Source organism: Pongo abelii, chromosome 3, assembly GCF_028885655.2.
Source record: "Pongo abelii isolate AG06213 chromosome 3, NHGRI_mPonAbe1-v2.0_pri, whole genome shotgun sequence".
NCBI lineage: Eukaryota > Metazoa > Chordata > Mammalia > Primates > Hominidae > Pongo > Pongo abelii.
The window spans coordinates 156,968,564-157,040,652 of NC_071988.2; positions in this window are offsets into that span (position 1 = coordinate 156,968,564).

Below are 72,089 nucleotides of genomic sequence, written 5' to 3' on the forward strand. Positions count from 1 at the left end.
TTTCTTCATTAAAGAAAGACTATCAGCTGGGTGAGGTGGCTCATGCCTGTAATCCCAGCACTCTGGGAGGCTGAAGCAGGTGGATCACTAGAGGTCAGCTGTTCGAGACCAGCCTGGCCAACATAGTGAAACCCTGTCGCTACTAAAATACAAAAATTAGCCTGGCATGGTGGTGCGTGCCTGTAGTCCCAGCTACTCTGGAGGCTGAGGTGGGAGAATCACTTGAGCCTGGGAGGCGGAGGTTGCAGTGAGCTGAGATCATGCCACTGCACTGCAGCCTAGGCGACAGAGCAAGACTCCCTCTCAAAAAAAAAAAAAAAAAAAAAAAAAAAAAAAACAGAAAGAAAGAAAGACTGTCTTAGAGCCTTGTGAGTAAGGCTCTGGTAAGTATTTTAAACCACAGATATGTCAAAAACATATTTTTGGCTACAGGCTTCTGATGTCATTGCTTAGACAACATTCAGTCCATACCACTGGCTGTCAGGATATCCAAAAACCTTTTTAGAGTTAATGCTAATCCAAGATACGGGAGAACAAGAATTAATTACATGAAACCTAATGAACTGAGGGGGGAAATTTAATTATGTAATTTGGAATTGTGTTGACATTGTTTTAATGTTCTATTTTGTAAATATATAAAGATATCATTTTTCTGTCTTCTTTATCTCTAATATAACTATTTAGTAGACTTCTTTTGAAAACTGAAACGAAACATTTAAAAATTATATCTGATTCTCACTGACACCTTACCATCCACAATTCAGAAAATTTCTATTGAATTTTGTTATTTTTTTATGGCAATGGTTGTTCAATAACCATAGTTATTGAACTGTTCAATAGTAATCCATTATCCTTTTTACTAGGATAAATGGGAAAGATATGGCAATTAAAACTTTGTCCAGAACATCATGTTTGACAATAATGATTATTTTACAAAGATGATAAACCCTTTCTAGAAAACTAAGGTGGACTTTATAGAATCTAAGCTCACTGAGCCGCATCAAAAACAGTGGCCCACTACCTGGCATACAGGGTTCTCAGCTTCACAGCTGATAAGAAAGATCACTTTCTGGTAGGTCAAAGATCATTAAGACATTGTAGAGACATCAAAGAAGAGGTATTCATACACATCACGAACACTGAAGGTAAAATCTGGGGAAGGATTTATTGAATTTTGCTTCTTATTCTTCCAATAGAAAACAATTGTACTTTATAAAAGTCCAATCTGATATTCCTTATGAAAATTTTCAGTATAGCAAACACAGAAAGGCACATTAAAAATTAATGGTTTTGGTATACCTAGGTAAATAACCAGGCTGTGATGGTCTGAATGCTTATCTCCCCAAGAATTCCTATGTTGAAATTGTAACCCCGAAAGTCATGATATTAGAAGATGGAAACTTAAGGTGAACAGCTCAAGGGGGCAGAGCTCTTTCAATTGGGATTAGTGCCCTTCATGAGAGGCACCAGTGGGCTGCCTTGCCCCTTCCTCCATGTGAGGACATAGTGAGAAAGCACCATTTATAAACAGGGAAACAGGCCCTCACCAGGTGCCAAATCAGCCAGCACCCTGATCTTGGACTTTGCAGCCTCCAAAACTGTGAGAAAGAGATTTCTGTTGTTTATAAGGTACATAGTTTATGGTATTTTGTTGCAGCAATTTGAATAGACGAAGGCACAGAACATACATAATAAAACCCTCATTATTTTGTAATAAGAAATAATATTTCTTTGAAGTTACTTTTATAAAAAGGACAGAATATGATAAGTAAAGTTGGAATAAAAAAGATTATGGAGTATCTCAAATGAAAAACTATGTATTGATAGATCTTAGCCTTTTGGGTTAGCTAATTATTTAGCTGCCTTTGAGCAATTTTACAATTCTAGTGAGTTGTAGATTACTGGTAACAATACAAAATAATTATTGTTTATGCAAATGCAAATGAATTTTGTCCAGTGGGGCTTCAATTGACACCCCTCTCCCCACAGGAAGAAAACCAATTTTGCATCCATGTGCAAATTTATTTCAACATTCTTTTACTACTACATATGAAAGTATGCTTCTTTGATTTTTCCTTTGATCTTGTTGTAACATCTTCCTGGCTCTGTAATTAATAATGAGTTAAATTTTTAACTCATGTACATTTTTTGAACATTATCATTATTCTGATATTATTGCTTAGACAACGTTCAGACTATATCACTCACTGTTCAGATATCCGGAAATCTGGATACATAAATCATAAGATATAGATTCCTTATCCCTCTCTTTCTCTTTAAACACACACACACACACACACACACACACACAAATACATATTCAATTCTTGAGCATGTGAGGCCTCAGAAATTCTGCTATAAAAAACATTCTTACTGAAACTACTCTTGGAGGAAGTATTCAAATAAGAAAGGAAGCAAATCCAGGAAAATACTGAAGTAATATAGAAGTTAACAAATATATTGGCTTAACAATATATAAGGCTTAACAAACATATTGATAATATTCACTGTTATCTAAACAGCCAAATAAATAAAACCTGCCTCTGCCCTAAAAATCTAGATATTAAAGAAAAGGAAATAAAGTATTATTAGTTGTCTTTATTATATATTAGAATCAAGGGAATATTGTTTAGGTATGTCAATAAAAACAAGTAGCAGTAGGCTTCTATACACTGATCTTTAAAATAATTTTCTTGAGCAAATACATTCTGTCAAAGAATTTATCATTTAAATTTAAAAATATAATTTATTTGTAATGGGTTAAAACTTTATTTAAAAATTTAATGTAAGGCAATGATCACAAAACACGAGAAATGTGTTCTTTAATTTCAGTGGCTGATATGCAAGTTGATGAATGATTTATTTGTTTCTTACAATGCAAAGCTAAACATGTAAGAATAAAGTTTTTCAAAAAGTAGACTTGAAAACAATTCATGCATTCTTGAGAATTTTTCAATCTGTTTTTAATTTGTAACCTTGTGATGATAAAATACTGTCAATCCATAGAAGCATTTTCTGTTTTAAAAACCTTTAAAATTTTGTCTCAATTTTTGTGTTGCGGATTGCAACATAGAACTTAGTTCTTTACTCCTTCCTGTATCCAAGGCTTGCCATGTAATTTCACAGTTTCTTTCACTGAAGAGACAGAATTCTATGTCTCTGCCCTTGTTTCTAAGTTTGATCATATGGCTAGCCTTAGCTAATGAGATGTTATTAGGTGTGATGCATCAAGTAGCTTTCAAAAGGTCTACTGCATTTTAAACACTCTTGCTTGTGTGCCTTATCCACAAGATTTTGCCTAAACTAGCCTGATGGAGGCATAAGGAGCAGAGTCATCCCAGTCTACAACATCCTAGATCAGCTGATCTGCAGCCAATCCCCCAATATATGTGAGATCAGAAGACTGTCCAATCAAATCCACCTTAATTTGTGAACATGCAGACACTTGAGTTAAATTCATGTGTATTGTTCTAAGCCACTAAGTTTTAGGTTGGCTTTTACAGAGTATTAAAGGATTTGCATTAATGTAGAGTTAATGTAGCAGGACTTGACTGTTCAAACCTTGTGGATTCCAAAGAAAGTTTTGGTCCTTGACCTCCTCCTGGGAAATAGCCTCTAAACCATTGGAATATCCTGCCTGATCCTATCTTTGTTCACCCGGGGCCTTGGGCCATGCCAGATAGTTTATGCTAAAATGTGATTTATGGTGGGGGGATTGGGGTACACAGTACCAATTTGACCTCTGGAGGGGCTGGAGACTAAGTTACTAAGAATAGCCATTGCAAGCTTTTCATGTCTACATGTCTGACACCCAATAAAAACTCTGGACACAAGCCTTACATGGTTGGCAGTAATTAATATGTATTGTTACTTAGCATTACTGGGAGAAGTTAAGGCCTATCTTAATTTCAATGGGAGGGGACAACTGAAAACTTGTGTTTCTTTTTTCCTGAATTCTGCCCTATATTTCTATTTCATTAGCTGATTTTAATCTTTATCTTTCTGCTATAATAAATTATATCCATGAGTATAACTGCTTTTCTTTGTTCTATGAGTTTTTCTAGTGAAATATTGAAACTGAGGGTGGTCATTTGGGACCCCAGACAACACATAGCATATGATGGCAATAGACAGCTTGTGCCATGTATAAACTTGCCCACGGGCACAGTAGCAATTTGTTTTGAACAGCATACAAATAGTACCTGATTAGAAAAAAAAAAAATCTCTTATCAGATTATTTTATCAGGGTGGCTTGACCTTATACTGTACATGTTTTGGTTTCTTCTGTTCCTCCTCTAAGACCCTGACACAAATCTGTTCATCATTTTATAACTGATGACATGTGCTATCTATGTGGCTGTTTTTGTCTATTTTTCTTTTTCTCACCTAAGGGTAAAGAATGTTTCCTTTTTAAGGGAGTTTCTTACTAAAGAAGGTAGATACTGTGTTGTTTGGTGCATAGGTATTTGTAAATATGACGTTTTTTGTACATTGCGACTTTTAGCATTAAAATTTGTGCATTTATCCCATCAAAAACTTTTTTACAAATGCGAATATTGCTATCCTTTTCCATAAAAGGATCCAAACCTCACATTTTTATTGTTTGAATTTGTTTTTATACTTTTGGGCATCCATTTATTTTTCACTCTTCGTTAAATTTCATTTTTTGATCATCTATCATCTGGCAAAGAAATATTTAAATATATGGCTTCTCTCTTTATCAATAAGTAAATCTAATATAGTATATTATAATCATATCTGTTTTATTATTTCTGCAGATATAATCATTGTTTTTAAAAACAGAAATGTCTTAAAAAACAGAAAGATACTTTCTTTTTTTTTTAGTATTACTTCTAAATTTCTGGCTGTCTCATTCCCAAGAGAAGAAACAACAAATGCATAGCTCTGACACATTCTCTTTTACTCTACAAAATCATTTAACCTATGAATAGGTTGGTTCAAAGTTATTGCTCAATATATTTCCAGTGAAAGTATTTGGGGTTTTGCTCCTATCCTCCAGTCTGGCCTCATCATCCATTTTTAAGATACTAGCATTTTCTTGTTTGAAAACCTGGATTGCCTTGCCTGAGGCAGTTGATTGGCAATGAACCACCCATTCTTCTCAGTATTCGCCCTATTCTCTCATTGCCTTGAGGCCTAGAACTAGAATCAGAGCCTATGTGACTGGAGGTAAAGTAAGAATTACAGGGTATGTCTGGAGAGAGTGAATAAAATAAATATTTCATGATCTTGAAGATATATTGTACAGGGATACAGATAAACAGTTATTTGGTGTAATAAAGCATAGTTTACTCTTTATAATTTTTTTTTCTAGAATGAGTCAGTAGGCATCTGATTTGAATGATTACAATGGAAAATGTAGGTGCTGCAAAAGTCTCCAGATTCCAAGGAGTTCAAAGGCTCAGAGCTCTTTGTAAGATAGCCTAGTTTCAACTAAAGAAGAACCCAGGCTCTATTGTCATAAGTATATAATGTAAATCTTTCTTATAGACTTCCTTAAAGGGACTTGGCAAAGGAATACCAGTTAACTCTGCACTGGGGAAATACTCATGCTCTTGGGGGATTATTAGACACTGGCTCTGGGTTGACCCTGGGTGGCCCATAAGTCAGTATACAGCCCAATGAACATTTGGTGATCCATGGAGTTTTATTTTAAAGATCTTATGATAAGAGTGGCTTCATTAGATTCACACATTAACTCTGTGATTATCACCTAGTTCCTAGTTCAGGCCATGTATGACAATAATTATAATCCCCAGCACCCTGAGTATTTTTTATTTCTTGTTTTTGTTAGAAACAGACAATTTTAAAACCCTGGTCCCGAACTTTCCTTTCAAAAGAGTAAAGGCAAAGCAGTATTGTTTTTAATATGTGAGAATGATGATATCAACTATAGTCCTGATTAGCTGGAAATAGTAAGGATTATCTTAAACATTGTCAAACGGTAACTCTAGTTGCACCTGCTACTCCAATTTTGGTAACTTCTTGGAGCAAATTATTATGTAGCTATTGATTTTGTGATTGAATTTTTTTCTATATAAATAAACAAGGATGTCCAGAAGTAGCTCATATTCATTGGGAGGAAAAGCAGTAGATCTTCACAATGTTAATTTAGGGTTATATCAACTATTCTGCTTTCTGTCAAAATATGGTATACAGAGTTACTGACTGCCTATATATACTTTTAAATGTCACTCTTGTCTACTACATTAATGACATGATACTATTTTGCAGTGGTGAGAAGAAGGTGACTTGCAGGCTAGATACTTTACTAAAACATGAATTTGCCCAAAGATAAAAGGTGAAACCTCAAAATTTAAAACTTTTCTACAACACTGGATTTTCATCTAGTGTTCAAGGGCAGTACTTCTCAAACCTAAACATGCATGCACACAAATCATTTAGGGATTTTCTTGCAAGGCATACTGTGATTTATTATGTCTGGGGAAGGGCTTCCTTTTTTACATTATTCACAAGCTACCAGGTAATACTGATGCATTTTTGAGGGAACCACACTTTAAAGAGGAAGGGGCTAAGGTTCTATATTTAAAAACAAGTTGCTGCATCTTGCATCACTTACCAGTTAGAAGGAGGCACAATCAATGCTATGTAAGCTTATTTGGATTTTAGAAGGAAAATGTATACTATTTAGTTGGCCTTCAAACCATATGTCAAGTAACTTGTGTGGTTTCTAATTTCCAAGGTTTCCTAAAACTAAAAAAGTTTAGTTTTAGTTGCAGCAGAATGAAGCTGCAATGCATGCTTTCCTGTCACTTAAGCCTTAGGCAACGCATCTTTAATGGTGTTCCAGGAGTCTCTGGTGAGTACAAAGTAGGGACCTCTGGAAATGAATTCCCAAGAAGAGAATCATAGCATGTACCATGGGAGTTTTCAAACTATGACTTCTTTTGTTGTTAAACAACCTTTAGAAAATTATTAGTAGCTTAGGTATCATTCCTGACCTCTGTAGAGACTTTACACTTTAATTGCAACTCCAAATAATATTTGATCAAAGCAGGTTCTTATGAAGTGTTTTCTTTCTTTTTCCACAAAGTTGGGTATGAGTAGCAACTCTATATTATGAAATAGAAGTGAGATTTCACACAAGTAGGACTTAAGCAAGTTGTATAAGCAGATGACTCAGACTCTTACAACACCTACTACAGGTATGTAGCTGCTCTTGCCTTTACCAGGCTTAGAACCTCACTAACAGTTCACTATGAACAGTTCAAAGAGGAACAGATTATTTCACAAGTCAGGATGAAATTCTGTCATTGGGCATAAGTGGGCTCCTTCTGCACTTCAGTCCCTCTAGTGGCTAGCCCTAAAAGACAACGGTGAAAGGAAATACTTCTTTGGGCAGAATTTAGGCAGGATGCCTGTTTGTGCCTTTTTTATGGAAAGAGAAATGATAAGAGTTTAAGATTTATGCTAAGTCATGTGCAAAGCCTATTGGTTTGGCTAGTTGGTAAGAGGCTAGAAGGAAAATTATTGATTGTAGGATTCAACAAGAAGATATAATAAAAGGGTATGTGGTTACTTACATTTCTTCATTGCAGATAAATCTATTGATAATCAGGGAGAATAATGTTCATTCTTTGCATGTTAGTCTTCTTTTCTTTTTTAAAATCAGCCTCTCAGTTGCTTATACAATGGGCCCATGTACAAAGCGGGCATGGTAGCGGAATTTGAGGGTATGCATAAGCTCGACAAACAAAATTTGGCCTTATCAGTAGTTTATTGCCACTGTTAAATACCAGAGTTGCAAAAAGCGGAAACTAAGTCTGTGCTCCTCTATGGCACCATTGCCCAGTGAGGATCACTTACCCAGCTTGTGGCAGATTGATTATATTGAATTATTTCTATTGGATGTCTTCTATCATAGAAGAACTGACAATTTGTCCTCCCTGCTATAGATATCTGTTCTAATAAGGACTTTTATGCCCTTATGGCAAGGATTCTGCTAACATTATCATCTATGACCTTATTGAATACTTTGCTCACTGTTATGATATTCTGTACATGTTTCCAAAGATTTTATAACAAAACAAGTGTAGCAATGAACACATGCTACAAAAATTCACTAGCCAAGCAACATTTCTCAACATTCATTTAAGTCATACTTGGGGTGCATGGAAGTGAAAAAGCTTTTTAAAACTAAAAAATAAGCAATCATGCAGAGGGATTAGAATGAGCAAATACCAAAAGGAACAGAAGATTTGCTCTTTTCTTTTAAAATTTATTTTGCGAATATATACATATTTGTAATCAGTCCATTGGCATTTTATTCTCAAGTTATCAATATTATAAAATATCTTTCAGGATAATTACTGTTGTTTTTAGGTTAATTTTAGGTAAAATTTACTTCAATTGATTTCTCAAGTAAATTGGACCAGGGCAGTGATAGTAATTACAAGACAGAAAGCAAAACATACCTCTAAACAGATCAGTAAGCTTGAGTTCTCATAATTACTGAGAGTATAGATGTTTATATTAGGGCAAAGTGCAGTTTGTTATGTATATTATTTTATATCTGTGAACATCTCTTTAGGATTCAACTGAGAAGACAGTGAGTTAATTTATATTATTTATATATCTTTAAACAAATTTATGTAATGCTCACTTGTGCCAGGATTTTGCTCACTGTTGGGTATATAAATTAATACAAATTATTAAGCCCAAATTTATCACTTTCATTTTGTTTCCTAGTTGTCACTCTTTTCAAATGTCATCCACTCACTATTATTGTCAGTATTTTCTAAAGTAAAAATCTGTGTCATAATAACCACAGACAGCACATGAAACTGATTTAAGAAAACAATATAACTGATTTACAATGACAAAATTGGAGACCTAATATTCATAGGACTCTCACTTTTGTCATCTTTATGCAATTTATTAAGATACTTGCCATTAAGGATATGTAAAATGTATTGTTTTACATTATAGTTATCTTGTTTACCTCCTTCTTATTGTGTTAGTCTACTCAAGGTTTTTCCCTAAGCCGAGTTCTCACTTTATTGGGGTTGCTTACTTTTTATCTTTTTTTGCCTGCTTTTGCACTACATATAAGTGGCATTTGATCTTCTTTGCTATCAAATTTTGACAGGTGATTTATTTTTGAGAACCAGAAATATTCTTCAGCTTCTTTTGAAATTGACTGTGTTCATTATGCTTGCTAATCAGCTCAACCTTAGATTTGACGTCCTCAAACATTATAGTTATCTCCAAAAAAATGTAGAACTCAGAATTAAATTTTTTTTTAAAAAAGAAGAGGAAAAAAAAAGAGTGAAACCGCCCTCCTTTATGATCTCATTATACTCTCTTCTTGCCAAGATGGTTGTCAATCTTGCAAATTATACTACTTTTCTTTTTTTTTCTTTTCTTTCCTATGCATTATGATCACAAGTAATATAAAAAGGCATTCTCAATTGACTTTGTTGGCTAATAGCCGCAGAGCCTTTCCTGAGAGATTTCATTTTGCTTTCCTCTCTAGTTTCCTTAGTCAGCAGGTAGTATTTCTTTTTATTGTTACAATTCTACTCTCTATCCTTGATAGATTAAATGTTCTTTTTGTGTCATAGTCTACAGCTAATGTGAGCTTCACCTCCGTAGTTCCTCATGCTGTTTTACCCTTTACATCTGTAAACCCTTTTTTGTAGCACAACCTTTGCAGCTCTTTGAAGTCTTCTCATTTTGTGGCTCACTAACTCAGGTCATGAAGCTGCCGTGGTGGGGTGGAAGGAGGGTTTCTGACTGCAGTTTGGACCTTTTTTTGAGGATATACTTTTTATCTTTTTTCTAGATGTACTAATTGGAGATCTAGAGTGGAATATAGAAAAAAGATGTTGGTGTCTAAATTAAAGATTTACTAAATGCACTGAAATAATTATTTACCTAACACATAGTTAATGCCTGATAATTATCTTGTTGATGAATAATTATATTTTAAATATTTCAATGCTAGTAGCTAAAAGATAAGATAATTTAGAGTAAGGAAGAGAAACATACATGCTTTATATGAATCTTTAACCTTTTTGAGGACTGACAATCTTCATCAAATTGGAGATGAACTGATTCAGTGAATACTACATCTATCTGCCCTCTGTAAGATAGTAATGTATCAAATCATTGATGAGACCATAAAACTCATACACATTGAAAAATTTGTTAGTCTACTCATGATATGCAAATTTATAAATGCCTATTGATATTTCTACAAATTCGGTTGAACTCTATGCTTGTGTAGAAAACTTTGAATGCTGGAAAGACAACTAAACATAAAAATATTATTTAACAATTCTAATTTTTAGATATCTGCTTACAATAATTTATATTACCACCTCTTCTTCAAATGTTATTCTGGTATTTTATGTATAGATATACATAGAAGTTAAATATAGATGCATGCATTCTTTCAAGTAATTTCCAGCTATCGCAGTTATTGATTTTCTTCTTCATTTTAAAAAGATACAATGCAAACCTCCAGCTTCTTGCAGTTTTCAATTTTTCCTCTGCAAGGGAATGTATTACCTTCCAACATCCTGCCACCCCAAAATACGAAAATATATTTTGTAACACTCTTCTCCATTGAACTCTAAACTCATATATTTAACTGCATATTTTATATTTTTATCTTGGCATTCAAAAGACTTTTGAAGCTTAGCAGATTCAAAAGAACTCTTGATTTTTTTCCCTAACAATGAATTCTCCATTAATTTTTTTCTATATGAGCAATTAGCATCACCATACACTATGTTGCTCAGAAGAAATATTCTGTACGTTCTACCTTCAAATCATGAGCTATCCTTGCTGGCTGTGTTTCTAAGTGTAATTCAAATAAGTATATTTTCTATTTCCTATCTGCCCAAAATATCTACATAATTTACATGAACTATTTTAATATTATATAGATTAGACCTAACTATTCTATTTTGCTTCCTATCGGCTTCCCTGTAATCTACTCTTTTTAAAGCAGCCAGGGTGTATTCTAAAAATTAAATCGCACACGAAGTAGTCTGCTTAAAACCTACCAATGATTTTCCACTGCAAGTAGGAAAACATAATTGTATTGTGGTCTGATAGATCCTAAACAATTTAGAATCAGTCCACCTGTATCATTTTATTTTCCTTTACTCTCTTTAATTCCTTTACTCTCTTTAATTCTCTGTACTGTGCATACTCATAGTAGCTTTCCTCTGTGATGCTAAGTTTTTCCTCCACTTCAAGACTCTAGATTTGAGCCATAATACAGAATCCATGCTGTGTGTATTAAACTAATCGTTTGAAAGAGCAAGTCTTGGAAAATACGTGCTCAAAAACTTCCTTACATCAGATAGTCAGTTGTATGGTTCTATAATAGTTGAATTATCTGTCAAAGAGAATAATTAAGTTCAGTATATCATGAATATAAAATTCTGTTAAAAAAGGCAGATATTAATACACATTTTAGAAACTACTACACACCAGACACTGTTAGGTGATTTACTTCACCTCAATTAAAATACAAAATTCTCTCATGTTAGATCTGTCTGAACTACATATTTGGATTACACTATGAATACTTTTAGTTTTGGGCTTTGGGAGAGGCTTTGTAAAATCTGAGCATCTAAGCTATGAATACATAGACCTATAGTCCCATAGAAGGTATACTCCTGTTAGTAAGTAAGGCTTGATACTCCCTAAGGAAACTGGCCTACCAATAGCTATAGTTCTACAATAGAACATGGGATCTTAACTCTTTGGGGTTGCACACCTTGTTGTATATCCAATAGGATGAAGGGAGTTAATTTTCCACAGTGCACCTAATTGATATTTTCCCCGCATTATTTCAGAATATTGTGGACTGCCTAAATTTTGTCCCATGGGTCACAGGATAAAAACAAACAAACAAACAAACAAAACAAAAACATGAAAACCCTGCTACAGAGATTGACACTTTGTTGGATCACTTCTTTAAGATCATTAATTGCCCTCAGCTTTACATTAATAAACATTTACAGGTTGTAGCATTAAGATTTTTATTTTTTAAGGACCATGCCATTGGAAAGTCATTGCTGAAGTCATACTGCAAATGTTTGTCTCTAGGTGGGGGGAGGGGGGAGGGATAGCATTGGGAGATATACCTAATGCTAGATGACGAGTTGGTGGGTGCAGCTCACCAGCATGGCACATGTATACATATGTAACTTACCTGCACATTGCGCACATGTACCATAAAACCTAAAGTATAATAATAATAATAATAAAAGAAAGAAAAAAAAAAAAAAAAAAAAGAATATTTTCTAAAATTCTACTTGTGAAAAGGTTTTCTGCTTAATTCTTAGGTAAGACATAGTCCAGTTACCACTATTTAATCTCCTGACAATGTTTTCTCCTCCATGAGAAACACTTTTTGATAAAAAATGCTTCCATGGAACACATAGTTAACAAAATTCACTTGCTTTATTTTTCTTTATTCTGAAGACTTCTTTTAAGAATGAATCCTTGAGTTTGCTTAATCCTTACTTGACATACAAACAACATCATTAGCACAATATCTATATATATCTTAGAATTGTTTTTTAACTAAATGTGATATTCTCAAACACATTTCTTAATTCTTTCGATTGAATGATTTGGTTTTGAATATAATTTCTAATAAATTCTCTGTGTTAATATATATCCAAGAAAACACACACTTCCTTCCCCATGTCTCACAAAAACTTTGATCATTTCACATTAGTTTCTAACATGTTCCAGCTCTGTTGCCCTTTCTCCATTCTTAGAACTAAATATCTACTCTGAGCAGATGACATAATATATTATTGCTAGACACCCACCAAAGCCTCCCTGATTTTGTTTTGATGTGACCTTCATTATATCTCTCTGTCTGTTGTATAAAATGAAAGGTGATTTATTATATTTGCCTCCTAGAATCTTTACCTCAACTATGCCCTCTGCCCACAATTCCATTCTCCATAGTGTTTCTCTCTAATGCTCTCTATATACTCTTTATATCTGTGTATCAAACTGGTTTAGAAAGAACACAACCCCCACTTACATTCAACTTTAATTTTCATGTAATTATTAAATCTCAATCAACCTTATACACCAGGATATTTTGTTTGGATATATGCTCAAATAAATATAACCTGACCTAGTCCTCAACGCCAAGAAAATCTCAGTTCTTAATTATCTGCCTACCCAGTACCATAGACATTTTTATTCTATCCTAGAAGCATTTTCTGTAAGAAACGGGAAAAGTTTGACCTTTATAGTCAATGCTAATCAAGGGGAAAATAATCTATGTAGTTTCCTGTGTAAATTACAATAATGCTGCAACTAATTTTTATATTGCTCAATGCTGCATCTCCCTCCCTCTCTCTCTCACTTTTTTTTTTAAATTTCCAAATGTTTGAAATCTTTGCTCTCTTGTTAAGAGAGAGCTTTTCTGTTAAATGAGAACTTCCTTATTATCAAGCTGATTACATAAGTAATAAGACTTATCAGTACAGAAAGTTTTTTTTATGAATTCTGATGAGTATAGGTCTGTGCCATACAAATTATAATTTGAATTTATTTAAATATGAAATTCTTCTTTTTAAATCTAATGTATGTTGCTACTATCTGTTATGCCCACATATGATGTAGGTGAAATACTGTGCTTTCCATATCGCAATTATTCATGTGCAAAACATTTTTATTGTCTTCAAACATATTAAAAGCTAGAAAAACTTATGTCTATGCTTATTTTGACTTACTTTAAAAGTAGACATATATTTCTCATAGCTTAAAAGAATATGAAAGAAAATATTCTTGGCTCTCTTAACATTTAATTTTAATATTTACCAACCCTACTACTGTCCTAAAGAATAAAATAAATCTGATTGTTATCAACTTTTCAGCTCTAAAACTGAAGTGTAACTTCTTAAGATTTGTAATTGAAATGTTTGTGATTGTTAATGAGGTCATCTATATAGCTTAAGAAGCAAATGAAACAAAAATACTTAAATAACATGTATTGCTGAAATTGATATAAATTATGTGAGAATTTAAAAAATTAATTTTATTACTAAAACTGGTTTACATTAAGTAAGTAAGGAATCTCCATGTTTTAAACATAAATATTTTTCCATCACTACTTATTTAGAATAGAGTGTATGATTTTATTTTTTATATTTTGTTAAGATTTTGTGGATTCTAAGGGAAAATATTTCTATAAAACCACTTTGATCATTGATATGGAATTATTATACTGCTCACGGATTATTTAGAATGTGGTATGCTAAATTTATGATTAAATATTTTTAATTATACAGATTTAAAATAAATAATAACCAACCTGAATTTTATGGGATGTATGCATCAAATATTGCACTTATATGTGCACATATTTCTTTGTGACTGTGTACATTGGATTAGAAAATGTTGAACTTTTAATATTCATGTTTTATTAACTCATCTATATTAGTATAAACATTTACATTTTATAGATAAAAAAATAAATCATGACTATCAATTAGATGGTTCCCTACACCTCAGAAAATTTTTACAGTTGAAAGCTCAGTTTCATAATTACTTTAAAATTTATATTTTATGACTTAATCATAAATACCACATAGTCAATAAAGAAGTATATAATGTTTTTGCATTTCTTTCAACTATGTTTTGCATTTCAGCTTGTTAAATATATTTGTCTATAACATCCTATTACATTATGATTAGCTTCTAGCTAAGAAAAATAAATCCTTGTCAAAATTTAAATTGGTAAAATAATTTAGCAGAAGCTTCAAAGATTAATGTTGAATAAAACTCAAGGTTTAAATATCATTGACATTTGTTATATTTAATTTCATAGTATAATATGAACATACTCGAAAAGAATATTCCACAGTTTATTTTTTAGCATGAAAAATGCCATTATTTCTGGGCTAAACTTTACAAAATTATGACACTGAAACACTAATTTGTTTTAAAATTAATTAAATAATAAATCCAATCCTGGTTTTCTATAAAAATAAAATCAGAATGATACAAATAGTACACCTACAAAATAAAAATTTTATTTATGACACATACATTAATCTATTCTGATAATTTGGAAATGCCTTTTGTCACCATAATATGGGAATATTATATCCAACTTATAGGAAAAGCTTAATGCAAAGGCTTTTAGATTAAAAAAGTATCTTGATCGTATGTATAGGTAAGCTTCTCCTCATATATGAAGGAAAGAAGCTTGCTGGAAACAATCCAGATTTTATCAGCAAAACAAGTATACTGGTGTCCATTGGCTTTGGATTAAAAAAAATAGTAATAATAAAGATGACTTTATTACCAAGAATTAGTACTTTTCATCCAACTAATGATATTACATCTATAAGCCTTGCTCTCAAATTCAAAATGTATGCCTTTAGGAATCTTATATTTTATATTTCGTGCAGAAATATAAGTCCTATAATAATATGTCTAAAGTGTTCTACATATCTAACCCAGATAATCTATCTTCAGGATTTTTAGACATTTGAGGATAAATGTGACAATTTTAGAAAACCTTTTGTCATTGAAAACAGATAATGCCAATCACAGAAAATAAAGCATTATTTTTATTTACATACACTTAACAATTTCAAAGAATACTGTATCTGTTTTATATTTCTGAATTTATAAGTACATAATGACCTCATGATAAGATGTTTGGGAAATATCAGGGCTACTATATTCAAATACAAAAAATTGAGATCAGTTGTTGGAATTGAGGTGCAGGGTCATAAAGCTTAGATCAAGGGAGATTAAATAATATGATTTTATGAGAGATGGATCAAGAAGAATGCCTGATCATGATGGACAGAAGAAAGAATACTGGCTTCCTTATAAGACCCTAAGGTTTCCAATTTATTTCATCAATGTTCTCAGCTAAGATTTTGTAATTAAAGGAAGACCAACTTCATTTAGGAATAGTTTGTTTTGCAATGTGTTCAAGTTTCATACATTTCAGCTGAATAGTGAAAGTTGAATACTATTTACTTTGAAAAGTTAGTGAGTTCTAAATTGGCAAATTCTAACAACTAAGAAACTATCATTAAATGAGCTATTTTTACATCACTAATAGATAGTCATAGACATAACAAAAACCCTTATTTTAAAAAATGAGCATCCCAGTTATATTCGTCAATGTATCAGAAATATAAACAAAATACTTTAAAATTGAATAAAATATGACTTTAAAAATATGACACATCCATAACCAGTAGAATTCATTATTTTTACCAAGTCTTTTTTATTCCTAATAAACCTTCAAATGTGTAAAGAAATATCTTAAATGTCTCTATACAAGTCTCATTCTCTAATTTAAACATTTTTAACTATTTCAAAGTTACTGTATACCTTTTACAGTTATATCCACTATGTTTTTAGGGGTCCTAGTTTACTCAGCTCTTACAGTATATTTCAGGTATCATTTCTTCTGTTCTATATTTCTTACTTTTTATAGCTTTTATTTATCTTTTGATGAAGTCTCAATACATAAGTTTCTTTTCATAACAGTTGTTTAATGTCCTCATCTGAAACAGTATCTAACTTATCTCTGAATTAGTTTCCATTTACTTCTTTATATCCAGGCTATGGATCTATGTACATGCTTCCTCATATGTCTAATAGTTGTGTTATTTTAGGCTGGATATTTTTCAGTCTTAATTATGTTTTATTTTTTTTTTAAAAAACAGTGTAGTATTTTGTTCTGGCACGAATTCCTATTCTGGCATCTCAGCTTTATTCTACGAAGGCATCAGTGTAAACTTTACTCAGTCTTAATGAGAGTTATCCATAATTTTAGCCTGGAGTGGCCCTATTTCTAAGACATGGCCCTACAGAGATTCATGTAAATGCCCAGAGTGTTCAGCAAGATTTTCTCTACTTTAATGATTTTAACACACTGCCACCTTTGGGAAAAAAAAAAAAAACAAAACTCTTAGAGTGTAGCCCTATGGATGTATGGTTTAGTATTTGCCTAATGACTCAAGGAGACCACTAGGTACATTTCTAGGTCTCCTTCTCCGATCAATTCTCTCACTTCTGGCACTCTGGCCTGCAAATTTCAAACACTTCATTAGACTCAACCTTCAGTTTCTGCTTCTTCTGCCCAGCTAGATCCTTGTTCTCAGTTTGAACAGCATTTACCTTTGCTCATAAAGGTCTGGAAATTGTTGCAAATATCATGTGGATGTGGCGTTTACCTGTATTTCTTTTATCTCAAGAACCACAGACCTGCACTGCAAGATTTTCAATTCCTGAAATTATTTGTTTCATATATTGCTCAGGTTTATAATCTTTGTCAGTGAGAGAGTAAGTTGGTACCCTGTGAGTATGTGATCAGAAAGAAATGCTTTTTTTTTGAGAATGGAAATTAAAATGATTAATTATTAAATAATAGACACTCTTGGTATATTATTTCATTTAAGATTCACACAGAAATTTTGAGATAAGAATATGCTCATTTTACATGAGTGGAATCTGAAGTCCAGAAGGGTTAAGTAAAACTCAAGAATAATTGTTTAGAAATGGTAGAGTCGGAATTAGAATATAGGTATGCCCAGTCCTAAAAGGCCCATGTGCTGGTTAACACTGCTTCTCACTACCCCTTTGTCATGCTTTCCTTTCCAAACATGGCCACTCTATCATACAATGAGCTGTCTTTAATTTTCAACAATATTTGTAACATCTTAGCTTCTCTGACTCTACTCAATTATTTCCATCATAATCACAAATGAGCAATAGTACAGATATCAACACTAGCAATAATAACTCAGTAAAAAAGCAAACATTTACCAAGCATTTACTATATTCTGGGCACCATACAAATCTAGTAATATAATTTTTAAAATAACTTTATATTTTTACTATATTTTAAAAGTAAAAGAATTGAGGCATTGAAAGTAAAATGTTTGCTCTAATATTTCATAATAAGTTCAAAAAAGGATTTTAACATCAGTTTTACTTTGAGATTCTAATTAAATCTAATTGTGAGCATAAATTGAGAATGACAAAAAGAATAGAATACAAGATAAATAAAAATTATCAAAGTAATTCCAAATTATAAAGAATAGTACAAAGAAAGGTAGTGATATACTTATTTTTGTATACTGCTGATAAATATGTCTAATTATATAATGAGAATTAACATAATGATTTTAGATGATAAAACAATTCTTTCTATTTATAGATGTGGAAACTGATTTCTCAAATAATTCAATAAGTCACTTAATGGAAAACATCAGTTTTAACAAGAATGTGTGCTAAAATTAAATTAAATTTAATATCAACTCTCAGTTGTCTTTCTACTATACCATGCTCCATTTTAATGTACAGATATTTATAGATATTTTCTTTGTGATTTTTTCCCCTTTTTATTCAGGCACTTACTATGTACTGACTAACATAATAAATAGTTAACCTTCTCATTTTATCCCCACAGAAACCCTAGAGCAGATATTTTTATGGCCACTTATCCAGTTAGAGAAACAGAATCACAGTAAAGCTTAGTAAGGTGTCCAAGGCCAGTAGAATTAAGACCCCAGGGCCCTTGGTTTTAATGATGATGCCATACTGTCTCTTCTTGAATAAAATGATTTTTTTGACAGAAGAGTTTTAATTTAATTTATTATCATCAATTATTTTTAATTGGCTCTTAGGTAAATATCAAAAATTTATTACTTTACAAGTGACCTGGCTTTCATCTCCCTTTGCAACTCTCTCTCTATTCATCCTTGTATTCCCCATTTCTCTTCTTCTTCTTTCTTTCCTTCGTTTTTCTCTTCTCCTTCTACCGTTCTTCCTCCTCCCTCTCCTTTTTCTTTCTTCTTTTTGTTTTCTTCTTTCTTATCCTTCACTTTCTACTTTCTCTTCTTCTGAAAACTGAAATTTGGTCCATGTCTTTACTGGAATCAGTAGTCTGAGAAGTTTCTGCATAATGCATTTTCTATTCATAATTTACATATAAAAATATTAAGAGCATTTAAAGCACATTATGGAATGCAGCTGTATCATTTATTGGAAACAGAAAAAATAACATTTTGACTCTTATCTCAAAAATAGAGCAACATGACAGCATAGTTTCTCTTGTAAATAAAACTATTTTTTCTCCTCAAGTACATACAAGAGAAGTTTCCTTTATTGGCTTTCAATATGGAATGGAGAAATTTCCAAATTATGTATAATTTCAATATGTTTGTTAGAAAATGTAAAACTAATTTTCCAGGAAAAATTATGCTGACTTCAATTTGATTTAGATACATTAATTGAATAGCTACTACATACAAAATAACTGTCAGAGATGGAATAAATGATGTAAGGTTCTTTGCTCTTAAATATTGTAAAGCATTTGAAATAAATTTAACTTAAAGCAGTCTTTATTTTCTTATTAACAGAATGTCTGGGTTTAAACTGAGTATTCATGTCTTCCTTCTCAGCATTTTGCTAAATTTAGATTCTTTTTTCTCAAAATGGCACTGCAATTCATTAATTCCCAATATTGGTTAATAAACATTCCTTATATATTAGATTCATAATAAAAATTAGTTTAGGGAGGATGAGGAAGAAAACAGATATTCTTTCAAAATTGAATAAGAAATGCAGATTCTCTGTCTTTAGGTTATTTCTGTGTATAATCATATATTTTATATAATGCATATCTATCCGTATATCTATAAAATTTAGCCACTTAAATATATAATGTGTAAATCTTTGACACTGATACATATTTATAAAAGCACTTTTAGTGCTTAATGAGATTTTCATGTTGGTTTATATTTCAACATGCTGATATTGAAATGCAGGTTTTTAAATATTTTTAAACAGTCAATGCATAGAAAGATATGCGCAAAACAATAGCCATCATGTATGACAATATAGTTTATCAAAGAAAGTCGATGTGTAAACTTGTGATGTCGGGTATTAGAGCAGCATGGCCCAGTGTGCCAGGCAAAGAAATTGGTTTGAAAGGAAAAATAAAAATGTTATAAATTTGCTTGAATTTTTGGCACCTGCTTGTGTCCTGGTGGGCTCCAAATGGAGCCCCTTATTGTTTTTCTTTAATCCATCTTGGAGCTGACAGAGGTGCAAGTTGCAAGTCACAGCTTGCATGCCGTGCCTTAGGATGACAAAGCTCAATAGAAACAATTATTCCAAAGCCCATATCTCATCCATTATTAAATCTATGAAAAGAGTTTTAATTTCCTGTGCAATTACATAGTGAAATGTCATCCTCTGGATGAAAAAGGATTAATTGCTTTTGATAAAATACTGTGTATTTTTATTTGACTTTTTGGACATCCATTTAATGCAGTAATATCATTTCAATCTGATGTGCTTCATATCATAGAGAATTATTGTAATTTTGCATAGGTAATGTTGTTTAATTATTTTCTTTCTCATAAAGAAGGAAAAATAAAATATTAATATTTCTTGGCTCAAGAACACAAGCAGCCACACTTTATTTTTCACATCAAGTTGGAAACTCTTTTACAAATGAGCAGCAGCAAAATATGATTAATGTATTTTGCGAGAGATTCATAAGATTACCTCAAATAAAATTTGTATGTCATTTGTAGGCACAAATTACAATTTCTATCATTTGTATTTGTTTTCCACTTACCAATGATTATTAAGTAATCCATAAAACAATGACTAGTCACTTTCTTCCTGTCACAAATGTGAGTTCAATGTATTCTCCTATAAAGACTAAAATATGGCAAAGGAATCTACAAGAAAATAAACTGTCCAAATACTCTGAGACTTACTCTTTATGGTGACAGACCAGGAAGTCCCCTTTAGCGTGAGACTAGCATTTGAGAAATAAGGGACTGGAAAGCCACCTTGACATTTTCACCAATTGCATCCAGCCCATTAAATGCTTGGGTGCTATGAATTTAATTATTCTTTTGCATTTCTGAAAATAGTTGGAATAGACATTCAATAGAAAATGAATATTTTAGCAACTTCACCTTCCTACAAAGAAAATATAATTTTATATTTGATAGTATTCATTCTACAAATAGCTATTATAGTCACTTATATTAAATAGCAAAGAATAAAATGTGGAATAATATGTGCAGTGTTTTCTGAAAAATTATAATACAAGAAGAAAACGGCATTCTTTATTTATAGCAGTTTAATGTGATTGTTTGGGCCCTGGCAAATGTATTTTAGGTCAGGAATGAGTTTGATTGGCACATATGCTTTGGAAAGCTTATATAGTTCCTCATCCATCAAAAACTAATATGGGAAATTGTAAGTCTTAAAATCAGTACATTTATTTTTTTTTCCAGAATTACAAATCAAGTAGTCATTTTATATCCAATGTATTTTTCTCTTTTGCTGATTTGTAAAGAAGAAAGCTGGAAATGAGATATACAGTAGAAGATTGCCTTTTCAGAGGTGAAAAGGAAGAGTGTTGCAGAGAAAGCATGTTAAGAACCAGAAATAAAATTTCCATATTCACTTGTAATTTTAAAATACCTATTTAAGAAAAATGTAAAAAAAAAATTGTACTTTGCATATATCAGTCATTATTTGTCAATAATAAAGTACTGGTCATTTTCCTGTTGCTATAATTTAAGGTAATGTTGATAAGCCTCTATCTATCCTGAAAATGTGAATTAAAAAATTGGTTATTCAATTTGGTGTTTATGTAAATGTAATCTTTTAATTCACAGTGTAAATGGAAAAATGTAAACTTGTACAACTTTTAAATATTTCATTAATATTTCCATATTATATATAGATTTTAATAAATATGCATACATGAATTGATGGACTGCTGTACAGATATCTGAGGTCATTTTAATACAAAATTGAAAAGCTTTTGATCTTAAAGTATACATATTTTAAGGATGACATTTGATCTGAGTACAAAAAGTAAAACATGTATTGAAACTCCTTGTGCATTTCTAAGACATTCATATAACAGACATGTGGCTTTGATTATTAAATTTTACTTAAAACCTTCCCATTAATCTATAGTTTCTTAACTTAAAAAGTGACTAGATCAATACAATAAACATATGAAGGCTTATCACACAATTGCTACTTAATTTTATATTTCATGACCAGCATTTTGCTTGACCCAGAGTAGATCTCTCTATAAACATTAATAAATGAAAGTATGAAAGAGAGCACAGAGATAATACCTGAAAAGATTTAAATGCTATAATTCAAACTATTTTTTCTGTACCCTAAAAACATTGTGCATGAAAATTCAGATTTTCCATTATAATTCAGCATTCTTGAAGTTTGAACAATCATTGAATCAATTCTGACTTCTTAAATGTTAAACATTCTTTTAAGCATATGATTAAAATTGCTTTTTTCAAGGATGATGAAAACTTCCATCTTGCCAAATCTGGCTTTTAATCTTCTTTCCTCAACATAATCCATATATTTGCTTGATTCTCAATATTCATGACTTTTCCAACTATAATTTTTTGGTAAGTAATCCAATGATTTAAATATGATTTTTATACTGATGGCTTCAAATTTTCCATCATAGTCTTTTCCTTTCTTCTGAGATCCTGCTTCTGTGTCTAGCTCTCTACTCAGCATCACCACTTGAGTATATACATCTCAAAGTCAATATGTCAAAAGGAACTCACAATCACAACTGTACCAAATTTTCTTCTGCCTTGGTGTTCCTCATCCCAGTAAATCTCAGCCTCATAACTGTATCATTACTGCTGTTATTGAAGGCATACTTGATTTCTCCAACACACTATATCCAATCCATCAGCAATTTTCATGTTTCTAGTTTCAAAGCATATACCAATATGAACTCATCCCATTAGCTTAATTATTCTAACATCTACTCAACTCACCAACATCTCTTGCCTGTATTTTGATTGTAAACTTTTATTTGGTCTCTCTACATCCATGCTTTCCAGTTTATATTCATCTCTTCATTCATACAGTAGTCAAAACAGTATTTAAAAACAAAAGTTGGAACACAATACCTTCTTGCCATAGTACATTCCGACTGATGCTCCTTATATTTATAATAAAACCTAGACCCTCCTCTAAGGATCCTCAAGATATCACATGATCAAGTGCTGTCATCTTTCCACTTTCCTGTCTACCATTGTTCCTTTCCTCTACTAACTACATAAAAACAACACTTAATATTTTGGTGTCCTTTCCTAATTCCAAATTTGTTCTTGACTTGGGATCTCTATATTAACTGTTTCCTCTGCTTTTACATTATTTTTAGGAATGTGTGCTTGGCTCATTCTTTCTCAACATTCAGATCATTCCTTCATAACATTCAGGTCTTGGCTCAAATGTCACATCCTCAGAAAACACTACTCTATCTTTTCAAAAACAGGTTCTCTCTCCAGTCTCTTTTCTAATATCATAATCTAAAATTATCTTTGTTTTTGTTCTGTCTTCTACCAGTTCCAGTAAAATGTGACTCTATTAGGTAAAACACTTTGTTCACTACTATATTTCAGAGAACATACGTGATATATTATAGTAGCCAAAACACATTCGTTAAATGAGAATGAATGAATAAACTTTCTACACTTTCTACTCCTGACATTAAATAATTCTTTCTCTTTTGAAATGTCCCCAAACTGGCACACATGTCCCCTTTCAGCTGCCCAAGTACTTTCAAATATACCTGAGAACCAATTAGGAAGTCTCATTCACTTCTAAAATGTCTACCTAATAGGAAGGTTTCCAAACAAAAATTGTTTCAGTATTTTTTCTTTTTACTCTCTAGAGTATACTCTCCTTTCAAACTCTTAACTCCTGCTGAAACTTAAGTGATTGCAGATGAATTTCCTTGTTTTACATTTACAAATAAATGGGTCTGTTAATTTTATCTCAGACTTAGTTTTGTATTTGACACTACTGAAGAGAGATTTAGGAGAAGCTGTTGGTCTTCTAAACATAACAGCATAGAAATATTTGATATTCATTCCTTACACTAATAACAACATTACATTTTTCAGCCTGAGAAATGGGCAGGTGTCACAGTGTGAATGAATTGAACTTAATGCACTGATAACTTCAGTCTCCAAAGGTAAGGAATTCCTGAAAATTGTTTTAAAGTATATATGAAATGAACATATAACTTAATCTAGATATAAGTAGCACTGTTCATATGTTGATTTCACTAAAATTGCCCTCTCAACAAACTCATTTTTACTAAATCCAGTTCATATATGTTTCTGAATCCTATTAGAGCCTCTGCAACATTTAAAAACATGATGTTGACTGATTTCCTAAACAAGTCTTATCTTAGATTTGCTAATGTTATAAATGGTCCTGGATTCTTACCAAATTTCTGGAAGATGGTTGAGACTTTCATGTTTGTGTTGCTTCTCTGTCTCTCCAGGTCTCTAACATTAGCAAGGTATTCCCAGGCCATAAGAGTCTGTATGTAAAAATAAAATCACAGCAATATAGCTGCATTAGTATTCCTGGCTAACAAACTCTATTAATCAATTAAGGGACTCCAGTTTAAAGTAGTTTATGCAAAGAGAAAATAAGTAAATTGGCTTATATGAATCAAAAGCCTGATGGTTATATTGGAAACAGATTCAGGTGGATCTAGATATTCATACATCATTAGGATATTGCTATTTTGACTATATTTCTATTCATCTTTTAGTTTTGTCTCCCCGGTGTATTTTATATTTTCATTCTCAGTATGTTACTCTTGATGGAAAAATGGATACTAGTAGTTTCAAGCATACAAGGTCTTATAATTTCTCAGAATTCATATAAATTCTTTAAAAATGTTTAATATTGCTACTTGGGACAGGTATTCATCCAATCTTTGATCAGTCATTAAATTAAGGGAAATGTGTGTTCAGGGATGTCATTGATTGACCAGGCTGACTCTGTCATTGTACCCATTTCTAGTTCTTTGGAAAGTAAAAGATAGTTGAGAGGAGAGAGAGAAAGAGAAAGAGAGCTGGGGGTGGAGGGGGAAAGGGAAACTCGGCAGGTAGAAAACAAAAAAGAATACAATTCTTGACAGCCAGAAGAATAGTTTTATAATAAATTCAACCTGTTTTGATTGCTCAGCAGTTATTCACAGCTTTATCATAATCGTCTTTTGAATTCTGCCTAATAAAATGTCACTATCCCAAATGAAATATGCACAAATATGCGATTTTATGTGTGTAGGGCAACCCAAAGACTTACCTAATCACTACACCTAGCTTGAAGCCCAGAATTTGGAGATGTTATTCAGGCTTGGATATAGCCTCTTATTATTCTACTACTTATCCTAAGTGGTACATTATATGTCTACCAAAAGCACTCTCTATATAATGCTACAGGGAATATAATTACTGAAAAATACCACATCTATTTCAGAGATGGAGTAATAAACATTAGCCTTTTAACTAAAACAACAACAAAAGAAACAAATACAAAACCCCAAGGAATTCTAATATGGCAGTGCAGGGAGTTAATTGCTAAGTCAATCTATGTTCTTTGAGCTTTTTCCTGAGAGATTATTTTTGTTCAAGGCCAATTGTGCAATGGCTATTGAGAGAATTTTTCTTTAGCCTATGAATTGTCTCAAGCACTTGCATAGGTTAACCTAAATGTATTAATTTAGAACTGTGACAATAGACCTCCTTTAAGCTGAAGTCTACCAACATTTCTTTGAACTAAGAGCATCAAACATTTATTTTAATATCATGACTTTTGAAATTAGACCTTGCTCTTGAAGATTCTAGGTCTGACCAGCAGGCTTCAGGGCTTAGCCTCCAGTTAGCTTCTGTCTAGGGGAAGAATGGCATGGGTTATGAGGGAGTGTCAGAGCCTGCTTCCCTGAGCTGGTTCACTAGGGCAGGGTATGGGGAGCCATGCATAATTATCACTTTCACCAGAGGGATGGACTTTGTGTTCTGGTTTCCTCTCTAGCTAGGCTTCTTGTCCCTCTACCTCTTTTTATGCTGACCTTTTATTTGAGCAAAGAAGGTAGCTTTTACACATTTTCAAAGGACAGGATTATCCAATGACTCCTTACTGGTATGTGGTTTTCTACCAATTAGGGCTTTACCTTGCAGGGCTAATTTTTTTTTTTTTTTTTGGACTGAGACTTAAGCCATGTTTGTAGGGTGACCATGAGCAGTAGCCGAGAAAATTCAATATCCTTATATTTTCAATCAATTCACTTGTTCAATATGCTTGTTTTTTGAGTTCCTAAATAGAAAAATATACTTCCTAACAAAGTGTTTTGCCATCCCAGAATACAGGTTGCCATCCTGTGAAGTAAGGGTTGGGTTATAATCACTACGCTTCAATCCCACTGTGACTGAGCCAATCTTACAGCTTAGAAACTTTCACATACAGTAAGTCTAATACTTTATAATTTTTCTATCTATCATGATTCTTCTGGGTGCAAGTGACAAAAGTCTATAGCTAATTAGCTTTAACCGAAAAGTGAATTGTATTTGTTTCTTTAATTAGATATCATGAAGTTGAATTAGCTGTGCTTTTCTCATTGTTTCCAGAAATGCCTCTTTTAATCTTTCTCTTATACTTGCAATTTCCTTACATATTGGCTTTGTTTGCAGGTAGCTTTTCTGTACCTGGTGGCTAAAAGGAACAATTTTTTCCAAACCAGACATTGTTTCAGGCAGATGATAATAAGGGAATGTTGACCCTGGGGTTGCACAAAGTGGCAGGGCTCTGATTAGGCACTGCAAATTCAGCAAGATCAGAAAGACAAAAATCCATGACCCAAAGGAGCTGAGATTCTAGAAACGTAGGACCAACAATAATAAATGATTGTTTAGCATATGTAATATCTCAGATGGTGATAAATTCAGCGGGGAAAAATTATCTGTAGAGGAGAGAATGTTCATAGAGATTGCCAGGAATAACTTATTCTACAGAAGAGCTTGAATTCTAGTAAAGGAAGACAAACAAACAATATATAAATGAGTGACATATATACTATTTCAGTTGATGATAGTTTCTGTAGAAAAGAAGATTTAAATGTTTGTTCATAAAGAAGAGAAAGCTCTTAAGGAGTGCCAGGATTGCCTAGAAGGAAAGAGATAATCTGTCTCAGGGTGTATAAATCCCGATTCTTTGCCCTGTATCAATAACTATCTCTGGAGAATAGGGTATTTTTCCCAGTGACTACTTCTGAAGTGAGAAAGGTAGGGCCTCTTGAACAGCAGAACATTCAAGGAAGGAAGGAGGGAAGGGGGAAGGCTGCTTCTGGAGGGAAAAGAAAAGTTTTGTTTCTAGACATAATGGCTTAGGATTTTAATCAAAAATGACAGAAAAAGTTCCATTCAAAATACTTCCTTAAAGAGTAGATTTGAGGGTGGTACTTCCCCAGAACTATTTCTCTCTGCATGATTACAACACTGTGTTTATGCTGGATTAGTTGCAGTATTGGCCTAAAGCTGCGAACCTTATAATGTTAAAATAATGCTTCAGTCTTCATTGATCTAAAGTTACTCTTTGCTTAATGAAAAATCAGGAAAATTTCTTATTTTCTGTGTTTATGTTATACTTGTTCTCTTGGAACTTGAGGAAGATATTTCTTAGCAAATATTACAGACAGTAGGAGTTTTAGCTTCTCTGTCTGTCTCCACAATATTCAAATCAATGAGGGTATGCCAAAGAAAAAATACTATGTTTTCTTCACGAACCCCAAATGCAGCTCTCAGTAACATGCCTTCATTAGAACCAAACACAAAACTTGAGCAAAAACTCGCTATAGGTTTTGATTACACAATAGCCACAGAATCAAAGTTTAGGGTTTTCTAGAACATCTTTGCTTTCCCATCCAAAACTTTATTTTTGTCTCTCTCAGCATACTATTTCTGGATGATTTCAGGAACCTCCGTGGCCTCAATAAAAAAACAGATTTCCTATTTTCAAAACACGTATTTCTATGCCTTTTAAAGACCACAATTTTCTTGAAATTCATTCTTGACTTTAATTTCCATTTGCACAATAGCCAATTTTTATCTAAAGTTATCTCTTTATATAATACCATATTTTATATGGCTAATAAGAAGCAATGTTCACTATTATTTCACTCTCTTCAATCCTCTAGTAGTTATCAGTTTTGCCAAACTTTTCACTTTGAAATAAAAGGACCTTTCAATATCTGCTTCTTTGCTGTCTGTTATTAAATGTTAAGTCAGCCTCCCTCACTCCCTCCCTTCCTTCTTTCCTTCCTTCCTTCTTCCCTTCCTTCTTCCTTCCCTTCCTTCTTCCTTCCTTCCTTCCTCCCTCCCTCCCTCCCCCACTCCCTCCCTTCTGTCTTAGTCTGTTTTCACACTGCTATAAATACCTGAGACTGGATAATTTATAAAAGAAAGAGTTGTAATTAACTCACAGTTCTGCATGGCTGGAGAGGCCTCAGGAAACTTATAATCATGGCAGAAGGTGAAGGGGAAGCAAGGCACGTCCTACATGGCAGCAGGAGAGACAGAGTGCAGGGGAAACTGCCATTTTTAAAACTGTCAGATTTCATGACAACTCCCTCACTATCATGAGAACAGCATGGGGGAAACTGCCCCCCATTTTCCAATCACCTCCTACCAGGTCCCTCCCTCAACACATGGGGATTACAATTTGAGATGAGATTTGGGTGGGGACACAGAGCTGAACCATATTACCCTCCTTCCTTCTTTCTGTTATTATTATTATTATTATTTTGCATGGCATAACCTCATTTAACATATAATTTTTATGTAATTTAGGATTAGTCCTGAAACAAAGTATTTCTAAATTTTAAGTAGTATAGTTAAATAGAAAATGAATGTTTTACTCATATTGAGGTACAATGTAGATTAGTTGGTTGGAGGAGTTCTGCTAAATGCAATCATATAGAATTCAGCCTTCCTCTACCTTGTTTCTCTTCACAGTCCTGTCTACTAAACAAATGGAGGAAGAAGAAGAGTGATTAAAATTTTTATGACCCGGGCTTGGAAGCAGCATACTGATACCATTGGCTAGAACTTAGTCACAAGTACACAGCTAAGTGCAGGAAGGTGTTCTTTTTATCTATTGCTTGTAACAAACTACCATTTTTTGGGGGGGGAGGGGATGGAGCCTTGCTTTGTTGCCCAGGCTGGAGTGCAGTGGCACAATCTCGGCTCACTGAAAGCTCTGCCCCCCGAGTTCACGCCATTCTCCTGCCTCAGCCTCCCGAGTAGCTGGGACTACAGGCGCCCGCCACTACGCCCGGCTAGTTTTTTTGTTGTTGTTTTTTTTTGTTTTTTTTTTGTATTTTTAGTAGAGACATGGTTTCACCGTGTTAGCCAGGATGGTCCCAATCTCCTGACCTCGTGATCCGCCCGTCTCGCCTCCCAAAGTGCTGGGATTACAGGCATGAGCCATTGCGCCCGGCCAACAAACTACATTTAATATAGGCTTTTAAAATGTAATAGGTCAAAAAATTATGAATGTTGCTTTTAAAGGGAAACAAAATAGATTCTATTGCCAAAACTGAAACTGAAACTGCATTGAGAGTGATTTTTCTAAAACTCAAAAACTCTAAAACTCAAATCTGATTATTTTGAAACCCTGTTTATAAAACCGCCAATGCTTTCTCATTGCTGTGAAGATAAAATGTAAACTACTTAATGTAGTCTACATGGTCTTTCTTGAGTTGCTTCAGTAACCCTCCTAGGCTCCTTTCACACTCTGAACTCCTTCATACACAACTTCCTCCATAGATTATGCCAATGAAGTGCTTTCATTTTTATTGTTGCTGTCCTTTGCCCATTTTTCTCCATCTCTCTGGTATAGTCTCACCTGTTTCCAGTGATTTATTTCTACTTTCTGTTAAAATTTCATCTTAGCTATTATTACTTCTTCGTAGAATTTTATTTCTTCCCAAAAGTAATATTAACATTATTTTTTCTTGACCTAACATTGTGAATCCTAAATGCCTATATAATTGTTTCTAAATGTCAACTTTAACCTGTTTGTGAGCAGGAACCTCATCCTGCTTACTATTCTACATCCTTAGGTCTTAGCACATAGAAAGAGCTTAGTAGATGTCTGTAAATATATGAATGAATGATAGATATGATCTTTCATGTAAAGCCATATTTACCTAGCTTTAAATTCTTGGTTGTTAATTTCAAATTTTTAGAGCTGCTATAAAATACTCTATTGACAAATGAATCCTATCAATGATAGACTGGATAAAGAAAATGTGGCACATATACACCGTGGAATATGATGCAGCCAAAAAAAGGTTTTCTGTTTTCCATGAAATATTACCAGATTTCTAAAATCCTGTTTATCGAATAGGATAAGCTTATGCAATTTCAGGAAGCATCTGCCTAATGACTGGAAAGAAGGTAACAGTGACAGTATCCTCTTCTTGGAAAGTCAGTCCCATAATCCAAAGATCTTTTTCTCATCTATACACACACACACACACACACACACACACACACACACATACTTATATAAGAACAAATTACAAATAAATGTAAATTAAGAGCATTAAACAATTATGTCATTACATTAAGTTTTTGTATTTAGTTATTATAGCATTGTATCAAAAGAGCATCACATTATGTTGGTCTCAAAACACAGACAAAGACAGGTATATAAGCAATTATATTTCCTTTTTAACTTGACATCAACTTACTGTAAATGTGTAGATATACTTACTAAATAATTTTGTAGACTTTAACCTAAATCTATAAAAGTTAGCAGCCAAACTACTAATTTTCAGTAATATAAAAAATACAAGAAACAAGACAAGATAGGATCATTTTCATAGACTTACTATCATGTATTATTTTGTTAAAATAGGAAATCTTTCAATCAGAAAACAGGCATTTACACAGTATCTATGTCTTGGTTAGAGCTCTCATTTATTATTTTTTGGTCTTTTTCTTTATTATTATTATTATTATTATTATTATTATTATACTTTAGGCTCTATGGTACATGTGTGCAACGTGCAGGTAAGTTACATATGTATACATGTGCCATGCTGGTGCGCTGCACCCACCAACTCGTCATCTAGCATTAGGTATATCTCCCAATGCTATCCCTCCCCCCTCCCCCCACCCCACAACAGTCCCCGAAGTGTGATGTTCCCCTTCCTGTGTCCATGTGTTCTCATTGTTCAATTCCCATCTATGAGTGAGAACATGTGGTGTTTGGTTTTTTGTCCTTGAGATAGTTTACTGAGAATGATGATTTCCAATTTCATCCATGTCCCTACAAAGGACATGAACTCATCATTTTTTATGGCTGCATAGTATTCCATGGTGTATATGTGCCACATTTTCTTAATCCAGTCTATCATTGTTGGACATTTGGGTTGGTTCCAAGTCTTCGCTATTGTGAATAATGCTGCAATAAACATACGTGAAATCCACTTGAAATGAGTAAGAATGCTTTCTATGCTATAAAACATTTATTGTATGAATATTTAAAAAGGAGTTAGTAGCTTTCTCAAACTAACATCAAATATAGTATTAGAAAATTGAATATATAAAGGTTTTTGATAAAGTAAATGGCATAAAATATTTAGTTTTAAGACATTTGTGCTACCAATCTCAGAAACCATGAGATGTCACTTAACTTTAAATTAGTTGCAAAATATTTAGAATTATTTTACGTGGTCCTATTTAATTGTCTTATTTTCATGCCTTGCATAACATATTAAAAATATTTAAGTAAATATTCAAAGACTTGGCTCCCAACTCTGCTGTCTCACTTGATTCACACAATTTCTTGCTCCAAATAGGCTGGAAATTCAAATAATATCACAGTCTTCTATTTAAAATAACAAACTCTTTGATGCCTTTAAATTCTTTATTATAGCCTTTTAAAAAAAAAATTTCCAGATACCTCAAGCTCAGAGCTCCTGTACATGTGCTTTAAACCTCTATCTGTAACTTATTTTTTCTATGTCTTTCCATGGAACACAAATTTCCATCATTCAAATCTTAATTTTAAAAAGCATTTCTTCAGAAAGTTCCTGTCAGGAACTATGTCTACCATTATGTCTCCAGACTTCATATTCTTGCCTGACACAAAGTACACATTCATTAAATAATTTTGCATAATTACAATTAGGTGTGAGCACTTGTCTACCAAGGTTGAAGTAACAGGAGCCATCTTCCTGATGCTGGCAATAAGTGTGTGCGGAGTCTTTAAAAAACTTAAATTTATATTATTTCACTAATAATTTTGAGTACACATTATGTCTCCAAACTTTACAGTGCTTTGGTAGACTTGAAATAAACACAGAGATCGTGAGCATACAGTCAAAGAATAGGCAATGCTTCAATACTCTTATTTGTCACCACTTGAAATTTTAATAATTTTTTATCAATTATCATTTCATTAATGTTTAATATTTGAAATGGTGAAAGGTGCAAAGTATATGTATATTTTTAGAAATATGCTAATATAATTAAAAGTTTTTTTTTTTGTTTTTTTTTTTTAGATAGAGTCTTGCTCTGTCACCCAGGCTGGAGTGCAGTGGCGCCATCTGGGCTCACTACAAGCTCCACCTCCCGGGTTCACGCCATTCTCCTGCCTCAGCCTCCCCAGTAGCTGGGACTACAGGCACCCGCCACCACGCCTTGCTAATTTTTGTTGTATCTTTAGTAGACACAGGGTTTCACCATGTTAGCCAGGATGGTCTCAATCTCCAGACCTGGTGATCTGCCCACCTTGGCCTCCCAAAGTGCTGGGATTACAGGCATGAGCCACCGCACCTGGCCAATTAAAAGTATTATTTGATAACTTTTCCCATTTGAATAATGAAATTTGTTTTATTTCTTATTTTTACTTAAATCCATTGGCTCTGTTATAAACACAAAACTCAATAAAAATATTAACAGTTGCATTCCCTTTGTGTTGTTATTAATATTATCTACTTGATTTATTATAACAACAATAATTTTGTTTACAGAGGAGATGGGTGTTAAAAGTCATCTGCTCTCGATTTTGTTATTATTATACCTTGGGAATGACTTCAACGTTTTTCATCCTTATATTATCATTGAATTTAAAAATTTAAAAACTATATAAATCTGTACCATTCAATGAGTTTAATAGAACTTGGAGCCTTAGCTCTCCCTACATTAATCGGTATTCTTCCATTTTTAAATTGTGTGTGCCTCCCTCATGAGAATGAAAGAGATATACATAATCTATTGACTGTGACGTGTAAATATTAAACAATTTAATTCTAGGAGAAAGTATTACTTAATAAACTGAAAATATGGATGCAGAATATTATGTTGCTTAAAGTAGAAGCTGTCTCACCACATAAACCTGAGTTCAGTTCACCTTTTGCCTTTTTATCAACTAGCTCTGTAACTTTTTAAATCTAATTTTTAATTTTATATATTATATCTAATATATAATTTTTGCCTCAATTTTCTCATTTGTTTTAGGGGTATATAAATAGTGTCTACCTCACATGCTTTTTTTGATGATTAAATAAGCTCAAGCATATAAAATATTAACCTAAAATGGCCATTAATAAATAATTTACCTAATTTTCATTGCCAGCAATTATGTTATCATTATCAGAATAATTAACAAAAGAAAATAGTTAAGTTCATATATTATAGGGAAACACTGCTACCAAACAGCATATATTTATGCAAACAAAAGCAAATTTGTTTAATCATAGTTATGATATTTAGCCTACAATATTTGTGTTTCAACTTGGAACAAAGATGAAGAAGAACAGCACTGATCCACAGATTCATTCCAGTTCAGTGTTATCATTAGACAACTCTGAATTTGTAAGATTTTATTTGTATATTAAATGTTGGCTATTAAGGAGAATTATATTCACAGAAGCCTAGACTTGTAGGTAGAAAAAGAAAATTCAGATTGGAATATATATTTTAGGAGTTGCTTTCAATAATTAATAACATAAAATGCTTTTATTTTATGAGTAACCAAGATGAACTGAAATGCAATATATAAGGCTGTAACCTTTGTTCTTCAGCAGAAGAGAGAAATCTATAGTTTATTCAGAGATTACATTACATTAATTTTTAGCTTAGTGTAGTATTATAGAACATAAAACAAACAGAGTGGTTGCTAGAAGATGGATCTGTAAAATTAGTTTTGGGCTTCATGTAAATTTTGGAAGTATGTACAGAGAATGAAAAAGGCTGTGATCAACTCCTGAACTTAAATATATAAGCTCTCTGGAAATCAGTGTTTGATTTTGTAAAATGAAAATAACACTCTCTTCCAATTCTCTAGAGAGGCTCTAAGCAAGTAAAATATTTTAACACATTTGGTAAGTTTAGAAGTGAAACAAAGATCTGGTTTTAATATTACCAGGTAACATAATAATAAGGAAATTTGAACATCTCTAAATTTACAAACAAACATAACTTTTTTTCTGAATTCCCTACCAAGATCATCACATTGTACAATAAAATATAACTTTCAGCAGATTTTAAATAGCAAAACTAGTCTTCGCCTGTCATGTTTCTAAGTGAATAGGTGTCCTGAAGATGGATATTGCTCTAGCAACAGGATAAGTTATAAAACTTTGATGTGTTTCATGCATTTGTTGATAACTGATTAATTTATCCTACCCGGCTCTTGATCCACTGTCTGTAATAAAATGATGTACAATGCTTTGCAGTATAGACAACCACATAAAGACACTATAGAATATCACAGCAGCATCTGCTATTATGAAGCAGAGAGCAGAGATAAAAGCTTTGGTAGCAAGGTTAATAGAAGCTAGCATTTTGTATTTAGCAATGATAGGTAATAATGAAAGAAAAGAAGTAAAAATTGTATTTTATAGCATTATTGGCTGTTACTCATAGCCTCTCAGTCAGGGTTACGGGTGTGGGTCATGGAATTCTGGGTTCCTTGGCTGTACTTGGCAAGTAAATGATTTTAACATCTGAATACTTAAAGCTCCACTAGATGCACAGAAATGTCTAAAAGAGGGAGGAACTACTTTTAGGTTAATGCATTTGTGATTACACATATAAACAGAAATGAACAACTTTACTTTTCTAAATATTATGTGAAATCTACGCTACACCAGCTAAAGTGTTTCATTGTATGCATTAGTAACATTAGATCCATTAAACAATTTTGCTAAAATAAAAATATATATTTGAGAGGAAAAAGTGAATACAAGGTAGAATAAAGCTTAATAGAATGAATTATTTTAAAGTACACTTCAGCAACATTATTCAGATACATCTAACCTAATCATTAACAACTCTACCTGTTTGTATAGGAATATCTAGTTAATAACTTTTAAAAGTGTAAAGGTAATAGTTATGAAGATACTTCTTCTTTCATGAAGATAATTGCTCCCTTTTTCAGGCAGAGTTAGTTATCCTTCTGCATGCATTCCGTTTTATTCTCTGATTGAAGAAGATGAATCTTTATTTTCATGGATTTGAGCTGTATTCTCTTTTCAGTCTCTGTATGTCAGAAATGTATGTACTGTGAAATCAAGTTTGAGCATTCAGTGATTTCTTAACACTTTCATTTGGTGACTAGACACAGAACAAAGATTTGTGTGTTTATTAGTCACTTCTAAAAGTAATTTTGAGTTTAGAGTCTGCCAGGGCAGGATATGAGTCCTAGGTTAGATTGTATTTAAAAGAAGATTCACAGTAATATACTTCAGACATCAAGTCTGTGTATGCACAATGTATGGAATTAAATAATATTTGCTCTGTTGTGTAGTAGAAACCACTATGATGTGTTTTACTTTGGGATTCTCATATTATTTTACCTTTCAAGTAGCTGAGTAACATTTCTAAATGAGTGTTCTTGATAAATCTAAGTGGATTCAGCAGGATGTCTCAAAATATTCCCTCTTGCCCTGCTAGCAAAGCATCCAAAGATATTTTTGCTCAGTATGCAGAAGTCCTTATAACCTTCTTCCACTTGAGGGTTCCTTATACCCCCGTACAGGGAAGAATCTTGGAATATCTCTCCGACTGTGAGAGTTTCCTGCAGTGAGAAGGCATTGGAGATATATTTAACTCCACAAGCTGTCACACTGTGAATCTATGGGGGAGAGAGACCTGCAGAGGTCTTATTATGAGACTCTTCTAATAGTGCGATAGCAGTGGTAACAGGCAACAAAACCTGATGTCATGGACGGGAGTAAAGCATTCCTTTGGATTTCTAATGCCTAATGTTAAAAGACAGGTCTGTTTTTCCACATTTCTTATGGAAATATCTGGCTTATTCTTTTATAATAATATCATATATTCTCAGTGAGGAACCTTATATAGCTAGATAACTAATATCATCTCCTTTGTAGATTGAAGGAAGGATCTGAAGTGGGTCAAATTAGATATTTACAAGGAATATTTTTACAGCAACTTCTATTATTAGTGATACTAATATTCAAGAATTCTAATTTATTTAGCAAACAAATGCATTTTGCACAATTAATTTTCATTATTTTAACAAGGCCTTTTTCATCCTTCTTTCCTCCTAAATCTGCTTCTACTTCCTTATTTTCCTGCTGTTAAATCCCCTGCACAGCCTTGGCAGAAAGACTTATAGATGAAGAAAAAAAATGATACCTGACAAAGATGAGGAAATCAAAAACTTTCAAATGCTCAGTGTTCATCAGCACAGCATATACAATTTTCCAATTTATATGTTAGCATATTTTCTAATGATATTACATGTTTTATGAACACAAAAGAACAAATTCTGTTGGAATTTTAAAATGGAAAATTATAATTTAGTATAATATTTTTATTAGGCTCATTTTCCATAATTTTTCATTTTAAAATTCCAAAAGAGTTGCTTTCTAATTATGGTAGCCACAGAAACACATTTGGAATATTAATCATAATAAAAAATTTCATTTCTATAAGGAGTGCAATCTCCTCTTTTTTTGAACATGTGGCCCTTCTGTTTGTCTTAGTTCTTTTTACACTATTAAAGATTCAATATGAGAAGCCATGGGATGGTCCGACTTCATTAACAATGAAACTCAGAAACATGTTATTACAGGATGGCTGGAAATTTCTTTTTATCAATATAGGTATTAAGGTTGACATGTCACCTGTCAATCCTAGCCCCACTTCCCTCACCAGCCTATAACTCTATAAAAGACAGGAAAACTATAGTTCTGGACTGTTCCAGCCTTGGCATATCCACATTTTGCTAGGCATTTTGAATATATGCCATTTTCTAAGGCATGGCTACCATGACCAATGGACTCAAAGCAGTGATAGCCACCTAAATGAGTTGGTGTTATTCATAGTCATAGGAGACTGAAAGTTCAAGTATGTAATTTAGGGTACTGCCAACATCTATATTCCACTCTTCAGGGAAGTTTTATTTCCCTTCTCTCATGATTATTGTCTCTGTAAAAGTACTATTGATTTTGTCCAAAATTTAAAGAAAACTTTAAGTGCTAGCAATCAAGCTAAGTTCTCTATATATGATGTGTGTTAGATGTAGAAGACTACATTAATGGTCAGTCAGAACCTGATATGTTTGACCATCTATTCTCAAATACCATTTCAATTTCAATTCGATTCAATGTAATTACAAATGTAAAATTGTAAAGATCATGTTAGGAGAGAGGGAAGGTAATTTCTAAATCTCATTCAATCTATAAACCTCTCTGATTTAATGAAAACTTCTCTGAAAATTAATTTTAGTAACAGAGGTAGAAAAAGCAGCATGAAAGCACCTACAGTGTGGTAGGTAACTTAGCTTAAGAAATCTAAAAACAGATTTTATACTTCCGAGTTACATTTTAATTAGGTTCTACACCTTCAGTGTTCTCTTTAGGCTCTTCAAGGAGGGGAAGAGTTACACTGGTCCTTAATGAGATAATGTCTTTATTTTCTGTCTTCAGCAGCCAGTCTGATGAAGTTGATTTTTATTTTGCAAATAGCAAAGAAAAGTGAATTTTGTAACACGTCGTTCAGACCAAATGACATGTCTGAATTTTTTTATTAGAAAGCAATGTCATATATTAATAATAAGATTTTATATAATTGAATATATGTTTCCAAGGAGAATATCAGATAATTTTAATTTTTAAACCACTAAAACCTGGATACTATTTTTTTTTTCTGTAACTGAAGGGAGCTGCTATAAAATGAGAAAGAAACTACTTGCTTCGGAAACTTGGATTTAACAAGGAGTGCTAAAATTCAACCTTGCATTAGTCATTATAATTTTTTGACACTGTCTTAATGTGTGAAGGAAGAATTGAACTCTAGAGCTAGAAAGGGCATCATTAAAAGACAAGATTGCCTTTCTGTATGACAGATATTAATATTAGATCATTTGCTTGGCTAGGAGCAGAGCTTATGAGGTGTATGGAGGCCACACAATTTGGTTGAGATCGAAAACCTTTCTTGCTATATTTATTTCTTCTTCCTCTATACTTTACCGATGAGTTAAAAGAAATATGACTGAGTATTAGTTGGTTTTGCTGCTGTATTCTACGCTTGTTACAGAAAAGGTAATCCATTGAAATGCTCGATTCAAATAAGTGCATTCTGTCTCCTATCCTGGAGGCTTTGTAAACAAAACATTTTGTTTTATGTTATTCAGAAAATCCAACTTGTATAAACCTTAGAAATTCCCTTACTTGCAATGTCTTCCTACCACACATACGTGCATCAGCCAAACATAACTCAAAACAGCCAGTTATTTTCCTTTAAGATAAAAGAAGATAGTTTATTTTGCATATTATTTTCACCATCAAAGCTTAAATTTAATTAAGTCAAGAATTGATATGAGGCTGGTTCAGAATATATGCACGTTTTCCTCTCCAAAGTGCAGTTAAGAATAAAAGACGGCAAGAGTAGGGAGTAATTTTTAACAGATATTGATTCATTAGATTGCCTGAGTCACTGCGATACAGGCAGAGATAGATTGCCATTAAGACTAATGAACCTGGAGCCCAACGGCCTGGGCTCAAAACCTGGCTCTACTACTTATTAGAAATATGACCTGCCACAACTTACCTACCCTCTCTAGGTGTCAGCTTCCTCTCCTGTTAGATAGAAACAATAATAATAGTACCTCTTTCCTACAGTTATTCTGAAAATTAAATGAGCTAATATTTCTATAGCATCTGGTACTTCACAATGTTTTAAATATAAATAACTGTTCTGTGTTATACCACATATAGGTGAGCTTCTTTTCCTTGTAACTTTTCTAACTTCTGAAAGCATTTGAGTTTGCAAGTTCTAATTTAAGTGCTGACTTAAAATGATATTGACCTTGGTGCCAAATAAGGAACCATTCTTGATACTGCTGATATCTGTTTGGAGATAACTCTTCATGATTCTCTGCCATTTCAGCATATGTTTCCAGAAGAAAAACTGATGGATCTTTATTTTGATCTGTCCTGGCAAGGATATTTTTGTAGTGAGTAGCCTTTGAAGAGAGAAGAAAGGACAGGCACGCTTCCTATCCACTACAAAAGATTTGGTTTCCTATGTATTGGTGCTTCCTAAGTCCTTGTCCATCATCTTCTTAATAGATAATAGTGATTACTTGTGTTTACAGCATTTTACTATATGGGACACTATGGGAAGTGCTTTAAATATCTTTTATTAAAATTTAGCTAACTTGTAATTTAAATATTATCATCACCATCTGTTATGTTGCCAAAATGAAGCTTAAAGGAATTAAACAGTGTGTTCAAGTCATAAGTTGTGGAGTCTGGGTTGAATGTAAACTGGAGAATATGTTTGATGCAGGACAGAGACTGTAAAACCTAGGATCTCTGATGTCAAATATAGAACCAACGACTTACAAGAGGCACTGACCTCAGCTATTTATCTGAAAGTAACCAAAAAATACTAAATAATATGTGAATGTTTACTTTTATCTGCATGCTCACTTTATGAATCAGATACATGCCACTGAATTATCTTTATTTCTGGCCAACTACTTGCTTCCCCTACTCTCCCTGAGAAGGGTGGACACAAATCAGGAAACTCTAAATGGAGATACCTGCGTTTCAGTTTCTGTGATCCTAGTCTTCAAAAATTAATCATTCACATGTTTAAGTGATTTTACCATTTAATTCCCACTACGTGGGAGCTCAATAAGTAACTGTTGCATCCATTTCTGAATGATATACACCTAAGGCTTCAGTTTCTATTGTTTAGTTTCTTACAATAATTCACTTTATTTTGCATGTTGGGAAGGAGGACTTGAGTTTTTCTGCAAAGTGGGAAATGCTAAAGTTATTTATAAATGAGGAAGCCATTTGAATTTCCAAAGATTGGCTGCAAATGAAATTTAGTAGACACTAAAATCTCAGAAGGAAAAATATCAGGCTGCGGGAGAGGGAATGGGACAGCCAGGTGATCTCTAAGTGTTCCTAATGTGTTGCGTGTTGGGTGAATCACTAATTCCCTCTAGGCTTCAGTTTCTCATTCTTGAAATACTGATAATAATGTCTTATTCCTGTAATTGTTCAGTAGATTATGTAACATCATATATGTAAGACACCTGAAGTAGTGTCATACTCCACAGTTTGCATATAACAAATTTAATTTTAAATTTATTATTTTTATTATTAAATTTCCATATTCTGTGAACAAAAGTGACGTTATCTTCTTCAATTTGCAAAGAATAAAATTCAGACTCATAAGATTAAGTAACTTGCCCAAAGTAGAACAGCTGGTATGTGGTGGAGCTGAGATTCAAAGCAAGGCAGCTCACAGTGATTGCATAATGTAACCCTCCTAGAAAGCTCGCAGTTGCCTTGGAGTGTGAGGCTGTGATGCTTTCCAACAATGTGTTGCTTGGTGATTACTCTGGCACTCAAGAGTATATTTCACAAACATAGACTACCTTCGATGCATTGTTGTTTATTTCATTGTTATTTAAGCAATATATGTTAAATCAGTTTTGATATTTTTCCTTGGTATTTTTGGAAAATATAAAAAGCAATTTATGAGAAGAGGTCGTTTTACTCCATGTTTATCACTGCTCTGGTATGATCATTATATCTTAACAACTGTAGAAACTACATAATTAAATATTAATTTGAATTTCCTTGTGAATATAATTCAATGGTTATGACAAACCACAGTTCCCTAGTGTAAATCTGCTCAAGTCAGAATTTTGCCACAGAAAATTATGACTGATTAGCCATAATTTCCTCTAAAATAAATTGTAATGGCTATTTATTTAGGTTCTGTATTACAAATGCTGATTTATAAGGATGCATATCTAAGTGATCCAAATTAAGTATAAGATACATACATGCAGTTACTACTAACCTCTAAAGTCTAATTTTGAATTAATGGCTTTCAGACACACTGTTACGTATGCCTGAGGCATAACACGTGAATATATTCTATGATTTCCTCTCTCCTAACCATTGAGCTTGCTGTTCTTTCTAATTCCTTAGCCAGCTCTCTCACATTTAACTCCCCAAACCAAGCCCTGAATTAAATTACACATTTTCTGTGTATAGAGTTAGCTTTCCTCTATCACAGGCAATCAGGTAAAAACAAAACAGATAAAAAAACAAAACATCATAAATGAAAGAATAATATTTCTTTATATCATAATTAAAATATACTTAAAATTTCATAGTAATGTGTAGTCAGTATATGCAATACGGATATGCATACGTCATATCAAACATCTAACTAGTCAATCAAGATTTCCATTAGATATGGTTTATTCACACACACACACACACACACACACACTGCAAAGGATGCAAGAATTTTGTGGATAATTGAAAATTAATAATAATTTCAAATTAACTGAGATTTCATTTTGTAATGCCTTGGAGGATTTTAGCGTCTCTAAGTATTTTTTCTTGTTGGCTATGGTTTTTACTAGGCTCAGGAACGAAGGGACTGATTACTTGTGGATCAGTTTTCCATTTGTGCCTGCCTGAATGGAAAATTATTTGCCAGATTTACTTACATACTTTACTAATAATTTTTCTGCTTCAGTTATATCAAATCAATTTTGAATTCCTGAATACAGTGGAAGGCAGGAAAAGGCAAACCAGCAAAATAAACTTGAAAACATACCATGTAGGAAAGTCTCATTTCATTAATTTAATAAGCAGCTTCTAATACTTAGTAGGCTAACTGATACATCACAGGTGCTTTATAAATGATTATAGGAAAATGATCATTGCTCCAGGTAGAAATATTGACAGTTATTATTTTGTAGCCTCTAGCATTTTATTCTTAAAATGATAAATATATTTTGATTGGGACTAAACTTGGAAACTTACTAACAATCACCACAATATATCTATCATTTACTGAATGTGTAGTATGTGTCAGGCACTAAGCTAAGCACCTTACAGTATTATCTTATTAAATTAAATCCTTGCATTGCATACTCTGACAATTCTGATTCAAGAGATGAAAGGATATTTCTTCTCTGAGAAAACATCAAATGGCGGATGGTCCCAGTGCAAGAGAGAGAGAGAGAGAGAGAGAGAGAGAGAGATGGATGAAGGGACAAAGAAAAAAGGAGATATGGACATTACACTGCTTTTCCAAAGTTAAATAATTAGTAAATGTGAAGTCGCCATTAAAACCCAAACATTGCTACCCTAGTACCATGATCACTTCTGGGAATTTCACTCTTATTCACCAGGCTACACAGCTTCTATTCAGTAAAGCAAATAGGAGTTCTATTCAGCAAATTTGTCACTGAATTTCTGGGAAACAGTTGTGATGTAAAGAGAAATGAGTGACTTTCCTCTTGCCAGGCATTCAACTTTTGGCAATCCATGAGAATTTGGAATTCACAGTGCTTCAATAAAGTGGAGATATTGTCTCACAGAGTCATAAAGGTTTAACAATAGAGATGTTATATGATCAACAACTTCTTCAATTTTAGCTTTATTTTTAGTTCATCATTAGCAAAATTGTTAGCAAATTATACTGTGTGATACAAAAAGGCTGATAGTCTCTGCTAAAATTTATTATCATGGAACTCTAATAATCCTGCAATATTCTCTGATAATTCAAATACATTTCTCACTCCTACTCCCTCTCTGAATTTTTGTCAACATTTTAAGCCCTTTTTCTTCTCCTAAAAAGTCCAGTCCCTTTTCTTCTCCATCATACATAACTGACAATTCTGTTTCCTGCTTTGGATAAAAAAAAAATTAGAGCTATCTAAGAAAAACATCTTCTAGGATTAAAGATACAAACCTACTTATCTATCTACATCTATCTTCACTCTCTTCCTTTCTGATATACCACAAAGAAGCTCTGCCTGTTCCTGTCTAAATCAAATCTACCCAGATCTTCCCACATTCAGGGAAATGTTGAAAAATTGAAACCTCTCTCTCAGATATTCAATCTCTCAATTGGTTAATTTGTATTGACTATTTTTCCTTTTCTTTTATTTTATTTATTTTATTTATTTTTTTTGAGACCGAGTCTTGCTCTGTCACCAGGCTGGAAAGCAGTGGCGTGAGCTTGGCTCACTGCAACCTCTGCCTCCCGAGTTCAAGTGATTTTCCTGCCTCAGCCTCCCGAGTAGCTGGGAATACAGGCGCGTGCCACCACACCCAGTTAATTTTTGTGTTTTTAGTAGAGACGGGGTTTCACCATGTTGGCCATGATGGTCTTGATCTCCTGACCTCGTGTTCCACCCGCCTTGGTTTCCCAAAGTGCTGGGATTACAGGCGTGAGCCACTTCGCCTGACCCATTTGTATTGATTTTTAAACGTTGTGGCTGACTGTAATGTTAGCACTCTAGCAATGAATCATGCCTCTGAATAGGATAGCCAAACTCTTTTCTAGCCTTCTCTCATTGGCTTTGGGCTTAAACAAGTGATTTGTTTTGGTCAATGGTCCATTAGCAAGCATGAGACAGGCAGATGGCTTGGTAAGCACTTGCACATTTGAACTGTTTCTTTTTGAAATCTCCTTCTTGGAATCCAGCTGTTAAACCATAAGGAAATCAGAGTTAAATCCTATGCTAAGCCAGAAGTCAGGAGGAGGAGTACTGAAAAACCAGGTTCATGAAGTAAAACCTTCTGGGACCTTTCAGCTAGGCCCAGTAAGCAACAGATTATAACTGTGAATGACTCCGCTGATTTATCGTGTGGAGCACATAAATTACTCAGCCAAATCTTGTACAGTTTATAGACCCATAGACACATGAAAAGTAACAAATCATTGCTGTTTTAATACACTTTATTTTGAGGTGGCTACTTATATAGCAATAAATAGCTAAAGCAAACATGCTAAAATGTTTCTTATTAAAAGAAGAAACCTAAAAATATAACAGAAAACCAAACATTGACAACATAAAACCTGGTATCAAATTTCATATTTTTTCCAATGACTATATACATATGTATATATAATATATGTCTTACATATACATGACAATATATATGTATAAGGAATATATAGAATATGGAATATATATATGGAAGATATATGTATATATAATGTATATTCCATTACAAAACATTCTCAAAACAGTTTTCATCACACATTCTGACTATTTCACAATCACAAATTCCATCTTTAGTCCACATAGATTTATATGTCTTCTGCCCTTGTCCCTCTAAGAACACAGCTCTACTGAAAGAATGTTAATGACTCTTTTCTGTTAAACCTTATATTTCTGTTCTCACTTTAAATGATATCTTAATAGAACTAAGGAATTTTACAAAATTCCTCAGTGAAATACTTCCTTCATTCCAAACATTCCTTCTGATTTTACTCCTTACATATCCCAAACATTCTTTCTTCTAATTTTACTCCTTACATATTTTTGAATCATCTACTTTATTCATGACCACAACTCAAAGCAATTTATATGATTCATTTTTAATGAATATTTAGTATACTGCTGGTGCTTACTTCTACCAATTTTGCTTGATCTATTAAATGTAAAATTATTTTTTGGCATTGAAAATCTAAAGAGGGTAAAGAAGAACAAATACATGGTGAAGTATATGCTTCTGATATTGGACGAGATGCCTTAGAGAAGATAAAGTTAAGATTCTAATTTTAACAAATGTTTTAGAATATAGCATATATTTTTAGCATGTCAAGTAATAGATTATCTATGTTGAGTGTCACCTCTTAAATTTTTCCTTCATGCCTATCACATAATAAAGTTGCTAAAATGGAATTGAGGCCCAGCTTTCTAAAGTGATAAAGACAATTTCCTCAAAAGTGAATATTTGAAAAAGGAATTCCTTTCTTATATGAACCTGCATCCTTGACAACCGATCTGCATACAAAGTGAAAAGTCAGGCTTCCCAACTAATTGATATTTTTTTCTTATAGCCACAGTATGAGTTTACATAATTACAACCCTATACTACTCCTTATCTGACTTGTTTTCTCACAACTATGTGTATTTCTAGCTTTGGAATAACTTTAAAACTATCTGATCATAAAACAATTCATTGTTGACAGATAGTTATTTGACCTTCTATTTTTGCAGGTAGTCAGAGATACCAATTGCAAAATACGGTTTTAAAATTGTCCTTTTCTAAGCTCGGCAGCAACGTGAATTCTCATTAAATTTGTCTCTAATATTTATGACAGAATGCATGCATGAGAAAACCTTTTGTGAACGCTATGTATATATTGAAGTCTACAAGAAAACCTGTAACTTTGGATATAAATATAGCTGAGAATACTAAGAAACCGTCTTTTGACAGTAAATCTATGCTAAGGCTGCAGACTCTACTTTAAATTACATAGAAACTGACATGCTTATTCCTGACATAGTCATCAGACCATGATTAATATATATTTTACATTTCATCATGTTAGAAAAAGATGGGATTGTGGTTGAGCCTCAATTTCTCTTTTGTATGTTAGTTGCAAAAAAAGAAATAAAGATAGAAAAGCTCTGGGCTCTTAATGGGTATTCTTCAAGATGAATCATAAGTTATACATACTTAATAGAAATCACTAAATCTAAAAGTTCACTGCAAAAATAATTTATATTTTTTCGTATATAAATCATCAACAAAATAAATCTCCCCGCCTGTTTTTTTTTTTTTTTTCCACAGAAAGACTCTGGCTCTTGTATTAGGGTTCTATTGGTATATAGATGGCACTTAAAGGATTTAGCAGGTATTTAGTGCCAGATGGCACTAGAAATAACCATATTTGTGATTTTCATGCTCCAGACAGCAAGCTTTTAGAGAATTTTGAAAATGTTTACTAGTAGTAATAACAATATTTTTAAAGACACTTAATGACTGCTGCCTTTAATTTCCCAATCTTTTTATTGAAAAGTAGTTTTTATGACTTCAGTAATTTTCAATGCTTCTCAAAATAAATATCTTGATGCATAATTATTTTGCATATATACATATGCACTTTTAAGAAAATGTACACATTGTATTTCTCCATTTATTTTTTAATGCTTATTACAAAATGGGATAATAAATTTTTGTTGAATTAACTAAAGGAAAAGAATATAAAAATCTAACAATGGTAGGAGGAATTACCATACAGTGGAGAAACTTAACAATGTATGGTTAACATTTTAGATGGTGTGCATCTGTGGATACACACACATACGCAGATATTGCAAAATCTGAGTTTCACTACAGAGGTTAATACTCTGTTTATCAGGAACTTTGAGAGGGTCAGATTCAGTTGTTGAATTTATCAATAGTATAAATATCTCCATGCTAGGAATCTGATTAGTCTATCCACTAATGCTGGATTATTCTTTTTAGAATAGAGACACATCATTATCACCCATATAGATATAAATGATACTTTATTAATTTTCAGTTTGGACTATAACACCAAAGAGATTTAAAGACAAATTCTCTGGAAAGTGAATGATTTCTCTATAGGTAAATTATAGGTAGTAGAAATCAAATTTTAACTGTCAGTTTATAAGTATGAACTCTGGGAGGCTGAGGCAGGAGAATGGCATGAACCCAGGAGGCGGAGCTTGCAGTGAGCCGAGATTGTGCCACTGCACTCCAGACTGGGCAACACAGCGAGACTCCATCTCAAAAAAAAAAAAAAAAAAAAAAGAACTCAAAATACGGGAGTTTTACCTTTGCCACAAAACTTACTCTGACTTGAAATCAAAGTCAATTTTGAGATTTTGACTGCTTTTAATGTGATCTATGCTGATCACGATTTTCATAGTTTAATTTTCAGAAGACAGATTCATTTGTAAATACATGGTGGGGAAAGGGAGCTCAATGAAGTTCCAGCACTCCTAGATCCTCATTGTATATACTTAACACATAGCTGGTATGTATTATACCTTTTATTAAATGGTTGAAAAAATAAATACGTGAATAGAAAGTGTTTTTCTTATGTAATTATATATTTATCAGAAAATATTCTCAATGTCCTACATCTCCGTTTTTTCTAATTTTTAAAATGTACCTGTCCAGCAAACCTAAAGTTTGTTGCTCTAACTTAAACTTTGGTCCTTATATTCATGTACCAGCTTGGCCCCTTATATTTGATAAAAAGCAATTATGCCTATATAAATTTAAGGTCATCAATTATTTGAATGCTATGGAAACATTTAGTTTCCTGAAAAGCAAAAACCCAAAAGACCAAACTGGGTATTTTGCAAAATTTGGCATTACAATTAATCAAAGGCAGCTTGTTTTGCAAATATATAAGCAGAAATAGAAATGAGAAGTAATTTAATTATAAGTTACTCAGTAATTAAATGCATATTTGCTTCAATTCAAAAGTTAAGATTGTATAACATTTTTATACAATATTCCTATACAAGCTCATTTTTAAGAAGATTTTATTGTGTAACGTAATTATCACAAGGACTCTGTGAGTTAAATCTTATCTTTATCATAATTTTTCACATGTACAAAAGTGACTTAATCTTTCTTTCTCCCTCTACTCCTCATTTCCTCAGCTTCCTGAAGTTTTGTATTGATTAAAGAACAACCCTAACCATTGCCATTACAAACATCTTAAAAAGGCAGATCATTATAGGTAATATTTTGGTGTGCAAAAGAAAGTTACAGTAAAAATTACATAATGGCTTACTTCAGTTTTAGTGTTCTACATGCTACACAAGCAGATAGACCATTTGCGTGCTTACGTATTACATGAGTAGTGATTTAGCAGAAGGTAAACTTGAAGGCAAGTTTAATTACCTAAGCAGATTGTTTTATTTAGTTTTCTCTCTCCGACTTAATAAATGAATGTAAAACTTACATATGGAAAATGGGATAAATTGTAAGATCTATAATCATTAACACAGTAAAATGAATGCTGTGCTATAAAAATATATCTTAAAACAGTAGTTATTCTTGCCACAAACTCTCTGTACAATGGACAGATTGCAGATAGTGCTGAAAGTCTTATTCCAGAAGATCAGTTCTTAGAAATGTCATGAAGGAACTATGAAAATGCACTTCTGTAATTGTTTCTATCTCATGCACCTCTCTCAGACCACTGAATTACTAGAATAAACCAGTTTCCTTACCATTTCAGAGGGCTAATTCTTTGTTCATTGTCATCCTGAAAGAAGAAAGAAAAGTTTTAATACATTAAAGCTCTTCATTTTACTGTTCAGTTTTTTAGTTAATTTAATGTCCTAAGAATTCACACAGGGGCTTTGGCAGTGGTTGTGGCATTAAATTGCATTTTAAGTGCCTGCATAAGATGCAACAACATCATTACCTTGAATGAAAGTTCAAGAAGAACACTCTGTTGGGAGCATTATAGTATCTGACATGAAGAAAATAATTAATGAGTACTCTTCATAAAATTACCTTTATTTCTCCATTCTAGAATAAATGATAGGGCATTCAAAAGAATATGTCCTAAATCAGTAGCATTCTGCCCCTCCTAAATCTCAATAACTGTCTGGGGTAATCTTCGACAGCTGGGTGCTGTTAGGATTTGTTCTAATGGTGACAATGTGGAATACGCTAACATGGGGCTTATTGCCACTTATCCAGCAGGGGCATGAAATGAGGTGACATGGTAATGAGTTGATACAAATGACTTTTGTAACTTTCACACTGCTACCAGGCTGAGGCAGGCAATCAGAGGGAAACTATTGTCTGCCTTTGGTGATGGTTTTAATGTGTTCCATTTGATTTAATACTGCTGGTAGGCAAAATGTGAAAGGAAAGTAGGTCACTGCTTCTTTGCTTTGCTCAGATAACAGGGCATACTTACCTGGTTTATCCTAAGAGTTATATTTATTTTCGCTAATGACAAAGAGATATATTTCGAGCTAGGATTTATGCCATTCATTGTATATAAAGTTATCAAATATTGCTCTGGGTAATTATTGAGGATAAGATACAATCTTTTTAGAAGTTATTGAAATTTATTAATGTACAAATAAATTTAGCTACTCCCATATTCATTTAGAATAAAGAGCTGTCATATAGATAATTAGCATTACAAGTTGGAATTTCTTAAGCTTAAAGAGTCTGAAATAATTTTTGAACATAGGTAGCTGTCAGCCTTTTTGTAAGTACACTATTATCACATATAAACTTCTATCTGCTGAAATGTTAACTACAGAAAATGAAAGGAGTATTTTTGCAAAGGCTTTTAATGAAAACTTAGAGTAATTAAACTCGTAAATGTGTAAAATACTGACCTCACTAGTTAAATATGTCACATTTGGTGGCCTAATTTTCTCTGTGCTTGCAGCTTTTATTAACTTTTATTATAACTGTTATTCTATATGATACTAAATAAAAAAATCAATGCGGTGGTTTTGATGCTTTTATATGGGCAAATAGTATATTACAAAAAGGGAACACTTACACTATGTAATTATTTTGTGTGTGTCTGTTACTCCAGAATCATAACAACTTGAAACATTTTAGGAAAATTGCTTTAAATCATAGCTTTCATAATATTAGTAATTTTGAATGCATACAATCATAATTAATATAATGTGGGATTTAAATTATTTGTGTAACTATTTTTTTTATTCTTCCTAGTACAGAAAATGCAAGTCATTGTGAAATTAACTAAATAGAGGTTGAATGCTCATTTGTGGAGGGAAAACCAATTCCTGCCATGTGCATTAGAAGTTAAAGGCACTGGATAAGCTAGCTTCTATATCTATGCCCTTCATGGGAGGCAGAGCATCAAATCGAGCTCAGCCTGGGAAAAATTGGGGACAGAACTGCAACTGCTGCCCAGAAACTTCCCAGTCCCATTGTCCTCCTGTGGAGAAATTATATTTTCTTAAAAAGGAGCTTTAGCTATTTACCCTCCAGTGGTTAGCTTCTTAGGGACAGCCAGGTTTTTTGCATTCATCATAATGAGAAAGACTTTTGTTTGATATAGCAGCCTAGCTGGAGACAGAGGTAGGGATGTTCAAACCCCTTCACTTTTGTGTAAAGAACAATTGCAGCACCCTTCTGTTAAAATGGAAGAGGATAATTTCCTATACATTAAAATTTAGGAAGATAACTCAATTCCAGCTTAATGAGTTTCTACAAAACATATGAGTAAAAAGCAACATATAAAATAATGAAGACGTTCAAATGTGCGTTATGTAAACATAAAGCTCTGATACCAGGCTTCAGAAGTTAAGAGAGAGCCTGTTCTAAAAAAAATCTGTTATTGTAACTATTTCAATTTAACCTCATGCTTTTCGGTGAGTTTGAGCACTATATGAAATGGTTGAAGAGATTTTATTAAAAATTGGAGAGTGTGTTATAGATGATTTGATTAAGAACACAGACTATTAAGAATATAAAATTTTCACTTGGCAGAAGAGGGAAAGGAATGTTGTGTGATATTCCTGATATAGGATGTCATCCTTCAAGGAAAGTTTTACAACCCACCAGATGCATTCTGTTTCAATCACAACAAACAACTTCAAAAATAAAATGAGATAAAATAGAAAAGAGTATGAAAGAGAAGTAGATAAAACGAGACTATACGTAACTAACCTGCACGTTGTGCACATGTACCCTAAAACTTAAAGTATAATAAAAAAAATCAAAGTATATCACAGGTTGCAAAATTAATTTTATTTCCTATGCTTGTGCTTAAATTATGTGTGTGTACGTGTGTGCATGTGTGGTGTTCTTCATAGTTATAATACATATTATTTCTTCTGTGGGTTGTGGTAAAAAAGAGTTTGCAAATTTCGGCTCCAGAGTAGCAGAAAGTGAAATATAACAAGTAGCATGTGTATATGTTATAATGCCATAGGTGGAGAAAACAAATTCTAGTTTAAATTCCTGCCCCAAACTGAAAGTCAGAAGGCCAGATGTTCTATACAGCTGAGCTTCACCTACAATCCAGCTACTGCTTCACCAGAAGATCTACTCGGTGTGCTGCAAAGTGAATAGCCAAAGAGATTCACTCATTTTTCCATGGGTAATTACTCCCCTGGGCAATGCAATGGGAATCAGGTAAAATGAAATATAATTTTCCTTTCTTTCTTAATACAATGTATATTTATGAAATACCGCTCTGGACTTAGGGCTTATGTAGGTAGTAAAAGAGTAAATATTATGTATTAATCATTCATAAATTCTTCAAAAATTTACAGTATAAAAGGGGGATATTTATTGAACAATAGAATTTTAAAAACATATATTAAGGTAGGGTCCATATCTTTAAAGAAGTCATGATGTACAAATAAAAATAAATCAGATAATAAATATGAAAACTATAATACTATGTGCTAAATATAAACACAGCATGTTTAAAAGCAAGTAAAAGGAGATACCCGAAAGGAGGAATAAATCAGAGAAGCATTTTAAAGTACCATTTGCAATAAATATTATAAAATTATTGGAATTTGTATGATGAGATAAAATAAGAAAAAAATTGCAAAAACTGGAAATGGTATATGCATTGAGGTATGAACGTATTTTGGGAAGCCTAGTAAATTGTGTAATTCAACTAGTAATTGTATATGTGAATATATGATCATTATATGTTATGTCATATATCACACATTATTGATTATCCTATATTATGTACTATAAAATATTGCAGTTACATACCACTAAAATCTTTTCAAAATTATGACAATTTTCAATTAGTTTATTTAACAATTTATTATTGTGTGTCAGTTATTGTCCAGAGCACTTTTCAAATAATAATCTTCAGCAACATTTCCCCCATTTTATAGATGAGAAAACAGGCCCAGAGCACGTAAATAACTTGCCCTATGCCACCCAAATAGTGAGCTGAAAGCTTAGCCCTATGTGTGTAATCCAAACAAGCTTACTAGCCTAATTATTTTCATCGTATATTTTCTATCCTTTAATTTGTGCATAACTACACTTGCAATTAGTTGTGTAAGTAAAGACATTAGTGACATATTTCTGTCATCTTCAAAAGTAGGTATGTGCCCAAGGAGCAGTGGAAATACAAGCTATTCTGAATAAACTTACTTTCCTAAAGTTTATTTTCCACAATGAAACATTGGGTACAGAGTAAATTTGTGCATCAGACAAGTAGGTACAGCATTTTGAAGACTATGAAACAGTTTAATAACCAACACATACGCTAAACTTTTCAAAAGTTAGAGTTGTAATTTAATTTTATTCATAGCTGTCAAGTAGTAAAGGCCACAAATAAGATAATAAATTCAAAAGAATATTAAAAATTAGATACCTTAGAGTACCAGGCAGATGCTTGTAAGATTAATAACAAGTTATTAAATTTCTGTGGAACATCACAATAGAGAAACAATGGTTCTAATATAATAGTATTTTGCTTATTATTAACTTATGAACCATTTTGTGGGCATTTTGATGTAAGTAACTGAGCACATAATCTTTTATACTTCTAATTTCTTCTTTTGTTGTTCAATATTAAAATTTTTCCACTCCCTTTTTTCTGTTGTACACTAATAAGTACTTTATCCATCTTTCTTTTTCTTCCCTTGATCCTTAACATAAGTGCATTCACTATTTTGTCGTGTGTAAAAATTGAGTATAAAGAAATTCATATACTCTCTTAATATATTTGTATTATACCACTCGTATCATGTTTCAACTCTTAATTTTTTCCCAGTGTCTACCTTCTTTTATGCACAAAAGGGATCAAACATCATCCCTTATGCTCATGTTCTTCTGTCTATGATGCTGAAATCCACAAGGCTATGGGAAAACCATATTCCCTTTTAATTGAGCATCCACATTTCCTTGTAAAAGCAGTTTGTAAGATGACAAGACCTTTCAAACCATTTCTGTGTATACTTTTCAAGTCTTTAATGAAATCATGTATTTTGCTTATCAATGCTACAGCTTTCTGTCATTTCTAAGTACAAGAAAAATGTCATGAGAATATTTTTGTTCATTAGTAGATCAGAACACAGAAAGTAAGGAAGTAGATTCTTAAAATACCCAGAATATCCCCAGAAAGTAACATATGTTTTGGAAGATTGCGTCACAATTTCAGGACTCTTTAATTTACAAAATTTAAGCATGAGGTATTGAACTTCCTATAATAACTTCTGTCACTGTGCCAACAGACAAATCAGAATAGATGGGATATAGTTAAAGGTTAATGTTTGCATGCCAGCCAGGTCACAAATAAATGTTTCATTTCTTTGGGAATTCCAACTTTCATTGCTATAAATAATTAATTTTGAGAACTAGATAATGGTTGTTAAAGGTCATAAAAGAAACAAATTTTTAAGCATGCCTTTTAGTATAATAGTGCAAATGACTTAGAAACGAAGCAACTACCCAAATAGCAGTTCTATACCAACAATTAAACTGAAGGGTGGTGATGAAAGATAGCTTTTTTTGATCTGTTGTTAGCATACTGAGAGTCCAAAAGTATTTCACAGGGAGTTTGACTTTCATTTATTATTTATTTAACTCTTGTGGCTTCTTGTGTGCAAACTCTTTCCAAAGACTTCGTATTGCATGTTCATTTTCATCTTTGTTCCTTACTCTTGGACTTCTGTCTCCCTCCTTTTGCGATAACTGTACATCAAAATCTTTTCATAGGCTACATAGTACATATTGCTACTATGTTGACATGGGCTCTACTCTACTTCCAGAAAGAAAAGAAAAAAAAACAGTTAACTAAACATTAAAATATGCACAGTGAGGACGTATTAGAAGAAAAAAATATTGCTTTTTGTCTGCTTGCTCTTTGCAATTCAGACATAAATGCTATGTATATGACAATTGCTTTATGAAATCAAATTCTTTGTTTGGTTTTCCAAATCCAGAAGGGGTGATATGAATTAAATTTTTAGGCAAAGTTGTTATAAGACTGGTTGCAAAAGCTATAACTGTTTAGATAGGAGACTGTCTAGAATAGGGAAGACTAAATAGTACAGTTTTAACTGTGATATTTCACAAATATTAATATGCACTTATCGTTGACTATTATTTTTAATCTCTAAATTTGAAACCGCTGTCAATTTTCTAACTTTGTATCATATCGTTTTATTCTAGCTCCCATGGATTTACAACTAAGAGCATGCTATTTATAAAAATTTAAATTAGGTTGGCCTGGTGCATTTTCCCAAAATCTGAGCTGTCATACATTCACAAAATGATAATTTGCCCCCAATCAAAAACATCTCTGGTTAGAGAAAAGTTGGTGGCCCTACACTTTAAAACTTAATTTGTACAAAGTTGTCTACCTCTGTCACGCTGATAGCGTGTCACTGAATTAAACATTTCAGTTAGAACTTTTGTGCTCAGGTCACCAGATTAATGACTTCTAAAGAGCAGGAGGCATATTTGGACTTCAGTTGGCAAGTAATTTGTGAGAAAGCTAGCTCAACTTTAGAAATAGTGGGTCAGTTTTCTCAATTCTTAGCAAAATGACCTTTATTTCCTTTTTTCCATGAAGTCATGAAATGAAATTCTGTATCTGACAAATAAATTTTATTTACTAAGTAATACTACATTTCCTAAGTTTATTCATTTGACATATTAATTTGACGTATACAAAACAGTGAGTTAGGTGTTCAGCTGGAAATAACAAAAGATCAGCAGTGGCTTAAACAATTAAATTGCTTATTTGTCTCACATAATAAGCATTCCTAGACATGGACAGTGTGGGGATGAAATGGTGGCTCAGTGACACGGTAATGTCTTTGCTTTTAGTTCAACTCAATTGTATTTTTATTTTAAATGATTATCGTTGAGAAAGAGTGAAAATTCAAGAACAGTTACACAAGTCTAATGAAGACTCATTCCAATACGATATCACTGTATCTTATACAATAACATATTTATTCCTTATGATTGCTTTCTATATCTTCATTTTTGCTCCTGAATGCCACAGGATACCTATTCTAAGACCAGAAAAAGGTTAAACATAATTAAAAGTTGACTTACCTGACCTTACTCATCCTTATGGCCATCAATTTTTCAAAAGATGCTATTATGTGGCTTTAAAGAGACTTTTCCAATTTCTCTTCTCTTTAATAACTGAACTATCCCAATATACCTAGAAGTTCAATGATTCATTTAAAAAATAAAATAAGTAACTTTAAAGAAATTCAAAATAAATAAATAAAAAATGAATAAATAAAAATATACATATATTGTTTGTATTAATGTGTTTTAACATAAATGAGAGCAGAATATTTATACAAAAAGTTGATAACTTGCATATTTCATTCTTTTAAAATTATCCAGCCATCCACGGTATGAGTGTTATGCATTACTGTGGTTAATTCTCTTTCATTCTTAGACTGTGGGAAAACTGTACTTCCTAGCCTCTGGAAGTAAGGTGTGACCACGTGGCTATCAGCAGTAAATTTCAAGCAAAAGTAACTTGCACTACTTATGGCTAGAGCATTTAATTGTTTGTGCAAGATCCTCTATCTCTGCTCATGCAACAGAGATCCTGGAAGCACATGGTGACAAAAAGCCTATCATTTTGAGTTCCTTAGTACAATAAACAAGTGCTTGCCTATTCACACTCTCCCCCCAGTCCCCCACACCAAAAGGCCACCAAGCTGCATCAGCCTCTGTCTGCTGTACCTTGTGTCCTCTGGGATAGCAGCAAGATACTTAACTCTTGTTTGTTCTCAGTGGTCCCAGGCATCAAGAGTATGCTGGGCCTCATCAGAATTCTGAGAAAGGCAAAATAGAAACTGATCTCTCTATACCTGGGTATATCATATTCAAAAAATAATTCTTTTAAAGATAATTTTCAATAATTTCTGCATGTGTTTGACAAACTAGCTGAGGCTGATTGAGTATCAGATTTTCCTGGAACACTATGTACCTTTTAACTTATAGAATGATATTTGTTATTATTCTGAAAAAATTCTCTTTTATTGTATATTTTTTGTTTTCTTTTCCATATATCTATTCTTTAGCTACAGGGACATAGATTACTACTTTTGATTATTTATCATTCATTAGATTTTTTTTCTTTAGCACACACCTTCTGCTAATTTTTAAATCTTTATGCAATGGCACTATTTTCTCTAGCATCAATTTTAATTTATATTGAAACTAAGCCTTTTTTTATTTATCACATGATTTAATAGGTTTTCTATCCTAAGTGTTCTGACATGTTCCAGATCTTATCTTCTGCTATCTTATTTTTTATTGATTTCTTGTATTTCAACTTGAGCTTTTTCAAAGAGCCCATTAAATATTGCTGGGACTTTTAAAGCCAAACTTAATTGTTAGCATGTTAATATCATAATCTATTTACTTGTATTAAGATTACTGACATATTTTTAGTTAATCTGACTATTGTCCTGTTTTGTTTTCTGTTTTCCATCAGAACAGGCAGAAAAATGGTCTCTGTATCTCTACCGCATTCCAAAGATAAGTATAATTGTGTTGAATTAGCAGAAGCTACTTCCTATAAGAATCCTGGCTGTGATTGGGTAATAGAACTTTTAAGGAAATCAACTACCACACATACATACATTCACATTTTTCTAAGAAAATGTAAAGTTAATGATGAACTTTATCCTCCTTCTCATTAAGGCAGTTAACTTCAAGCAATAAAATTTACTTCTAAATGTCCCCAATTCTAACATACATGATCTAGTTATGCAGAATTTTCTTTCTGCTCTGCCTAAGGATGTTATAGTCAATATTTACTGTTACCACCATGATATAATTATTGCCTCTTGCTTCACTACACTCTGATTGAGCTTGGTTTCATCCTAATTATGTAGTATATATTTTTCCTTCACTCAGGATCTAGAAGTAGTAAACTCACTTGGGTTTTTATGATCTGAAGGCATTTTTATTGTACAATCACACTTCAAAGATAGTTAAGCCAGTGTGCCTGTCTGGCTTGGGAGATATATTTTCTAATGAGTTAACTATATTATTCAACTTGCTACTGAGTCTGTTATTTCTAATATTAATTCAGCTATTTATCATCATTTTGTACTAAAGAATCTACTCACCATGCTATGTTTAATATTTTTGTCTTCGAATTTTTTACATTTATGACTAATAGTTGACAGAAGTATATACATTTTTGTAGTTGTGTAGACATAAACGTTTACTAGGGACTCAGTATTTTCATTCAGGCTTAGAATTCATACTTTCCTTCACTCCTGGGATATTCTCAGCAATTTTTCCTTTAAATATTGACTCTCCTGCTCCCGCTATTGTTTTTCTTCTGATGCTCCAGAAAGGCATAAATTAGATATTCTCAAGCTAGCCTTTCAAGCTAGCCTTCATACTTCATTTCTTTTTCATACATTCATCTGAATATCTCTGTGAGCTCTATTATAAATGATTCCCTCAAATGTTTTCCAACTCATCAATTTCCTCTTGACCATTGTTTAACCTATTTATTATTAATTTCTATGACCGTTATTTCTTATTTACAGAATTTATATTTATTTTTCATACCTTGTTTTCTCTCATAATATCTTGTTTTTCCCTTGTTTCTTTTTTTCCCCACTCAGCGAACATTGTAAACATATGTATTTTAAAGATACTTGAATACTGTGTTATATCTGTGATATATATATATATCACAGATATAAATATATATATATATAATCTTCAATATTGCCTTTTTCTCACTGGGCATAATATTTCATCATAGTTTATTTCCCTATATGGCTTATATATTTTAGTGATCTTTCCTTAGTTTCAGGGTTTTTTTCTGAAACCCCCAAAAATGGAAAACCAACTCAGAAAGCTACGAGTCGTAGAAACTTCCACGTGGCATAGTTTCACAATTGTCTCTACGTGGATTCTACAGGTTTTGCTGATTCAAGGCTCATTTTTATATTGGTTTCTTCTTAGGCTGTAAAAATCTGGATCTGCACTCACAAGTGATAGAGGTTTTGATTTTTCATTTCTCATCTACTTAAAATTCCAGGCAGGTAGCCAATGTGCTTGCCACCAACTTTCTAGGTTGGTGGACCTAATAATTATAGTGCTATTTCTAGGAGAGGAGAATCCTTCATTTTTTCAGGTTTATATAGAAAAGTGGTTCTAATACTACTGTATGCAAAAACGGTGCTCAATTATTTTTCCTATGAGGGACTTAAAATCCCAACTTATATATGTATATTTGAATCTGATGCCCCTTGGGAAATATTTTTCCCTTGATTGAATGTTAGAATTACCTGGAGGGAATAACACTTAAAACTTATTTATTGAAGTTGACATGAATACAGAAAAGTAGATGTATGAGAAATGAGCAGATTGGTGAGTTTTCAAAAATTAAACATTCCCTTATAGCCAGCATGGAAATAAATATAGGACTTTTCTTTTAACCTTACTCATAATCTTGAGTGTGTGTTTGTTTGTGTGCATGCATGTTTATTTTCTGATGCTTCAGAATTTCCATTTCTCCATTTCTTGTTCTCAAGTTGTATTGTTTATTGTTTTATTTTAATATTATAACTTAGCATCTCTCTGTATGTATAATGGTAGAGTGTTTCTCACCTCAATTTTGTTTACTATATTGGTCAGTCTCTGCCTTCTCATCCACTAGTTGCTTTTGCCTTACTGACTCTGAGAAAACTAGACCCAATTTTCAGTTAAAAAATGTCTGTGTTTGGCTCTAAATTTTTGCAGCAATTCAGATCTCATCATATTTGGATTTCTAGGGAACTCTCAGAGATTCTTGCTTTACTGCTTTGGAAATTTCCAAAACTTTGGGTGAGAGACTCCAATAATATCATCTCCTCTCAGTCCCCTGTCACCATGGGGGAAGAATGAGATTGTAAACTTTTATCTGGTGTACCTTTATCTTCCCCCAGAAGAGGCACTGTGTATTCCTCTTAAATCTGAATAATACTGGCACACTTAGCACAGAATGGATAAGGGTGAAAAAGTTGCCGAGTACAATGGAATTCTCTTACGGCATGTGGTCTACAACATGCATCTTCATAGCATTATCACTGATTATTTTTTATTTTATTTTAATTTTCAAAGATAATTTTAGAGATTTCTCTCTAAAGCCATTACATCCTGAAACAATTATAGGTTTTATGTTTTATTTTCTTTCTTTAAGTTTCATATCTTCTCAAAAACTGAAAATGGAACTATTGTTAAAATAAGTTATTTTTATCCACCTGACTACATTTATATAAAATTGATATGATTTTATTTATCCTTAAAAATAATGTTATGTTTGTAATGTATTATATATTTTTTTATTTCTCCATTAAACAATCATTTTCTTTAAAGATTACTTGAATGAATTTTAGAAACATTAATTTGATAATATGCTTCTGGCTCAATATAATTCAGATGATATTGAAAATGAGTACCTGAATTTCACCATCAAATTTTTAGTTTTTTGTTGTAGTATTTTTGAAGCTTGGAAACATTAAATTGTGTCTTTCTGATTATAAAATATTACAATATTAAATAACTGTCAAGGTAAACATGAATAAGCCATTTATATAATTTATCATAGTAGTTCAAGTCTGAAGATACATTATATTGACTTGAACAGTCTTTCAAACATTCCAGTTTGAAAGGTCCAGGACCATAGAATTTCTGGGAGTGAGCTCTATATGCCAGTATTTTTTTAATTCCTCAAGGATTTCCAACTATAACTAAAGTTGAGAGCCACTCATTGACTATGTATATTATATTGTGGTATGTAGGCTATAATAAGACAGAAATTCTTAAAAAGGTAATAAATACATACTAATGTTTTGGATACATAGTGCTATAAAATATCAGAAAATGAGGCCAATGAGTAAAAGCAATAAATTATAAAATATCCATTAGTAATTCTAAGCAATCCTACTTTGATGTTGAAAGGCAGCAAAAGGTATAAAATACAAGTTGTCATTTTCAGAAAAAAAATTAATATCACTTTAAGAATTTCCAAAATGGCAAATTATTTTTTATTTTAAAAAGATATGACATGTACAATGAGTTTATTTTAGGAAATGATTGCTATGGTCAGGTACATTGATGACACCAGCATAATTGTTTAGTAAGTTTAACATCAAGAACTTCCAGCTTTGTTTTATTTTTATTATTACTTAACCCTAGTGTTAATACATATTTACTTTCAATATGATTAATAATAATAATGTTGAGTCAAGTATTTACATATATAAAGCTTCTTTTTCCAATAATTTACTTAGGTTGGGCCATGAGACACAGAATAATGGATTTTATGGTAAACAACGTTAAGACCCTTGAATATTCTGACAAAGTTGATAGAAAGTCTTTTTTATTTATTTATGATTATTATTTTAGTTCACAATTTATTGACTGGAGGACAAGTACTAAAATATTATTTATAGTAATATTGGAATTGAGGCAAAATAGAAAATAATTGTATCCTCTTGATGTCAACTTGTATGTAAGTCCCAAATCATCTATTACCTATGTGACCTTAAAGTTCCTACATTTTCCAAGCCTCAATACCTCCATTTATAAAATTAAATATTATATATCTCATTAAACTTTTGTGGTCATTAATTTTCAGTTGTTTATATAAGCAATTGTATCATTTTCAAATTATCACACCTGCATCTTTGTTACATTATTTATTTATGTCACATATTTTTTTAAAAAAATTTGCATTGGTGTATCCACATGTGAGCAATCGTTCTCTGTTTTTCAGAATCTATATTCTGGCTAGGCAGATTGGCTCATGCCTGTAATCCCAAAACTTTGAGGAGCTGAGGAGAGATGATTGCTTGAGCCCAGGAGTTGTAGACTGGCCTGGGCAAGATGATGAGAGACCGCATCTCTACAAAAATTTCAAAAAGTAGCCAGGCATGTTGGCACACACCTTTGGTCCCAGCTACTTGGGAGGCTGAGGTGGGAGGATCGCTTGATTCCAGGAGTTTGATGCTATAGTGCACTGTGTTTATACCACTGCACTTCAGCCGGGACAACAGAGTGAGACCCTATCCCAAAGAAAAATATATCTTTCTTTCATTGACTATCCCCTCCTGCATAGTCAGCTACCATCCTCCCTACCTACCGCTCTCTCTTGCCTGTGGTATCACAGAGGTCTCACTAGGGGTCTGTGCTTTCATTCCTGCACCCTGAGTCTCTTTTTCACACAGAGATGAGAGTTTTTCAAATATGTAATAATATATAAGGTGTTTTCTCAAAACTTTCTAATGGTTTTCCTTTAAACTTATAAGTACAAATTTTATGTATTAATTTGGATGTAGATTATCCATTAAGGTAATCAATAAAGCCCTATGTTATCTGGTCAAGACCTTGTCTCTGACCACTTGTTCACTCTGTTCTAGCCACTCTGGTATCCTTATTCGTTTGTATTCTCTGTTCCCTCTACCTGCAATGTTTTACTGCAGATATTAAAATCACTTGCTTCTTCCTTTTTTCCCTGTCTCCTCTGAAATGTCACAGCCTGAGAGATGACTTTTTTGAACATCTGATCTAAAACAGCATCACAAAAAATATGCCTTTAAAAATATTTTTAAAAAGCATTACTCTGTCACTCTCTCTCTCTACTTACTCATCTTTATTTTTTCTGATAATACTTACCTCTGCTAAACATTATATATTTTCTGTCTCCACCTCTAAGACATGACTGCAATGAGGATAGAATTTTTTTAATGTTCACTGCTGTACCCTCTGGAATGCTTAAAACTATACCTTCTATATGGTAGGCATTCAACAAGTATTTGTTGAATGAATAAACTAATGCAACAATGAATTGATGAAAATGTCCTAAACAACATTTAATAATACTAGTAATAGCTTGTGTTTGTTGTCTATTGCTGCATAACCAAAGACACCAAAACCTAGTGGCTTAAAACATTACAAATCAAGAATTTGAGCAGGACCCAGCAAGGTCATCTCTGCCCCACCTGGCATCAGCTGAGGCAGCTTACATCCCAGGGACTGGGGCAGTCTAAAGACTCACTCTCGTGTCTCTGGCTGTTGGTATTGGCTGTCAGCTTGGACATTAGCTGGGTTTGAGGGAAGAACACCTACATATGTCCATTTGATGGGACTGCTTGGCTTAACTACAGTATGATGGCAGGGTTCCAATTAAGATACTTACAACAGAGAAGAGAGGCAGACAGACAAAAGGTACCCTGCATTTTATCATATGGTCTCAGAAGTCATGCAGTGTCACTTCTGTCCCATTCTATTCATCAAAACATGTGACTAAGCCTGGTTCATATTCAAGGGGAGAGATATTAGACTCCAGTTTTTAATGGAAAGACTGTCAAATAATTGGCTGACATCTTTTAAAACCATTACAGATTGCAGTGTTATTTTAGTCCTCATTTTAATGGGATTGCCTCTAGGATTTTCCTATCCAACAATAGCAAACACAAGATAGATAGGCCAGCTTATTGCAGGGGAATTAATGAATATGACAATTTTGTATACATGAAGACTTACTTTTATGCCTCATTAAAAAATTGCACCTAAGTAGCTATCGGTACGTACTAAATTATTCCTAAGAAACTAGTAAGATATATTAAAAATTTTGAAATATAACAATACAAGCAACGTGTTAAGTATAATATAGTAACTGCAATTAGTGCTGGCTGGCCCTTTCTAGGGATGTATTCCACTCTTGCCCATGTTGGCTTGGCCTTGTCCCCTGCCAATTTTACTGCCAACATGACAGCATTTATGAATTGATTGAACACTTTCAGCTTTCGATATTATGGCCAAATTTATATCTGAAATAAAATTTTTCTTGCTTCAAAAAAAAGATTTAGCTTACTGCTGATTTGATGGTTACCTGTCTTGGGGTCTTAGGGTACTATTACCCAGCATTCCTTTCCAAAAAGCCAACCTTTATTTCAGCAAAGTAAATATGAAAAAAATTAAAGTTATTCATATTTCATCAATAAAAAAGAATAAAATATTCTGTTTCCATCACTGAACATTGGGTGGTTTATTCACATAAAATATTTAGATACAATATTAATTTTCTTGTAAAATATCTTCTTTTCTTATCAAGCAGTGACTTGCATCTGACATCAGATACTGTATTATTTTGCTTAGCTCTACAATGCTGACATATTTAGGTTTCTACAGAGGTCTCCCTGTGTGATTGCACTTATATTACATAAATAAAACCTTAGAAAGCAGTTGGAAATATTGCTTCTTTTTAGAGATAGACAGATAAATTATATAAGAAATATAATTAGATTCAATAATATATCTCCACATTAAAAAAGAAAATCCCTTATTACAAAAGAATTTGTCATTAAAAAATTAGACCTAGTGTACAGTTAAACAAAACACAATTAGTAATCTTATTCTAAATGTGAGCCTAACATTATTTCAAACTGTAGAAATAATAGTAATATGAATAGTTTAAATATACTTGTTTTTAATAGCATACAATAAAAAAAGTCAAAAAAGTATTTCAGGAACTTTGTATTACATTTCCTTATTGCATTCTCAAAAAACAAAGGGAAAATTTAGAATATTGAAAGACAGATTTGATTCTTATAAGAGATCGAGTAACACTTGTCTTTCTTTTGGATAGTTAGAAGTAAACTTCTATTATAAAAGGGAGATTTTTATCATTAAATTTTAACTGGCAAAGGATGTGTACAGCTTCAAAAAGCTGACATGATTTTACCTTCAAATTCTTTTTTCTCCTCAAATATTAAAGGTATTTGCAGATCCTTAGACCTGTTTGTCTACTTAGCCAAGTTAAATTAAAATGCAAGATGATAATCTATTGTTAGATTATTTTTCCAATATTGACAATCAGTTTCCTTCTATAATGAACTTTTTCCTGTGCTAGCTACTTCAAATCTTTTTATCCTGTACCCATAGGATTGAACATGATTATGAAAGATAAACCTTAGTAATAAAAGATGAAAAGAGGTTATGACATTCTTATTAAACAGAAAAGGCAACTTCTTCTGATTCTAATCTTATAGTTACCAGCATTATTAGAACATTATTAGAAGTAGAGGCAATAGGCATATTTATTCATAAGTCTTATTCTCATAAATTATACTTTCTAAAGAGTAGAACTTTTACAAAACTAGTGCATTGCAATTCTTCTGTTTTGTTTTATAAAATGTATAATAGAAATTCTACTTTTTCTATAGAGAAAATGTTTAAAATATAAATATTTTATCAGAAATAAACTAACATATTAATGGAAAATTACTAAAACTTCCAAGGGGTTAAATAATAGGAGACAAGAAAATTAATCTTTTGTGAGCCGTGTATTCCAGAGAGTTGACTTTTTTTTCATTTTGTCTTTCCAGGAAACGAAAGAAGAATTCAAAATAGTATTTGAACTATTTTAACACAGTTAAATTACTGTTTTAACAGTTCAAATATTCTATTTTAGGAATCATAATCCAAAATAGACAGTTTAAATAGGAAGGTATTTATTAAGAGGTGGAGCGTCACTAAGTCACTAGGAGAGGTCAAGAGATGCTAGGCTCACGTTCCAGGATCATAGAAATGAGCCACTGCGTAACTAAAATCAGGAACTTTCAAAACAGGGGGCTGCTCATAGAGATGCAAACTCTGGAATAACTTCTTTTCTGTGACAATGCAACAACTACTAAAATTGGAAGCCCTTCGAAAAACCTTAAAAAGTCATCACAATAGTCAACAGTCTAGAATCTTACTATTCTGATTTTATCACTCAATTATGAAACAAACTCATGATGAGTGTGTCTAATTACAGAAAACCAAAATCATGTTTGGTGCCCTAGCTGTAAGGTAATGTAGGAAATGTAACTAGAGTCCAGAATCCATATGCTTAAAGTAGGTTGGAGAGGACATTGGAACAGGTGTCACGTGTGTCCGCCAAGCTCCTCCCTTTATCACCTCTGGATACTCAGCACCAGTGAAGATCCTGTTCCAGCTGCTATGGCAGACAAACAAATTATCCCAAAGCTTAGCATCTTCGCACAGCCATTTTATTTTTCTCATTGTTCTGCCTTGAGTCTTTAGATGACTAGAGCTGTAGTCATCTGAAAACTCTACTGAGATGGATAACTCAGAAGGCCCACTCATATGGCTGGTTTTTGGAACCTTTGTTGTAGACTAAAAGCCCTAAAGTGGTTTCTTTATATGGCCTGGCTTCCTCACTGTGTGGCAGTACAGAACTCAATGCACAAATGCTCTAGAGTGCAAGGAAGATGTTCCATTGCTTTTTACAAAATAGTATCAGAAATTACACATCAGAAGTGACTATTAGTCTCAACAGTCTCTAAAAGGTAGTTTCAAGGTAAGGGGATGTAATTCCCACATTTCAATGAAATAAGTTTTAAAAAGAAGAAGTATTTAATAAATCAATTAAAGATGTGTTTGCAGCAACATGATACACAGAAAAGACATATTTTTTTTTCTAAGCAAATGTTTATGAGAGTCAGGAAGAAATACTGCACTCTCCCTGAAAAATCAAATGTAGTAATTCTGCTATTAGGTGGTCGACTGAATCCTCTAGGATATAGCACCATAGTGATGGTTCTTTGCAATTTCTTAATTGGCACTTTTAATTGCTAGTATTAGATATGCTTTAATGTGAAGAAGTTGATGCTATTGAGCCCATGCAAATCTGTCCCTGAAACCATGGTCACACTCTGTATAAACCCATTAACCAAGAGCTGGGACGGATGTGGAAAGAAGGTGATTGACTTCCTTAAGTTAGTGTACCACTTTTCCAATTATTGAGAGCGTCCTCTACAGAAAATTCATGTCAGCAATAAGTATTCTCACTCATTAGGCCCATTCAGTGAGGTCTATCCACATTCCTCTTTCACAAGCTGCCTTGTCATCAATACTCCAATCTTGTTCTTCCCAAATTCCTCATTATTCATATAAACTATGGGCTACTGCCCATGAATCGCCACATATCTTTACCTGCAGTAGTCCCTAATTCCAGGATAAGTAGAAAACAATTTCTAACAGTTTTGCTTACTGCCAAGATTTCTCTTTCCCAATCTCTTCTCATCTATCCTGTTCAACTGCAATATTCTAAGTATAGCTAAAAAAACTTTATGGGCAAATCCCAATGAGACTGTAAACATGGGTTCAGCAAGAAGTGGCAAAAGTAATCACACAGGAACATTAAAAACTGTTCAAGCTGAGTCTGGAATATACCATACTCAGTTGCAGGACAGTTCTTCTAGGAGTGACTGGCTTCATAACTTTCAGAAGAACTAACACCAAATTTATTTATGTATCGTTTTACTTTACATTCTGGGATCCATGTGCTGAAAGTGCAGGTTCGTTACATAGGTATACATGTGCCATGGTGGTTTGCTGCACCCATCAGCCCGTCATCTAGGTTTTAAGCCCCACATGCATTAGGTATTTGTCCTAATACTCTCCCTCCCCTTGCCCCCACCTTCCGACAGGCCTCGACGTGTCACTTTCCCCTCCCTGTGTCCATGTATTCTCGTTGTTCAACTCCCATTTATGAGTGAGAACATGTGGTGTTTGGTTTCCTGTTCCTGACTTACACCAAATTTATAATGGGAAGTTCAGGACTTGTCATTTGTTCCATTGTCTGGTGTTCAGTATCCACTTCGCACAATAATAAGCAAATAATAATTTCTGGTCACTTGAAAGAGAGTTTAGCATTGCTCTGAAATCTAAGAAGCCTCTCCTCTGACTTGTCTACTAAGCCCGTGATAGGTGTCATGAATCATCCTGATCAGGCAGGCATTTTAAGCATCATCACATTCAGCGGCTAATAAGGGCTGGGTGGAAGCCGTCTTTTAGTAGATGAAGTTTGAGCCAGCTGGAAAGCTTTTTCTTGCTTTCAGTCCAACTAAAAACTGGCAGTCTGATGAGCCACTTAGTAAATGTGTCAGAGTAATACAATTAAATATGATATCTGTTTCCTCCAGACTCCAAAGAGGTCCACAATTATGCCTGTTTCTCAGTAGTAGAGAAAGTAAACTGAAGCAACTTATCTTTCTGGAGGAGGTATTCTAATACATAGAACTATAGATATTAGAAACTATAAGATGCCTGTATACTGAATTGTGGCATCCAGAATACTACTTCCTGATCAGGTACTATCAGCAATAGGACACCTTGGCATGAGCATGCTATGTCCTATGATGTGGTGAGGTATTTGAGGTATATAGACTAAATTATAGCCATGAAGCAGAGTGTTTGCATCACCCTAAGGATTTCAATAAAGATTTAACATTGTACCTCTTTGAGAAAAGCATAATGCACCGTGTGATTTTCCGATTATTGGGATATAGAAAAAAATGTGTAACATTTAACAAATCATGACTGCATAATATGTATTAGGAACCATGTGAATTTGTTGCAATAAAAATGAAAATAAATACGAATGGTCACTACCTAAGTTTGGAATAATCCTTTATTATTTTCTAAGAGTTATTTTTCTTCTGCACAGATCAAAAGATTAAAAAAACAGGGGTGTGTCAGAGGCCATTTCTCCTCTCTCTTTGATGTCTTTGATAATAACCCTATATTCTATGAAGCCTCCAGGGATTCATTATTGCTTTTGATTTGCTATTTTAGTAAGGAAAGGGAGGCTCCAAAAGCTTCCAATTAGTTTGCCAACCAATATCTCCTACTCCACAGAGAAGCACTGTGGGAAGTTTGCCAGTGTCTGAGTGTCTGAGTATTTATAGTCTAACCATACACTCACGAACTGAGGAAATAACTATATTGGGGGGGGGGCATAAACGGAGTTAACTTTATTTATCGCCTGACCCTCATAAGCCCTCCGTCTGATCAATGAAGTAGTATGGCATTCTAGATTCAAGAGAACAGAGTTAGTTTAGAGCCAGTGTTGAATCACTCCACTGAAGTCTATCTAATTTTCTTTTTCTAGTGTAATTTGCTCCAGTAAATCAAAATAGATTTCTTAGCAGGAGATTGGGAGAAAGATATACTGTGTACTTCAGATGTCTGTGTGGAATCCTTTAACCAGCTATGTGACTTTTCCTTGATTCAAAGAAATCTGTTTTTAAAAGGAATTAAAGTGTGGGAATTCGGTGAGGTATAAGAAAGTTCCATCTGATAATTCAATTCAAGGATCTCTCTTCCCAAGACATAGAGGAAATATTTGGTTAGGTAAATCAAGTACCATCTTAACGGACTGATCTATTCTTTTAGGGATTATATAATCTACTAGTTACTAACAAAATCTTTGTAGGTGAGGTCATTCTGATTATACTTTATCTGCTATGTGGTTCAATAATCACCACCTCTATGGTTAATTGTCATTAATTGCTGTATTTTTGCAACTGCAATCATGAAAATCCCATTATTAATACTGACATCGGGGAATGTGTGTCAACAGAAGCATCTCGTTTTTATCCTCTGCCCACAGAAGACAGCCATCAATAGCACATTTCTTGGGTGCAGATGCTCCCTTTACCAAAGACATTCTTAGTGGCTTTGTAAAGTGGTTGGCATCACAGCATACTTAGTGGATGTCTTAGTTTGTTTTCTGTTCCTTATGACAGAATACCTAAAACTGTAATTTTTATAGAAAAGCATTATTTCTTAAAGTTATGGAAGCTGAGAAATGCAAGGTCAAGGGGCCTCATCTGAAAGCATTCTTGCTGGTGGAAACTCTGCAGAGTCCCAGTGCAGGGCATCACACGGAGAAGAGGCTGAGTGTGCTAGCTCAGGTTTCTCTTCCTCTTCTTAGAAAGCTACCAGTCTCATTTTGTGATCACTTATTAATCCACTAGTCCATTCATCCATGAATGGATTAATCATTCATGAGGGCAAAGCCCTTATGACCCAATCACCAGCCCACCTTGAAGGCCCACCTCTCAATATTGTCACATTGAAGATTAAGTTTCATCATGAGTTTTGGAGGAGACAACCATTCAAACCACAGCAGTGAGCATACTTAGTGGGTAGATAAATTCATATGGTATGAGAACATTCTCCAATACAGCGATCTCCAAGAACTTGCTAACCATTAAGTGTGTATTAGTCCCTCACAATGATCTGTGCAATTCTCTGCCTCCTGCTTCCTAGGATTCATTTGCAAATCAGAGACCTGCAAATTCATTTGATTGATATAACCAAACTTTCAGCTCCAAGACAGTCTACTGTACTTAGTTTTATATCTATTAGCTTTCCCATTTCTCAAGAGTGAGAACAGAGATTTAAAATATATATATAACATATTATATATTTATAAGTGTATAAATATTTAATACACATTTAATATATAAATTTATATATTTATATATTATATATTCATATATTATATGTAAATGGAATTTATTTGAATAACAGAATAAAAGGAGCAGAAATGCCATTAAAAATCTAAGTTAAAACCTATTTCATTACACCATTCTATTTACCAGTTCCTCTTGAATAAATGGGTAAGGCTCAGAGAAAGCCTGGCATTATTTTTTGATTAGACAAAAGTTTGAATGCCATTTATTTTGGCAGATTAAAACTATTCCTAAAACCTACTGATTTTACAACCTAGTACTTTCAAATTTGATTTAAGTACTTTTAATTTTCTCCAAATTCATTATGATACTAAAGACAGAGGTATCAAGGTGGCTCCATGTAGGTGATGAGACCTAGAAGTAGACTTACCATAATATATCAGCTGTTACCACCCAGTCCAATATAGCCCATTCCATTACTGCCTCTCTCCAGAAACTGTGTAACTGCTTCGTTACTTAATGCATTTCCACAGGCCTTTCATAATATTTAATAGTTCCAATATGAAACAAACTTACCTGTAAAGAGCACACACTTCTTGCTGTAATCATATCTTCCATCCCAAGTAGAATTAACTGGAGATTGGAATGTATGATATCGTTTAAATAATTATCTCTGATTAAAACAGCTAGTACCTTAATAATGCAAATCATTTTGTCTTTATCTTTACAATCCATGATTGAGTGGATTGCTTTCTTTCTTCTCTCATTTTGAGGTTCCTTATTTTACTATTTTTTTTTGCACCCTAGAGACTATTTTTTCTATTTTCTTCACTTTTATTTATTGATTTATATTCATTAATTCTCAGCACTGTCCACTGTGGTTGGCTAGGGGTACAAAATAGATTTAAAATGAATTTTGTAGGTTGAGCAATCAGACACTAACAAGTTGGTCCTCCTAACACCTCTCTGAATGTTATTTTTCCATTAAAGTCACCAGGATTCTGCCTTTTTATTTTATTTTTTTTGAGTATTGTTTCTAGTTGCCATTTACCTCCTACCATTATTTGGACCATTCCAGACATAAGGGAGAATGATAGAATAAAATATTTTACCATATATGCCTAATTAAATATTTGTATTTTTTAACTATTATTCTTTTTTATTTTTATTTTTTTGAGACAGAGTCTTGCTCTGTCGCCCAGGCTAGAGTGCAGTGGCGCGATCTCAGCTCACTCCAAGCTCCGCCTCCCAGGTTCAAGCAATTCTCCTGCCTCAGCCTCCCGAGTAGCTGGGATTACAGGCACCTGCCACCACACCCAGCTAATTTTTGTATTTTTAGTAGAGTTGGGGTTTTACCATGTTGGCCGGAATAGTCTTGAACTCCTGACCTCGTGATCCACCCACCTCGGCCTCCCAAAGTCCTGGGATTAAAGACCTGAGTCACTGCATCCGGCCCCTAAACTATTATTCTTGTACCAAATTTCTATCAAGGTCCAATTCCAATGCCATTTAAGGATTTTGGCTAGAAATTGTCTAATCAAGTTAATAATTGCTGTACCATTTAAAATTAGTGTACTTTAAGATAATTCTAATGTTTATATTATTTTCTCATATTTAGCCATCTTATTTACATTTGTAGTTATAAACTTTGTAAAGCAGAATATCTATTACCTTATTCTACTTCTAAAGTTGTCCAGCACAATAGTATTTGCAAACTTGATTATATGATTTTTAAACTATTTGCTCTGCAAGACAGTTAAAAAAATACTAATTAACAAATATTATGTTTATTTTAAACTTGATTTCCAAACACAACTTGAAAATGTGGTGTGTATAATATAAATACCTCAACCTATCCATTTAGGTGAGGCAAATTTTCTAGAAGTGGTAACACACCAATAATGTTTTATAATGAACTTAATTATTTAAATTTTGTATTAATCTTGGAATTATATGATTTAAACTACTTGAAAACATTTTTTTGTATGTTTTACATAGGTGTTAGTTTAGTTGTTGAATTATCATGAACTGTGATTCAGTATTCCTTACAGCAAGGTGGCTCTCCTGTCTGCCTCTTTCTGTGCCTCTTTCTTCCATGAAACATAACTGCTTAAGTATTCTTATAGTAGTCATAAGGAAATCTGTAAGTGAATTATTCTCTGGGCAGTAATTTTTTTTTTTTTTTTTTTTTTTTTTTTTTTTTTTCTTGAGATGGAGTCTCGCTCTGTCACCCAGGCTGGAGTGCAGTGGTGTGATCTTGGCTCACTGCAACCTCCATCTCTCAGGTTCAGGCAATTCTGCTGCCACAGCCTCCCAGGTGGCTGATATTACAGGTGCCTACCAGCATGCCTGGCTAATTTTTTTTCTATTTTTAGTAGAGATGGGGTTTCACCATGTTGGTCAGGCTGGTCTCAAACTCCTGACCTCATTATCCACCCGCCTCAGCCTCCCAAAGTGCTGGGATTACAGGCATGAGCCACCGCACCCGGCCTCTCTGGGCAATAATTTTATCTGTAATCAAAAAAGATGTCACAACTAAGGTTAAATAAGAAACTAGTTTAAAAAATATTCCTTGATGTTTTCCATGACTGAAAGCACATCAAGCTTACACATGAAACGGC